The 72,089-nt window shown below is 45.5% G+C and overlaps 1 long non-coding RNA gene across 1 annotated transcript; it reads left to right on the top strand.

Annotated features, from left to right (window-relative positions):
• The first annotated feature begins 55,547 nt into the window (after window positions 1-55,547).
• Window positions 55,548-57,322, top strand: LOC142835066 (uncharacterized). The gene is made up of 3 exons (XR_012907728.1): window positions 55,548-55,581; window positions 55,794-55,840; window positions 57,024-57,322. It is a non-coding gene; the product is annotated as an uncharacterized LOC142835066 (long non-coding RNA).
• The last annotated feature ends 14,767 nt before the right edge of the window (window positions 57,323-72,089 follow it).

Consider the following 72,089-nt stretch of genomic DNA (forward strand, 5'->3'; position numbering starts at 1 on the left):
TCCCCAAAGCAAACTGTGTTGAATTCATTCATCAACTGTATTGAGCATGTGCACACAAGCCTTTGATATTTGCACGGGTGATAGAAAAGTAAATAACACTTAGCTCTGGTTTTGGAGGAGCTTCTGAGTAGCTGAGGTGTGTACAAATGACCACATCAAAGCAGGGCTGATTATAAATCACCTCCGTGTTGCTCTTGCTCCAACCTTTGAACAAATCACCCAAGGATCTCAGAGCTTACATAGGAAGAAGATGGAACCCAGCGTATAATTAACGGCAGCACCCACCGTGCTCTCTTTCTTTTAATGCGCCAGTATAGTTTTTAGCCCGCACTGGTCTCTAATGAGGGCTACAGACTTGGAAGGGCTGGGAATTAATTGGCTCTGCAGGCACTTCTTCCACCAGCAGCTGTGAAAACAAAACGCTTGCGGTCGAAGTATTTCTTGGCGCGTAGTAGGTGATCATTATACATTTATTGAAGCAATGATAGTTAAAACATAACATTCGGTTTAAATTTAGTTGAACTGAGTTGTATATGTATGCATATACACTAATTGCTATCATTCAAAATATTAAATTTCCATATTGTTTACATAGATCTGATCAGGATGACTTCCAGGGAGGTTTACAATTTCCCAACATGCGTCTGAGATCACATCTTCCACTAGAGAGCTCAGAGAGAAGGATTTTGGCAGGTCATGGCCATTGGGTGATGCCCCCTTTACCAGGAATCCTACAGGAAGGACCTGGTATGGGCAAGGCACCCACACTATGGACACATCTAGTGTTTCCTAGCACAAGCCGGTGTCACTTTGTTTTCTCAATAAACTTTGTTTATCCAAAGAGTTTAAATTTACAGATAAGCTGACAAAACAGGACTGAGTTCCCAAAATTCACACCTATTCCTCCTGTGACTAACATCCGATATCGCTGTGGCGCGCTGATTTGAAGGAACAAACCGAGTAATTCAAATGCATGTTACAGTTTGAACCTGGCTTCTCCCCCATGGGCTGGTGTTTTAGAAGCTTGCTTCCCAGCTGGTGGCTTTCCTTTTGGAGACAGGGGAGGCTTTGAGAGCTATCGCCAGATCTTGGCTCCAGTTTCTCTCTGCCTTGCCTTAAGCAGCCTCGGCTGTACTTCTGCCTTGCCTGTCCTGTGGACCATCCCCTCTGAAAGCATAAACCAAAATAAAAGTCCCTTCTCTTAGGTTGTTTCTGACAGGTGATCACAATCACAACAACATGAGAGTAACTAATTCATCATTAACCTGGGTCCAGACTTTTTCTGAATTCTTGACTTTTGCGTCTCACGATCCCCAGTAGGATGCTACATTACAGTTATCTGTTTACAGGCCCTAAGCATCCTGCTGGCCCTGACAGTTTCTTGGACCTTACTTTGAATGGCCTTAATACTCATTTGAGCAGCACTAGAGAAACACTCCGCAGAAAGCGGGACCTTGCCTGCTGTTTGTCTTGTGGCGAGGCTGTGGTTGTTGATTCAGGGCAATCCCAGACTGTGGGTGACTCTTTCACCAGAACATTCCAAGAATGCATGTGTTGGTCTTGACCCCTGGCTTGGGCAGTGTTTGCAATGTCCACCCATTGTAAAGTTAGCTTTTCATTCTCTCTGTGCACTCAGCACTGAGTCCTCACAGAGTAAACAGTCTGCTTGGGGCAGCGAATCTGCACCAACCAGAGGAATCTTTAAACATTTTTTAATAGTTCCTTTATTTATTTATTATTTATTTATTTATTTAATTTAACAAATCTAATTATTTATTTAACACGTTATGCATTTATAGCCTGTGGAGTACTAGATGTTGATTTCATGTCTTAGGTTATCTATCATCCACAGATTTCACTGTTTTCTCTCCTGTTGTTATAGGTTCAACAACTGGGAGCTCCCGAGTTGGTGCCTTTGTCTCTCGGACACTTCAATACTGCTTTTGCGTTCGTTTTATTTTAGGACTTTCTTACTGTTTGACTTTGTCAGATGTTCTGGGTTAATCTTGTATATTTCCTACCTCTGTTCTAGAACCATCCATATCTTTGAAGGTAGCATAGAGGCAGTAGGAATACTTGTTGCTAATGAGGCAGTAGGTACAATTTCGATGTACAGGTGACACTTGCCCTCATCTTCCTCGAGTCTCACAGCTCCCTTCTCTTCCCACCGCACAGGTACACCCTCCACCTCCGTCCTTTGAGTGAGCCACACTGCTGTCCTCTCTTACTGTTTCCTCATGAGCAATGTTTCAAAGTCAAAGCAACATTAGAAAGCGCCGCCAGAAAAAAGATGGCCTCCGGAGACTCTCTCTCTTGAAAACAGAAAATCTTGCATCTGCCTAACTTCTGGAAGGGGATTCAAGACTGAGGCATCAAGCCGTGGTCCTCAGGGGACATAGCTGTTTCATAGTAACAGAAAAACGCAGCTCACAATAAACAGTAGTTAAATAAAACAATAACCGGGAAAGTGCAACTCAAAACCACAAGGCAACTGTAATCAGTTCAGTGGGCTAACAGAGCGACCCCAAGCCAAGGTCCTTCGGACTCTCTGCTGAGCTGTCTCAGCGTTCGAGTCATCTTTTGACTGCATACCCTCCTACATGACTATGTACCCTCCTGATGACAGAAGTGCCACAGGCCTAGGCCCAAATCTAGGTACAGATAAGCCTAGGCAGCAATAGAAACGAACGTCTAGAAGCATCTAGCAGACCGAGTCTTAGAAGTCTCAGTTCCTCCTGTATCATATATTGACCCCAAAGCCAATCATTGGTAAATTAAATGGTTTCAACTAGAAAGACTGTATCCTTCCTTTCCCTGAGGGGTGTGTACCGAGTAAAACTACAATCCTCTTAGCAGGGAAGGCAGGGGAAAGGACTTGGCTAGCACCAGGAGGGTCTAATAAAGAGGGAAGTATTAACGCTTTCCTTCACAGTTCACAATGAGTTTCCTAACTGAGGAGATTGCTCAGTCAGGAAAATTATTGCTACGCATTCATGAGGACCTGAGTTGAATGCCTAGAACCTATGGACAAAAGCACACGGCATGGTTATACGTGCTCACAATCTCGGTGCTAGAGAGGTAGAGACAGCCCTGGCCTAGTCAGCAAGTCCCAGGCAATGAGAGAGCCAATCTTTAAAAAAAAGGGTTTACAGAGATTAAGAATGACACCCAAAGTTAATCTCTGGTCTCTACTTGCACATGTATATGTGCAAATGTATACATACACACACACAAACATGTAAGATTGAGTTTTCTCATATGTGTGTACATGTGTATCTGTGAGCATACCTATGCACACATCCTTAGAATATTTGTTTGATGGAGACAAGGTCTCACGTAGTTTGTAGTTCAGGTTGGCTCAAACTCACTGTGTAGCTGAGGATAAGTTTGACTCCCTGATCTTTCCCCTACCTCCCAAGGGCAGGCATGACAGCTGGACACCACCGGGCCCAGTTCCTTTTCAGAATCTTGACATTTTTTTCACAGGGTGGGGCCTTTGAGGAACCCGAGGAAGGCTTAGGTAAAGGGAGTTGATTTTGGTATCAGCTCAAGAAACCGAGTGGTGGAATAGGAAAACAAAATGGGGCAGGCAGTGGAAGTACGGTTGCTAACCGATGCTCTGTCTCGGAGACATTTGGAGGGGTCTGTTGGGAACACCTTGGCCTTTCCCCCTCAGGATAAAAGGAAGAAGCACTAATTTATCAACCTCGGCACACTGAAGACAGGCAGTCCTGTGGGTGTTCATTTACCTCCTCCCACCGCCTTCAACTTAGAGAATTGTGAGTTCTGTCCAGGTTCTCACACTTCAGCATCAGCGAGGCCTAGCGCAGGAAGCATGGCCTGGCTGCGGGCTGAGGACAGGGGTTGTTAAATTATACCCCTGAGCAGCTGGCCAGAGCCAGTCTGGAACCAAATGTCACCTCAGTGACTGCCTGAGGGGAAGACAGAGAGGACATGGAAAATGGGCATGAAATAAGCATCCAGTCCACAACGCCTACCCCAGTTATGAATATTCTCCATCTGGAGAAGTGCTTAATCCAAGTCTCCAGCAAGCTCTTCCAGGATGGAAAGATCTCATGTCTGGGGATTGGTGGTCATGATTTGACTGTGAAATGTCTCCCACGGGCTTATGTGTTGTTGAATGCCTGGGGCAGTGCTGTCTTGGGAGGTAGCAGAATCTTTAAGAGACTCGTCCTAGGGGAGGAAGAAGGTCACTGAGAGTGTGCCTTTGAAATTTATTCCTGGTCCCTACTCTTGTCCTTGCTTCCAATTCACCAGGAGGTGACAAGGGTCTACCCCTGGCATGTGCTTTGGCTCAATGGTGGGAGGTCGGGCAGCCATGAGCTGAAGCCCTTTGAAAACATAAACAAGGTAAATCTTTCTTGCTTAAGGAGAAAATGTGACAATTAGACAGATGGATATTCTGTTCTTATTCCTAGCCCAGGACCTGGTTTGTTATACATACTGAAGATGACTTGGGTGTTTTAGAAAATGAAGAAGAAGAAAAGAGAATCTAATCCTGTGACTTTCAAAGAGTTCAATCATAAGCCACAAACCCACCCAACTCCCCTGGGCAGTGCCTGAAATCACATGGGACTCTGGGTTCCTGAGACCTCTGAAGGCATGGGCTACGGATGGCCAAAGCCTACCACGGATACCTCTTCTTCGTGCACAGTTTGGAGATTGCCTGTTGGAGCACATCTCTTCCTGTCTCAGTCTCACAGGATGCTGTGTGACTGTGTAGAATCCACAAAGGTTCACGTTCAAAGACCTTTCCTACAGACTCTTCCCAGATTCCCTGAAAGTGTCCTGGGTGCTGACCTTGTTCTACCATGGAGTCACGGAATATGTACTTGCTGCAGGCTCCCAAGTGGGCTGAAACCCAGCTGTCCTGAGAGCACTCTACCAACTCAAGACTGGAAGCAAAGTCAGATATATGCAGTGTTCCCAAAGTGGCCACTCCATAGGGTATAACTTTACTTGGGGATGCATCTTCTCCATGTCTCTTTTCTTATAATTGTTTTATTTATTGCACTCTGTCTTTTAATTTTAAATTCAAAAATTTCTGGGTAGTGATTTATGTCAGCCTCCAGTTTTTAGCCATTTCTAATACTTGTTATGGAAGTTTGAATGTAATTGGCCCCATAATGTCACAGAGAGTGGCACTATTAGGAGGTGTGGCTTTGTTGGAACAGGTGTAGTTTTGGAGGAAGTGTGTCACTGTGGGAGCAGGCTTTGAGGTTTCCTATGCTCAGGATACCACCCAGTGTCTCAGTTGATTTCCTGTTGCCTACAAGATGTAGGACTCTGAGTTACCTATCATGATAATAATAGACTGAACCGCTGAAGTGAGCCCCCTCAATTAAATATTTTCTTTATAAGAGTTGCCGTGGCCATGGTGTCTCTGCACAGCAATAGAAACCCTAATTAAGACACTTGTAGATGCTGAATCATAAAGAGAGACTAACAGTCTGCTTCCTTCATAAAGAATTTAAATGGTAAAAAAAAAAAAGACATCTTATGTTTCTTTTTGCTGTTGGTTAGCAAGGATCCCAGAATCTCTTGCTTTCATCTTGATGTAACCTGATCTGATGAAAGTCATGTTCCCGTTCTGCAGAGTTAAGGGCACTTGTAGTAAAGAACATAGTTTAATAACCATTGGGAAAATGCTATTAATTCTGTTATCCTAAATGACATTTCCCAACATTCAAGATTTTTCTGTTGATGACACGTGTTATCTCAAGAGACAGCAGAGACTTTGAATTCTAGGCAAGTTCTAGAAGATGCTAAATTGGAGGGTTTTCACAATTTAGTTCAGGAGATCTTTATCGAATCAAGAAGTTATCAGCAACGTATTATAATGTCTACTTGTCAATGTCTGTCTCCTCTTTGAACTGAATAATAATTGCCCAGCAGAACTGATGTCTGGGGACCTGTGACTTCCTGTAGGGGTCACCGACTATGTAGGTCTGGGAGACTGGCAGTCTGTGCCCCTTGTTCATGGTAAAGCAGTCTCACATCTGGCTCTCAAGTCCCTGAGATTTCTCAGATATTATAAACCTCTTCTTGATCTATCCCAGAGGCACAGTGTCCTTGGGTGAGTTTTGTTTGGCTTGAATGGTTTTACATTTTAAAGTAAGTTAGTTGCCATTACTTCAGAATCAGGACTTTCGTCTACATTATCCAATCGTGACTTCTTTGAGATCTTGTCCTCCAGGGCCTTACACTGAGACTTGAATGGGAAGCAGGTGGGCATGCCAGGCCTGCAGAGGAGAGGAGGAGGAGGAGGAGAGGAGAAGGAGAAGGAGGAGGAGGAGGAGGAGGAGGAGGAGAAGGAGAAGGAGAAGAAGAAGAAAGCAGTTCTAAAGCATTGAAGCTTGAGGAGGTTGTGGCCCAAGAATAAAGTCTCTGGATTCCAATAATTTCTCCCAGTCAGTTACCAGCTGAGATGGGGCAAGTTTATTTGTTTCTTGGGAGTAGCTAGGCAGGGTCTGGCCTAAGATGCAGGGGACAGTCAGAGAAAGGCAGAAACTGCTGTGGGCTGGAAGCAAGTCCACTTGGATGACAGATCTTGTCTTCAGATCATTGAGGCAAAGGACAAGCGAAGTCGCTCAACAGATCATTTGGCCCTACGGATTAGGAGATGACTTACTTGGTAATGTGCTGGGTTCATAAGTTTGAGGACCCAAGTTCGAGCCTCAGCATCCACTGAAAGAGCAGGGTGCAGTGCCATGCACCTGTAAACCCAGGCCTGCAAGGATAGAGACAGGAGGATCCACGGGGCTTTCTGGCCAGCAAGTTTAGTCTAATCAGTGAGCTCTAGTTCAGTAAGTGGGCTGACTAATTCCGTGTCAACTTGACACAGGCTAGAGTCATATTGGAAGAGGGAACCTGAACTGAGAGAGTTCCCACAGCACCCTCCATAGCCTCTGCATCAGCTCCTGCCTCTGGTTCTTGTTCTGCTTGACTTGCTGTCCTGACTTTCCTCGGCGGTAGACTGTGATGCAGAACTGTAACTATTACCCATTCTTCATCATGTTGGTTTTGGTCATGGTGCTTTAACACAGTGATGGAAATCCCAACAGAGACAGTGAGAGACACTGTCTCAAACAATAAGGTAGAGGGCGGCTGAGGAAGCCATCTGGCTAGATGTTCATCTCTGGCCCCTACATGTATGATGCACATGCGCACATATGGACACACACATTCCTAAAGACCATTTGTCCATAAGCAGGTCCCGCACAGGGAAGTGAGCTGTGCCCCTGTGGGTAGCACTAGGAATAGAGGAAGGAATTAAAAACAATTTATTTGTGAATCTCTAATATGCCAACTACTTCAAGTGTGTGGTATTTTTACACTTCATAGTGAGGAAACCAAGGCCTAAACATACACGAGAGACTAAACACTGATTCCATGGATGTCACTGTATTCCACAGTCATCATGAAAACCATCGAGGTCATACAAAGAGTGCGTGAAAGAGTTGAATACAGGGCTAAGTTTTCTGATTTCAGCACAGCACCGAAGCATCATTTTAGGAACCTGAAGGTTTTTTTTTTGGGGGGGGGGTAATCTTTGTTTTATTTTGAGACATGGTCTCACGTAGCCTAGGCTAGCCTTAAACTCTCTATAGCCTAACCTCTTTAGCCAAAACATCTCTAAAAGACGACCTTGAACTTGCGTCTCCACCTCCTGAGTGCTGGGATTACAGATGTGTATCACCATACCCTACCCTTTAGGAATCTTGTGCTGGAATTGTAACAGAGAATCATTTTCTGTGAGAGGGACACTGCTCGTTTGTCAAGGGGATGAGCATCTTGAGGGAGTGGCGACATCCAAGCCCAAATGTCATTTTCATCAAAATGTCAGAGAAGCAATGGCTGCTCCATAGGCATACACTCTCAGTTGGCTCTAATTTAAACAATACGCTAAGGGTAGTGCAAGAAGTGCAAATAACAGACACCTTTCGTATTCTCCAAAGTCAATGGCAGTTTGGAGGTGAGAGGGAGTGCACAGACTGTCCTCCAGGGTGAATCTCTTCCTGCTGTCCTGTGGCTCTCAGCATCAGCAGATACGGCTTTGGCACCAGAATAATGGCTCAGTGAATGTGTGTCTGGTGCACTGGTGCAGGAGAACCAATGTTTCAGGTGAGGTCCTCACCTCTGCAAGGAGAGCATTCTAGCTGGGGAGATGGGGCACAGTCCACTGAGGATGGTGCTATCCCTGAGCAGGTGGTCCTGGGGTATACAAACAGGTAACCGAGCAAGTCATGGGGAGCAAGTCAGTATGCAGTGTTCCTCCAGGGACTTTGGTTCTGCTTCAGTGTCTGCCTCCAGTTCCTGTCCTGCCTTCCTTCCAGGATAAAGTGTAAACTGTAAGATGAAATAGTCTCTTTCTTCCATCCCCAAGTTGCTTTTGGTCATGGTCTTTATTGCAACAATAGAAAACACATGAAGACAGTAACCTTTACCCCTATATTTCCCCATCCATCCATCCATCCATCCGTCCATCCATCCATCCATCTACCCATCCACCCATCCACCCATTAATCCATCCACCTATCCACCCATCCGTCCATCCACCCACCCACCCCCATCTATCCATCCATCCATCCACCCACCCATTAATCCATCCATCCATCCATCCATCCATCCATCCATCCATCCATCCACTACATGATGCTATAAACTGGGTTATTTAGAGTCCAAACAGGAGGGAGGCAGGGCGCTCACTGCCTTCAGAGCACGTTCTGCAGAGATTGCCCTGTTTCTGTCTAGATCTTTTTGGCCATCACACTGAACTATTTAATGTCTGTCTCTGAGATAGGATGAAAAGCTGTCTAAAAGGATTTTGCCTCCTAGAGTGCATGGCATCAACGGTCCTCAAATATTGATGTGAGTGCAAGAGCCTGGGGTTCTTATTAAAAGGCAGATCTGACTCAGATTCAGGATGTCCAGGATCCTATATTCCTAATTTGTCCCCAGAGGCTGCTGCTTCTGGTCCTGAGACCTTCCTCTGTAGGGCAAGTCCTGTAGTGCACCAGAAAACTGTCCCAGTCTGGACTTATGATCTCCAGTCTCTCCTTTTCTATTCAAGCTTTAGCCAGCCCCTACTATCTTTTCTTCTACTCCAGGGCCATGGCCTCCTTCCCAGAGGTGCACTAACCTCTAACTCATCTCTCCAATCTTTCTACACTTCCTCTTCCCAGCGTTGAGAGTTTAAGTCTAGACTTCTATCCCAGACTAAAGAAACGCACCAAGCTGAGACCACTTCAGAGTGCGAAATGTCAGAGCTCATCTCTGTAAGCCTGCCCAGTCAGGTCAGGCATCTATCGTGATCACGCTCGCCGCGTTTTGCGGGGCTGCGTTCTGTGGGGCTGTGTCCTGCTGGTCCTCTGGGGTACCTGCAATAGATTCTGAGGGCTACAAGGTGCAGAGTCCCGAACAACTCTGGGTGATTGAGAATAAAGTACCAACCTTCCACTTAAAAGGCTCCAGATAGAAAACACGGATGCCAGCTGTGTGTATATGTTTTGTAGTGCTTAATAATAATGACCATTCTTAATTGTATTCTAGCAATGCCTTTCTAATTATTCTGTATTCTATCTACCTACCGATCTGTCTGTCAGTCTGTCTGTCTATTTCTGTGTTTTACACACATGTATGTACCTGTTCTTGTGTATGCATGTGGAGGCCAAAGACTGATGTCTGTTTCTTTCTCTGTTTCTCTCCACCTTATATCCCACTCTCTCTCTGAAGCTGGCTGGTTGCCTGCATCCACCTCTCTCTGCTGGGCTCACAGGTGTATCTCACCGTGCCCGGTTATTCTGCCGTGTGCTGGGAACTGGAGTCTCCATTCTCGGACAAGCTCTCTGCTGACTGGGCCATCTATCTCCTTTACCTTTTTTTTCTGATTTTAAGTGGTGCCTTAAGTTGATGACGCAGTTTTAATCAGGCTTCTGCAGATAATAGGAACTCATTTATAAGATCTGTGAATCCTTCAGTATCACTATCCTCGCTGTTTGATGCTGCCACACCTTGTAGTTTTTATTAAGATATAATTCTCATATTTCCTCCCTAAGATTTATCTATGCACATGTCAGCATGAATGTCATATGACATTGCTTAGGCAGTCTGGGTTAGCATGTGGTTCTATTTATTTATTTACAAAAGACCGAAGGTTTGTTTGTTTCAGGGCTACCCAAGAGTCCCGATATCTACCTAATCTCAAAATCCTTGGGAAATACACCACTCTCTAAAATACTTACAGATGTGTCTCTTTGGGACAAAACAACTATTCTTCTTCCATTTAGTGTTTGTTCCTTTAGCATGGCCACAAGATTGTTCAGGTATTATATCATATTTCATGGTGAAGATAAAAGAGACTATCACATAAGAAAGTGGGCATCACAATAAAGTTCTTAAAAACTCACATTTGGAAGGGATACATAAAGTTTGCATGGGAACAGAAAAAAATATTTTAAATGGAGCCATGCAAAGAAACGCTATAGAGTCCTCTCTATAGGATGCCAGCTGGAAGGATGTGTTTGGCTAGGGCACACCAGGCGAGGCCATGAGTCACCGCGTGCCTCTCTAAGCCGATTACAGAATGTGTGCATGATATAAACCAGAAAGGGCTGCATTTTAACTCTGACTCATGGAGCAAAGCTTGTGGCTTCTTGGGGAGGATCGGGAATAAGGATGACATCCGGCTTGGGCCCAGAAAACTTGTAACCAAAGAGAAGCCTCCACTTCCTGGAAGGGAGTAGGATGGGCAGAGCTGCTGGTGTCGCCTTAGGTAGAATTATGTAGCCTGTCAGAGGCTGTGACTCTGGGGTAGAGAGTTTTGTGCCCCCCGCCCCCCGCTTCTGGTGTAAATATTTTAAGTTCTCCAAAACATCAGAGTTAGAACTGACTTTCCTGGAATGAAGTTCTAAAACAAATTGGCAGCCAAATACTCTGTGGAATTTCTAACCGCCAACAGGTTTGTTACTATTACATAATGTAGCAGTTTGGGTTTTAAACAAACTGTTTCTTTTTTCACAATATTACTGTTTCCAAAATCTCTATACTCCCTGCACCACGGGGTTCTTGGTTAAGGAGAAGGGCACCAAGAAATATTTTGCTATTTTTTTTGGTGTGAAATCTTCCTGATCCGAAGCATTGGAATTGTTTTTTCCGTTATGAATTGTTTTTCTGGACCTCTGTTATCCAAGTTTCTTAAGTCAGTTCTTTGTACAGATATTATCTCCAGTTTTGATTTTTTGTGACTAAGGTCTTTGATGGCACCAGATGCGCCCAGGGCTGGAATACAGCCTCTCAGAAGGTCTTATCAGAACTTTGTTCAGAGAGAAAACCTCATGCTTGTGCTCCTCACGTGTACCTGGGCTGCCCTCAATAACCATCCAGGGACAGTTGGTTTTGGTTTTGTATAGCATCCCTTTCATCTCCTCCTCCTCCTCCTCCTCCTCCTCCTCCTCCTCCTCCTCCTCCTCCTCCTCCTCCTCCTCCTCCTCCTCCTCCTCCTCCTCCTCCTCCTCCTCCTCCTCCTCCTCCTCCTCCTCCATGGAGCTGGAGACAGAACCTAAGGCCTTGGCAATGCTAGGTAAGCTCACCGCCAGCCAACAAGCTGCAACGCCCCCACCCCCTTCTGCCAAGGTCTTCCTTTCACTTTTCAGTGTTATTATTCTTGCCCCACTCCCGAGTTTTTACACAGCGAGTTACCTGTGCCTTGTGATTCCAAACACGAGCCAAGTATGTGGCCAATGCCAGGTTAAGCAGAAAGACCTTAGAAATATTGCAGGGGCCGTAGGAAAAGTCATTTCTTTTTTTCCTTGTGGCCTGCTACATACGGAATGGAGATGGGCTGTTATAAAGGAAGGCAGAGAAACTCGGGACCTGCTAAGAGCCTGCATCAAGATGTATTCAAAACTGCATTGAACCCTGGACCCTTAGCCCTGGAATTTCCATAAACCCGTAAGTCCCCTTTTGCTTAAGATAATTTGGGCCAGAAATTGGTTTTATTTTTTTGGTCATAGAAACCTAGAATTTCATATTTTTTGCCAAGCTTTCAAAATCCCCTATTATCTTTTTCTTGATGTTTATAATAAAATGTCAATATGTCATCTCAAAGAAAACACAGTGCAGTAACCAGTTTAGATAGAGTTAGAAACCTCTGCTTTTGATTTTTTTTCCCAGTGTACATTCTTTTATTTCTATCTCCCATTGTCAGGATTGAGACATTTTAGCCTGACACTAGCGAATGGTACAATGAGTTCATTAGACTTTCCATGGGTTTATTTGCTTATTATTATTAGTTGTATGTATATATAGAGATATTCCCTGCTTTGTTGCCAGGGAGATTGTCAAATGGGAGACAGACAAAAGAAAAAAAGTCTAGTTCGACAAATTTGTCAGTTCGACAAATAAATAATTGTTGTTTGCATTTGTTTTAAGGTGTTGATACCCTTGCTGTGAGAGCAGCATTTTGAGAGCTCTCTGTAAGGGTGGCAAAGGAGACCATTCGTATCCACACATCACACCAGAGGAGGCTCAAAAATATCTGGGCAATAATTCTTCTATCTGCGTTGAACAGGTACAGAGTTTTTCTCCTTGTTAGTCCCTACATAATACTAAACAAAAACAATTTACAATGTATTAGGCATAATAATTGAACCAGGGACGATCTGAAGTGTGCAGGAAGACGTGCAGAGATATGTAAACATTATATCATTTCATATTAGGAATTTGGACACCCATGGATTTTAGTATCCTGGGGGATCCTGGAACTAATCTCTCACAGAGACGAAAAGGAGACTGAACTGAGCATCAGGATTCACAGAAACTAGCTCATTGTCCTTAGACTTACTTCGCAGGCTGTATGTGGGGGTGGAATTGGCCCTGGGGGCAGGAAAAGAACTCTTGATGTACAGGGCTTGCCTAACTCTGTGCTATAAAAAGCTCCACCTTGGATTTCAGGCAACCCGTAGTTCAAACAGTGGCTCCCCAGGATCTGTCATGTTTAACCACCAGCTCTCGGAAGCAGGGGGGGACAGACTGCAGTGTATCACTAGAGAAACATGGGCCAGAGAACAGTCATGCAGTGTGCCCAGGTCCAGCATTGTAAACCTAGGCCTGCCCAGCTCCTGAGCCCAGAGTCTGACTTCTGGGCTCCTTTCCAATCTCCGGTCAGGCTTTCGCTACGCCATTTGAAGAAAACACGTGGCTCTGCAAAGGCCTCTTACATGTGTGCTGCATTAAAACGGATGTCATATTAAAAGAACAAGCTAAATTGCTTCCATGTTGTGTGTTCAGAGCCATTATTAAATATGACACACACCAAGATCTCTGTCCAACAGTCACCAGCTCTCCTGCTATCAAATGTTCTGAACGTCATCTTGCCCAGCGCATGCCTGGCATTGGACAGGAAAAGCGGAGAAATAGCTTAAAACCTGGAGCTCCAGTTAACAAATCTCTGCACATGGTTCGACTCCAAACCTTATAGTAATTCATATCTTGCCATGTTCCTTAATCTTATAAAAGCCTTTCCAAGAGGTTTAAGAAATTCATATGTGCTTAAAGCCAGTGGAAAACACCAGGTTATAATCATGGATTTGAGATCATTTACTGTGTGTAGATAAATGCCAAGTATTCTCTCATTATCGAAAATTAAGTAAATTATAACTGATGAGATGTTACACTAATTTTCCTTCATCCCTCTTGCAGGCTTCACTACAAAGCCTTTTTTGGCTCACGAGTGGGGTATTTTGCATAGATTGTTTATTATTACATCCTGAGCCCCAAAGCCACAACAAAGAGAAACTGATGGCAACCGTAAACATTAGATAATAATGTCTTTACGGAGTGGGGCTATCAGAGTTCAGCCGACAATAGGCAGGCACTGTAGGCGCAGTGAAGATTCCGAGTCTCACACGACCGTGGGGAACTAGGGAACAACCGCCATGCAAAGACAAGGGGGAAGTTCTTGAGCCCCGTTTTCGCTCGATGTTTGCTGTGAACGTGTAACAGAAAAAAGCGTCTTTGCAGAATATCTGTAACTGCAGAGCTAACATCTAATGCGGTCTGGCAGCTGTTTGGTTCCATGTGAAGCATCATTTTAGTTTTGAAGAAACTCAGTGGCCCCTGTATCTCCTACCAAAGGTATTAAAGAGAAAAAAAAACTCTCCAAGGAAAAATAAGATAGAATTTTATATATTTTATAATGTTAACATTTATGTAAATCCTCAGGGTTTGTGTGTATGTGTGTTTATATTGTTTGAGACAGGGTCTCTCTACATAGCCCTGGCTGTCCTGGAACACGTTATATAAACCAGGCTGGCCTGAAATTCACAGAGATCCACCTGCCTCTGACTTCCTAGTGCTGGGATTAAAGGTCTGTGCCACTACACTTGACCCTGTATCCTCATGTTTTTAAAACACCAGTGTCATTTAGAAATTAGTAAACTTTGGCCAGGCGGTGGTGGCACATGCCTTTAATCCCAGCACTCGGGAGGCAGAGGCAGGTGGATCTCTGTGAGTTCGAGATCAGCTTGGTCTACAAGAGCTAGTTCCAGGACAGGCTCCAAAAGTCTGGGCAGGGTGATATGGGGTGCAGACAAAATGAGACTGGCCGTGTTTTTTGCTAAAGCTGTGCATGGATGGATGAAGTTTATTTGTGTCTGAAACCTTGGTTACGGATGTCTAGGAAAACTTACTTTAAACCCAACCTTGAAACACTTAGAATATTTCTAAGGGCGGAACCCCAGGATGTGTGAAGATCAGCTGTCCCATCGCTGACCATGTGTCCCATTCTTGCTCCTTTATCTCAGTCTACTTCTCCTGCTGCCAGACTCCTTTTCCAGACAGGTCAGCTCACGGAATCGCCTTGATTGAAATGCCTCTTCCTTTCCTTCACACCCCGCAGCACTTTGAACTTGTTCTCTTGCAACAGCTTGGCCCTCTCTTCTCACGCTTTTAATCTCTGACTGGACTGTGAGTCCATGAGGCCATGGATCGCATCTTTTGTCTAGCATGCAGTAGGGTTTCTCTGTAGCTTTGGAGCCTGTCCTGGAACTAGCTTTTGTAGACCAGGCTGGCCTCGAACTCACAGAGATCTGCCTGCCTCTGCCTCCCGAGTGCTGGAATTAAAGGCATGCACTACTACCACCCGGCTCTCAATAAACTCTTGAGGAGTGAAATCAATGTGGAAATCATTATATTCAACTGTTTATATCAGTTAATCTGCAACAGTCAGAACAGTGGCCAGGCAGTTTCTACTTTGGAGTTTTGCTTGGTTTTAACCTCTCTAAGTAGCTCACTAAAGCTATTTATAGCCCGAACTAAAGAGCAGCACTCAGCTAATAGCAGTTTTTCTTGAAAGAAGAGCAGGTAAGATGTCTGTAATTTCTCAGACACCCAGACTTTAAGCAATCTAACCACATGTGAGACAGTTCTAATCAAAGACTCAAAGCCAAAATACGCCAAACCCTCAATCTTTTTGGAGTGGTAACGTGATGCCTCATGTAGGCAAGTTCACATATAGCTTCACGTAACAATCAAAATGCAGGCATGTTAGAATGACCTTCAGGGCAAATGGTTGGAACCCAGAGTAACAAAGACAAACATGGTATGTACTCACTCATAAGTGGATATTAGTTGTAAAATAAAAAATAACTGTGCTCTAATCCACAGACACAGAGAGACTAGGTAGCAAGGAGGATTCATGAGAGACGACCTGGAGCTCCCTAGGAAGGGGAAATAGAGGAGATTTCATGAGTGAACCGAGGATAGGTGGGGATGAGAACATGAGATCAGGTTGTGGGGGCAGAGCAGGGAGTACTGAAAGAGACTGCTAGAAGAGGGGGACATTTTGGGGTCAGGTAAAAACCTGGCACAAGGGAATCTTCTAGGAATCTACAAAGATGGCCCCTAAGACTCCTAGCAACAGCCAGTGTGTAGCCTAAACTGGCCATCTCCTGTGAGCAGATTGGTACCTAGACTAATAGTCATCAGAGAGGCGTTATCCAGCAACCCATGAAAACAGATGCAGACCTACAGTCAAACATTAGACAGACTTTGGGGAATCCTGCAGAAGAAGGAGAGAAAGGATTGTAGGAGCCAGAGGGGTCAAGGACACCACAAGAAAACTTAAGGACCAATTAAACTGGCTTATAGGGCTGCACAGAGACTGAACCACAACCAGGGAGCCTGCATGAAACTGACCTAGGCTCTCTGCATAGGCGTTACAGCTATGTAGCTTGGTCCTCTTGTGGGACTCCTAACAGTGGGAACTGCTGTGGAATATTCCTTTTTTGAACTATAAAGAGTTGGTGCTGTGATTGGTTAAACAAAGAAGCTGACTGGCCAATAGTTAAACAGGATACAGTTGGGATGAGGAAGGGTGGAGTCAGAGAGAGTTGCCAGTCAGAAGCAGAGGGAGCAGGGAATGAATGTGCCATGCTGATAAAGGTACCCCATGTGGTAGAGCGTAAATAAAAAATGCCGGTTAACAAAATGTAAGAGCTGGTTAGTAATAAGCCTGAGCTATCAGCTAAGGATTTATAAGTAATCTTAAGTCTCTGTATTGGTTATTTGGGATCATGTGGTTGAGGCAGGAAAAGTCTGCCTACAGGGGACAGGAAAAGTCTGCCTACAGGGAACAAGGGTTGTCTCCTATTCTTTGACTGACTTTTGGGACCCTGCTCCTCATACTGGGTCACCTTGCCCAGGCTTAATACATGGGGAGCTGCTTAGTACTTACTGCAACTTGATATGCCATGTATTGTTGATACTCATGGGAGACCCGCCCTTTCCTAAACAAAAATGGAGGAAGAGTGGATTGGGAGATGGGAACAGAGGGAAGAGAAGGGGTGGAGGGTGGGGTGGAAGGAGACGAGGGAGGGAAACTTTGATGAGATGTAAATAAATAAATAAATTTATTTAAAAAAATAAAATAACCTTCAAGTTATGTATCTCAGGTCTGGATAAAACAACAATGAATTTTACATTTACACATGGATCCTATCCCCAAGACGTCTCATTATTTATATGGAAATATTCTCAAATTAAAATCACTGTGGTTAAGAGTTATTCAACCTGTAAAGAAACATAATTCTCAGCAGACATGATCTTGGAAAAGATTGTCGGCCTTAGTGCAACAATCACAATCACAATCATAAAATTCAGACTCTGAACCTGAGTACTCTTCCATAGCCAACAAACAGCAGAGATATTAGGCAGAATCAAAATTTAAGACTTCTACTGAGTTAAGGATGTAAGATAGAGAAGGGCTGGGTGGGGCTTAGTGGCAGAGGACTGGTCAAGCAGGTGCAAGCCCTGATTTCAACCCTATCATTAAAATAACAGAGACTGTGGACAGGAGGAGGAGGAAGCAGAGAGGAGAGGAAGGAATAGGGAAGGAAGGAATACAGCCCAAAAGAACGCAGGGCAGAAGGAAAGGTTTGCAAATCACACCACTGACAAGAGTCTTATATTTAGAAAGTACAGAGCTTCTACAACTTAAAAATCAAAGACGAACAACGCAGGAAAAATTAGTATGGGTCTGGCCTGGTGGCCCAGGCGAATGATCTGTGTACTCAGGAAGTGAAGGCAGAAAAATCTCAAGATCAAGACCTGTCTTGCCTACAGAGTTCAAGGTTGGCTTGGGCAATTTAGTGAGATGCTTGCTCTTTCTCTCTCATAAGAACTGTAATAAGGCTGTGGCTATTGTTTCGTAGAAAGTGTCACCTCAGCTCCCTGGCACCCCTTTATACAAAATGTCTGAGTGGTTTGCATAAGCTCTCTCCCCTGGGAGTTGCCTCAGTCCAAACTCCACCTCTGAAAAAGCCCACCAAATGGTCATCCCTTCCCAGGGAAGGTCAAGACCACTCCCACAGGCCATTTAAGCTGCCCCCCCCACCCAGAGAATGAACATGTGGTCTCCGGGTTTTGCATGGTCTCCCCACTCCTCTATTCCCCTCTCCATGTTTTCTTGGGAGTATTATAGTCTATTAAACATGGGTGTCTTTTAATTTGGTCTGATTGGGACTATTGGAGAGGTTTGTTTTAAGAAAATACTTAACAGCTATAGGTCAGTGTACAGCACTTGCCCTCCACCCCTAAACACGCGCGAGCACACACACAGAGCATGCACCTGAGCAGAGCCTTTGTCCAGAGAAGAACTGCAAACAGTTCTTCTGTTTGCATGCATGCATGCATGCAAGTGCATGGAGATCCTCCATGTCAATACTCACTTAACGGGAGGTGGTTGTAAAACATCGTGAACATACTAAATGCCATTGACTTTGTACTCCAAAGTTGCTAATACTATAATTTTTATACTGTATGCTTTTTCCAAAATAAAAGACATGAAAATTTCTGAGACCAACTTTCACAGAATCTATTTTAAGGCACCTGGTATGGATCTCAGGAGCAAACCCAGTGCCAGTGTCTTGGGAACACACTGTAAGAGGCATTAGCATTGTATTTCCATAGTAAAAACCCCGCAGCTTCTATTTCAGCAAGGAGACCGTCTAAGAGGCGTCACAGGTTACCCTCCAGAGCTCCTGCTTCTTAACTTGGAGAGCTGCTGAGGACTTTAAATGACATTTCTGCAGGGCCCGGTTACATAAGCGTGCTTTCGTCTCCCCACTCAAGCCTTCCCACGCGACACCTGAAGTCACAGAGCTGTTCCCTGGTCAAGGTTAATCTCTCCCGTGCCCTCGATCGAAGCCTTTCTTCTCACTCATATTTCCAGCGTTTCTTCTTTCTATTGCTTTAGGCCTACATTTCCTCATCTTAAATAATGGGAGTCCTTTAACCTCCAAGGTCCTTGAAGGACCGTTCCTCGGGCCTTTCTCCTCCCAGCCTCTCCCGCGTTTAATCATCACCCCCAACCCCGCCCCTTTGAGACGTTCATCCGTTTCACTGTGGGCGGAAATGGTGCCTTTACGTCGATGTGAGCTGCATGAGCTTCCGACTCTTGCGCAGCTCTTCAGAGAAAGGTGAGAGACTCAACCCATGCTTACTAAATTCGGTGGGACTGAAATAGCAGCACCTGGGGGATCGGGAACGAACGCTCCCACAGCAGAGGAAGTTAAGGCAGAAGAATCCAGGTCCGGGGGTTTTGACTCACAGAAGATCTAAGTTTGTAACCAATTTCACAAAGCAGTCACCCTGACTCAGAGTCTGCTCGGTTTAGAGAAGAGTGTGGTAGGAAGGAGCTGGAAATTTGCCCAGGAATCCTCAGAAGCTCTGGTCTAAGACACCTCACATCAGCACTACAGACCTCTGAAGGTTTGCTGAAGTAGTTCTCCCTTCTAAATAGAGGGGTATCTTGAAGTAAATAGGCAAAATAATCAAAGAAAACAGAACCTCTCCCCCAACACACAACCTCCCCCACCAAAACCAAGCCAGGGTGGGCAGTCCTGGCAGGCTGTTTATCTGAAACACAGGGCTAACAGAGTACCTGGGGGAGGACTGCGCTTTTACAAATTTCCCTTTCCGTTTTTGTTCCAAAATAAACACCTGGGCATTTCAAAATCTCCTTTGACAAGGCATTTCAAAGCTCACACCGTAAGCTGTGTGTTTTCATTTTGAAATTAATTTCCTTTCATTTTTATGGACTGTGAAATAATTATTTGATTTTATTTACTCACAGAATGTATCCTGACTCATGACCTACCTGCCCTAAGTGCTGCGGACATTAGCACCCTTTGCCTTAGAAGACAAAGAAGGAACAGCCTCAGGGTGACTCACACAAACAGGGAAAGAGTTCAGCTGGGGAGGGAAAAGCTAATTATATCATCTTATTTAAATGTTCTGGCTTTTCCGGGGACCCCCACTCTGAACCGGGCCTTGTACTCGGTGATGGTAACAGAGACTCTAAGTTAAAACAGAGATTCCTGCAAGGCAGCATTTTCCTCTCACAGGACCTTGTTCTACAGGCCTCTCCTCACCCAGCAGCAAAGCCCATTGCAGAAGGGAAGGGCGAAGCCGGGCTCAGTTAGAACACAGCCCCAGAGGCAAACGGTTGCCTTCTGCTGGTTCAACCGCTGGATGTGGATTTCGCAGACTGGACGTCAGGGGAGCAGCAGCCCGCTGAAACCAGGTCTCATTCTCTGGCCCTTGGCTTCTCCCTCTGTTGACTGCTACCCTCAACTGTCCTCCTGATTCTCTGGGTTTTATCCTGCCATTTGAGCACCGGGGTTGAACCTAGACTTTTAAGAAAATTCCAACTAAGAGAAAACAAAATACCACGTACTGTTAACCGAGATTTATGAAGAACTCTGGGTGAGAGGGCAGTAGTTGGAAGGCTCTCGGCATTCTTTGAGGAGAGACAGCACACAAAATGTGTCTTTCGCCACACTGTTCCAAGGGAATATTTTTCTTGCTACTCACTGCAACAGCTGGTCAGGAATTTCCCTATTTGTTAGAGTGAAAGAATTTGGCAAGAAAAATCCAGAGTCTTCCCCTGCTACCCCCACTGTAAGTCAGCTGTGCCTCCGGACAGGTGAAGACAAAGCAATCACACAGGTTATTCATTTACAAATGATTCAGGGAACTGACATTTTCTTTTTGACTTTCCCACCCCCAGGCAGGGAGTTCTGTTAAGGAAACAACAAAAGAAGAGTTACTGGCCTGGGTCCTCAGGCCTCTGCTCTCCCAAGACATCACATTCCATTCTGGTACGTAATGCTGCTGAGGGAGGCCAGATTGGTTAAGTAGGAGGTATGTGCCCCACCTACTCACACCCCTGGAGTTCTTAATGATGGCTCTTTGCCCCTAATGCTAGTTATTCTTTCTTTTATTCAGTAAAGGCTTTGCTGAGCGTTCTTCGTTCCTAGCACTGTGTAGGTGATGAGAATTATAGGGAGAAAAAAATGGGCAAAGACTTGTGGACGCAGCCTTAGTCGATGGATGGCTCAGGGCAGGGAAAGGAAGAGGCAAAAACCATTAATAGTCCTGCAGCTGCTCGAGAGCCAGTGCACATCTGGACCAGCACAATGGCACTTCGTGCAGTAGAGCTAAAAGATGAGCCGGGAGACTTCAATGAAAGGAGAAATCCAGACAGGGAGCAGCCTGGGCAAGACCCAGTGCCAATGGCAGCTTAGCAAGTCAGAGAATGAAAGGGAAACCAGACAAGGATGGAGGTGGTGCAAAGAGGGAGAGAGGGGCAGGGAGAGGGAGGAGGAGAGGAGAGGGAGAAATAGGGAAGCAAGCTGGACTCGGCTTTCTTTTCTCTCTTTGCCCGCTGTTCTTCTAAAGAGGCAGCATTCTGTCTCTTCCCCCTTCCTCTTTTCTCTCCTTCTCTCTCTCTATCTCTCCTTTTCTCTCTCTTCCCCCCATGCCCTCCTACCATCCCATGCCCTCCCAATACCCACTAATTAAATTCTCCACATCCAAGTTCTCTCTGCATGGCATATTTGTCTGTCCCTTACCTGCTGTGGTCCCCCACCTGCAGTGGGACCTGCTAGGGTCAGCCGTATTGTATCTTTCAGGAGAGGAAATGAGAGAAGGAGAAAGAGGCAGGAAGAGGGAAAGAGAGCTGGGGAAGAGTACTAGAGGGGAAGGGGTAAGAAAGAGGGTGTAATGGCCTGCTCTGTCCCTTTAAGAAACAAGTCATGCACATTCCCTCCCCCATCCTCCGAGGCAAGCTGATCTTCAGCTTCCAGCCTGAGTCTCTCTCTTTCTCTCTCTGAGTCAGCTTCTGTGTCTCCCTTCTCCCCTTCCCCCATTTCTCTCTCTCTCTGCTCTGCTCCCCTTCTCCCCCTTCCCCTCCATAACCCACTAAATAAATATCCAACCTCACTCTGCATGGTATGCCTACGTGTCTCTGTCTCTCACCTGCCGTGTGGCTACCTGCCCAGGACCAGCCACCTTTGGAGACCTGTGGCATGATCTTGTAGCATGTCCATCCATCTGTCTCTCCTCGTAGGACTGGCTGCCCCATGGAGGTCTCTCACCCACCATGCGGTTCCCTGCCTGGGACTGGCCGGTCTCAGGACCCACTGCCTACTGCCTGCTGCTGATTGGGGACCTGCGGCATGGTCTCATGGCCCGCTGCCTGCTGCTGCCACTCAGGGACCTGCAGTGTTTTACTTAAATAATCTCATAACAGAGGGTGCAGTGATAAGAGGGGTGTGGAGAGTAAGAGCAGGAGAGGAAAGGAGGGAGAAAAGAGAGAGGAAAAAGAGAGGGAAAGATCAATGTATAAAAGTCAGTTCTGTATCTGTACAGCAGCAATGAACACCCCAAAATTAAGAAAACAATTTCATTTATAACAGCATCAAAAAGAAGAAAATACTCATCAGGACCAAAGAAATTCAAGTCCTGTAGGCTGAGAACACGGGACATCATTGAAAGAATATCTAAGTAAAGCGGCCAGTATCTGTGAACTGGAAGATTCGAGATGCATTACCTGGAGACCATGCATCCAACAACCCCTTTCAACACCCACATTAGTTCTTTCGGAAACTGACAAGTTGACCTCCAAATGCACGTGGATACACACAGGACTTAGCCACAGTTATCTTGAAACGAAGACTTACTTCCCAATTTCAGATCTTAGCAGGAAGCTGTAGGAAACAAGACACTCTGCTATCAGCGGGAGGGTGAACGCACAGATCATGATACAGCACTGATTCTAGAAATAGACACTGCCACTCTAACTGGTAATGGAGTTTTGGGTGAGGGTGCCAAGACAGTTAAAGAATAGATTTCCAACAATTGTGTCTACATACCTGGCTAATCACATGCAAGAGACCGAAGCTCACATCATGTACAAGAAACATCTCAAAATATACAGAGCTGCTCTAAATGCAAGTGCCAAGGCTTTCGGAAGAGAAATGTGAAGGCAAAGCTTGGTCTCGGGTCAGGCAATGGTTTCTTAGCTGTGACGAGGACACAGACAAAAGACAGAAGCAGAAAATTGAGCTTCATCAGAAATCTGTGCTTCCAAGTATACAGTCAAAAATGTGTGTGTGTGGGGGGAGTTCTACAAAATGGGAGAGAATATTACCAGACAAGAAAGCAGCTCAGAGACAAGGTAGAGGTGCAGATTAAATCCAACAATTAAAGAAAAAAATGAAGTGTGCAAAGCTCACGAGCAGAGACGAACAGACTCACTCTTCACTCTTTGTAAGAGCTAACTCAAAAATGCAGCAGCAACCTAAAACAAAAATAAATATAAAACTCCTGGCTGACAACAGAAAAATCTCGATGACCTTGGCTGTGCCGATGACTATTTAGATCAAAGGCATGACCTAAGAAAGATGTAACTGATACACTGGATTCCATGGAGATTAACACTTTTGCTCCACGAAACACACTGCCAAAGGATGAGAAGATGAGCCACAGACCGAAGGAAAGTGTTTACAGAAGACGTTGCTGTACCTGCTAGAAGATTCACCCAGAATATACCAGGAACTCTTACAACACAGCAATAAGAAATGAACAGCGGCGGTTTAAAAAATGGGCAAAGAGATGAGCAGACACCCTGCCAGTGAAGACGCAAATGACAGTTGAAAGATATTTGATCTCACACCCCATGGAGGAACTGTCAATTAAAGCAACAGTGATACCCCGTGGAATACTTAGAATGGCCAAGATCCAAAATGACAGAAAATGCTGAAGAGGAAAAAAAAATGCTGAAGAGGATTTGAAGCCCTGGGAACTCTCCTGGCTGCGGGCTGGGGGTAGGTGTTGGAGTACAAAATGCATCCGCATTGAAAGTCAGTTCCATGGTTTCCCCCAAACGTAAACACACCTTATCATGTACCCAATGAGCATAGTCCTCACTGTTCATCCACATGAACTTGAAAACAAGTCTGCACAAAAACTTGAATGCTATTTTTAGCAAAGGTACCCTCCAGCAGGTTAGTATGCTGTGGTACACTCACAAAATGGATAGCATTCGGCACTAGTCAGAAACGAGCTATCGAGACATGAAGATACATAGGGAATTGAGTGCCTATTGCTAAATGGAAGAATCTACTCTGAACTTGTTAGGTACCAAAGGAGCTTAACTACATGGCATCGTGGGAAGGTCAAACCACAGAGATAGAGGAACTACCAGGGACTGGGGAAGGAGGCATGGACAGGTGAGAACAGGACTTTGAGGGCAGTGAAATTCTGTATGTGGTGCTATGATAATAGAGACATGCCATTAGACTCTTGGGGACTTTTGATAAGTCTGTCAGTGTAAGCTCACTGGTTCTAGCAACTATTTCACTGTTTTGCGGCATGGTTGGGAGTATGGGTACTTGGGGGGGGGACACATGGGAAATATTATACTCTCAATTTTGCTGTGAACTTGAAGTTGTTCTTAAAAATAGTCTTTTTTAAGACAAAATTCCCCTAATATAATAAACCGCTATTTATATCCTAGCAGTATGTATAGTGTTCTCCCCAGAACATCTAGGTTAGTTTATGTATGATCAAAGTTATAACATGAAATATATTTCTTAAACACTTAAAAAGGATGGACCAAAGGGGCTCAGAAGGTGATTGTAATGGTTTAAATAAAACGGCGCGTTTCCCGAGGATCCCATGAAGAGCTGTGGCTAGTAAGAGACAGATAGATGCTATGCAGAGAAAATGAGTATAGTTTATTTAGTGGGTTATGGGAGGGAAGGGGAAAGGAGTCGCCGGAGACAGCCACCTCTTCCAAAGAGAGAGAGCTTGAGAGCTCACAGGCTAGAAGAGGAAGGAAGAGCCACTTGCCTCAGCAGAAGGAGGAGTGGACAGGCTTATCTCTTAAAGGTACAGCACAGACCATTACAGTGATTCAACAGGTAAATATGCCTACCATGCAAGCATGAGGAGCTGAGTTCAAATCCCCAGAAACCATGTAAAGCTGGGTACTGTAGTTTGCGTTGTAATCCCAGGGCTCCTAAAGTGACACCCATGAGCAGCTTGTCTGATAGATACAGTGGAGACCAAGAAAGAGACCCTATCTCTTTAAAGAAGATAGGCCAACGCCTGAGGTGGTCCTCTGACTGCCACATGCATACCCTTCACACACACAAACACACACAGAAACAATTGCCTATGTAGAGAGACAAGGCATTTGAATATACCTTTCTTCAACAGAGCTTTGCAAAGGCCCAGCGAGTCTTGGTATGGTGCTCAACGTCATTCATTCCAGCGGAAACAGAAATCTAAATCACAATGAGCTACCACTCTGCATCCATCACGTCATCGCTTGAAATCAAAAGCCAGAGAATAATTAGAGTTGACAAGGGCGGGGAGAAACTGGAGCCCTCATATTCTGCTGGTGAGACTGTCAAGCAGCCACTGGGAAAAATAGTTGGGCAGTTCCTCAACAAAACAAACCATAGAGTTTCTGTAGAACCTAGCAATTTCATCCCAAGATAATTGAAAGCATATGTCCACACAAAGATGTGTCTACAAATGTTCAGAGCTACACTAAGAAAATAGTGGAAACAGCCTAGACATCTGTCCATGTGATTAGGTAAGATAAGGCTATGTGTATTTACACAATGGGAATTTATTCAGCCATAACAGAATGTAATGCTGGTCCTTGCTATAGCACAGATGACCCTGGGTTGTTTAACAGAATGAAAGAAGCCAGTCACCAAGGACACAAGGTCAGAACAGCAGATTTGCAGACCGAGCAGGCAGCAGCTTGGGAAAGGGGTTATGAACATATATGGTCAGGGTTGCTCAACAGGTCGGTGCTTCATTTTGATGCTGTGTGTGGCTGCCCTCGTCTGTGAGTATACTAACACTATTGCATTCTTGGATGTTTAAAGGGGTGGACTTAAAGTAAGCAAAGAACATTTCAATAAGCTATTTAAAAAAACTAGCAACCACAAATGGAGCTAGAGTGTAGGTGGACATCTGACCATCAAGCCCCGTAGATCATGGAGGAAACGGATTCCCCTACCCTGGGTCAGCAACACCACACGGAGCTGAGCGTTGTACTGGGGTCCAGCAGACTCTCTCTGGAGAGCACCTGGCGCAAGCTCCTAGCCTTTCTGGATTTATCTCCTAGTCACCCTGCTTGACTCACCAAACAAGCACAACCTTTCGGGTCACACCACTGACCCTGTGGCTCAGCTGGAGGGTGGGCCTTTGTCCAGCTGCTCCCTAGCCTGCTTCCTGTAGTGGCGGATATTGATCCTCATGACAAAGCGGTTATTCACCCGTTCTGGAAGGCTAGAAATTGCAATCCCCTGTTTTAGAGTTAGGACAGCAATCCTGATAACTTCTCCCAGTAGAATGTTCTAGAAGGGAAATGTCAATAGAGAGACTACTGTATATGGGGAAAGGGAAAGGAGACACAGACTTGATGCATATCTAGGGTAGGAAAAGAAGAAAGGGTTTAAAAACATACATCTCAAATCATACCCCAGGGAAGAAAGCTCCTGGGAGCCAGCACCCACACCGTTTTCCATGAACTCCCCTCATCACGAGATACAGCTCCTTGCCCAATCAGGCAGCACGGCTGTGACTAAGCTTTAAAGGCTGGTGACTAACTCCCATCCCACCAGGGATCCAGGGAGAGAAGTCCCTCCTTTCAGAAGAGGTGATGTGGGATGGGGCAACAGATGCTTGGGAAGTGGACTTCGCATGTGGTTCGGAAGCGCATAACCAGTGCTGGACCCTTGGGAGTGAACTGTGATCTGCAGCCACCTGCTCTGTGTGGACAAGTCCCTGCAGGCAAGCAGAATTGGGGGACAGGGTGAGTTCCTAACGCACCCCCACCCATCATGGACTCTTCTGATGTGCTCTGAGCAGTTGCCTCAGCTACGCAACCCAAGTTGTACAGTGGACACACCCCCTTCCTGGCCAGCAGCCAGCAGCCTGCTCTGCACAACCCTTTCCTCCCATTAGTCTCACTACAGTTGACAGAGATAAAGGATCCACCTTGAGAAGGAGCACACAAGGGAAAGCCCAATTGAGAGGAGTGTGTCCCTGTGCAGCGACAGGCACTCAGGAGGCCAGACCGCAGCCAACACTGGCACCCTCAGGAAGGAGAGCTGTGGGGGAAGTGAAGATGGGTCACAGGCTAGGAAAGAATAGGAAACCTGAAGGCCTGCAACACTACCAGGAGCCTCGGATGTTGGCTGATGGAGTCCATGCTGGGGGTAAACCAGATAGAAATGTTGGAAAGTGACCATTTTCCAGTTCCTAACTTGGCGAGATGTGGCATTAGGTCAGATACTACTTAGAGCAGAGGCAGGCATGATCTGCATACACCAGTCTCATCAAAACACCAGCTCAGATTCTCGGCTAATGGCCTCAGGAGAAAAAAATTATGCCATTTGGGACAATTCATCCCAATGTAATAAGGAGCCTGTTTGTAGCCAGTGTCTTGCTTTTGTTTTTTGAGACAAGGTCTTACTACGTAGGCCTGACGGGCCTGGAACTTGCAATGTAGACCAGGGCAGTGTTTCATTTTTCAAGCAACTTTTCTGTGAATCCAACCACTCTAATTAAGAAATCTGACTAAGAAGTCAGTCATCACAAACACTGCGGACAATTTCCAAGGCCCTTAAGCAGAGCAGTCGCTTGCCCCAGGTCTCTTTGAAGCATGGCAGAAACCTAAGCCACCCTAGTCACCCGACATGGTGAGTCCTCTGAACCACACTCTTTTCCACTGGGTTGAGCATGGGTAAGATCAAGACCGCTATAAAAATACATAACCCAAGTCCTTGGCAGGCGTGGAGAATGCATAAGTCATGGTTTCTAGGGATGAATTCGGAAGTATTTGAGAAACATACATTCTTCAGGGTGACCCAGTGGCAGCGTTGTGGCCCTCAGAGGCCTGGATGGCTCTGAACACCATAACAAAGAGTCTACTAAGAACCAGGCCCAGCTGTCAGGGAGTCTGGCTGAAACTGCAGTGGCTTTAGGATAGCCCAGGTCTAAATTCTGTCTCCCTCTGCTGCCACCGTCCAGCTCTTTGTTTGTTATTTCCAACACCAAAAGCCAGAAATGACAGATTGTATGCAAATGTGGATTATAGCCATATTTCTTTTTCTATCTGAAAGACTCGGAAGAAAAAAGTTCCTAGAAATAAATTACTTATTTATAGGCTGAAGACTAATTTTGAAGAAAGTAATAAAATCTAGGGCTTCAATTGCTGTGACCGTGTAGTTGTTTTTAAACACGAGGCAGTAACAATTTGTTGATTCCACACTAAGGCTCTTTGATGTTACAGATGAAAGTACAGGAAGTCTCTATGGTTAGGTGATGTGGGAGGTCCTTCTGTATCTGTGTTGCTTTTATTGGTTAATGAATAGAGCTGCTTTGGCCTGTGGCAGGGCAGAATATATCCAGGTTAGCAGAGATATATAGAGAGAGTAGGTAGAGTCAAGAAGATGCCAAGTTGCTGCCGAAGGAGAAAGATGCCAGGCTGGAAACTTACCGGTAAGCCACAGACTCTTGGCGATACAAAGATGAAAAGAAATGGGCTAATTTAAGATACAATAGCTAGCTAAAAAGATGCCTAAGCCATTGACCAAACAATGTTGTAATTAATATAGTTTTTGTGTCATTATTTGGGTTTGGGTGCCTGGGAAATGAACAAGCAGTCTGAGCTTATAGTTAGAGAGTAAATTCTTATAGAAGAAGTAAGATATAAACTCACACCACACATCAACAAACTTATAAGCCATGTACTCTCCAGATGAGTGGTATCCCCTCTCCTCTCAAAAAGGAACATCCAAGGTTTCAGAAACTCGTTGGAAACTACCTGAAGGGAAAAGAAAGGTCTACTATTGTACCCAGTAAATGGGGCAGGCAAAGAAGAGGATGAGGTTATTCTGGGCAGCAATGGGCCAGACACAGAAAACAAGACGTAAAACACAAGCAAACACCAAGTCCCAACAGATAATCCATCAGTAAAGGGTGTGGGACTGCAAAGAGCAGCTCCCAAACCCCAGGGAGAAGTTTGGGTCAGGTTGAGGTCATCTGTGGGAAACATGGAAAGACACGGAGAAAGTGATTCTGAAAGTGACCACAGGACAGCAGGCGTATCCTGTTCTCCAGTCAGGGTCAATTTCGGTGGTCATTTATATATGAAGGATCTCTTCGAGCTCAACAAATTAAGCAATAAGCATACAAACTAAAATGTTGTTAGTATAAATCTGGGTGTCTGTCAACACTTCCACCTAGATGAAACTCAACAGACAATGATAGCCCTGGAGCGGCGCGAGTTTAGAGAGGCGCCTCAGAGCCGGGGGTGGGAGCATGTTCTACCCACTCCTCAACTGCCGACAACAAAATCACAATCAAAATAAAAGCAGTCATTTATAATAGATATTACTGATACAAGACTGTGGAGCTCACATAAAATGCGAACATAAGCAAAGCATCAAGATCATGAAGAGAGATACTTGTAAAACTGGTAAACTGGAGCAGTGGTTCACTTTGCCAAAATAAACTTTATGTTGTCAAAATATTTATACTAAATGGTGCATTTAGACGAGACATAAACCTGAATGGATGTCTTTAGTGACTTGTTGAAGAAAGGCCCAGAGAAAGAAAGATGGGCGGCTGACAGCTCTTCACGGGTCTGCTGTACATGTAAGCATGTGACACCCCTGAGTCTTGACTCTGGATTTTTCCCTACTTTACAGCCGTAGCAAACCTCATTTGCTGTTGACAATTGAGTATCTATTATGTTGACTGGTATATTTGTTTGTGTTACTAAGGTAAAGTGAGACAATAGACTGCCATTCAGCTGCCATTTAATAATTCGAGCCTTCCAGGGGCCTGCAGACAGTTGAATACCAGAGGCATATTTATTCGGTTCTTTGTGCTCGCTCCTCATGCAATAGCTGTGAATGCGACATGTTCGTTTGTTTGATGTGTGTCTGTGCACACTTGTTCAAATGGCCACACTCGTATTCACACTCTACAGAGTGAATTCCAGGACAGCCAGGGTTACACAGAGAAACCCTGTTACAAGAAAACCCAACATAACAAAAACAAACCAAAAACCAAGACAAACCAAAACAAAACAAAAACTATCCTAAAACCAGAAAAGTCAAGTGATTTCTCCAGCATCACACAGCAGGCCCAACCCAGCTGAAAGCCTGCCAGCTCCCAGGCATCCATAGACTCGTGCATCTCTCGTGGTGGAGTTGACTTTGCTGCTCTCTGGAGAAGAGCTGGGGATATGCAAATCACTCATATTCCTCCTGTGGGTGATCAGATGGCCATGATCCACTGGCCACTGACCAATGTTCACAGGAGGAACTGGCAACCTCTGCTCGATGGGCTGTCTTGTGTCTCTGCTGGATTCCCACTGTGCATGGCAAGCAGAGACGGGGCAGAAGACAGTGTAGTCTATGAGGAAGGATGCTCAATCTACCCCTTGGCCTTCTGTCTGCTATAATGCTGCAGCAGAGTCCTCTTTGGGTCTAGCTGGAAGATACACTGTGCTTCTGTAAGGAGCATGAAAATATGGGCCCACTTGAACAGGCTCTTTGGAATGCAGAGTCACCCCCAGAGCACAAAGCAGCTGTTCAATATTTTCTAAGGCTTTTCATAATTTATGAAAGTTTTTATCCCATGGAGGCTTTCCTAGAGACACCGGTGGGAAGCACAAGCCAATTCTACGAAGAGCAGGGAGAGGAAGCAGGAGGAGGGCTCCGGTATGCATGCACATTTCCGATTTGTTTGTCCCAACTACCCAAATATTTACACAGCCCTCTCTCTCCCTTGATTATTCCCTTGCCCAGTGGTCACCTGTCCTCTGCCTTCAGCTCCAGATGCTTTGAGACAAGCTGTTTAGCCGTTTCAGGCATTGGTTTATTCCTTCATGGCCAGAACTGATCTAGATGTTGTCGTGAGGAATATGTTTATAAGCCGTGCGATGCTTTGGGCTGAGATGTTCCGAGAATATAAAAATCTCTGCTGTGGTGATTAATGCGTGGCCTTTGCCAACGAGATTATTTAAACCATAGAACAGTGGCTCCTATTTTAATGGCACAGACTTTTTGGAAAGTTTCAAAGCTCTTTCCCGACTTAATTTGTGAGGAAGCATTATTTAACCCCACCGAGAGCCAGAGACGTTGAAGGGCAGTAATGCCCAGGCTCACCCAGGAACAGGCTAGGCTGCCAGGTCCTCTGTAAGAGCTGTATGAGCTCTTAGTGGCTGAGCCCTCCTTCCCGCAACAGTGTGTGTGTGTGTGTGTGTGTGTGTGTGTGTGTGTGTGAGTACTTTCGAAACATTTGTTTTTTATCTTTAAGTAGCTAAATTGTCAACTTGCACAACATATCATTTTGTTTACATGCTTATTTTTCACGGCTGTGAATTTGCATGCCCTAATGGCTGGACATTTAGTCCAAAGACATTTAAAAACCGTGACCCTGATCCCCAGAGATAATTACAGCTTCATTTTCCCGTGTTTCCCTGAGGTTCTGTTCTTAGCCTCCGCAGATCAGGCCTATTGCCTCCATTCCTGTGAACCGAGACCCACTGGAGAACCTGCGTGTAATCTTCACACAGGCGCTGTGCCCACCTCCTCATCATGTATCTAGTGAGCGCACGCTCTGCACAAAGTACTGCCCATACAGTTTACATGGTGTGCTGCGTTTCCAGCATCTCTTCTGGCTCTGCCTTGCCTGGAGCTGGAGCTCTTTTTGGTCTGAGTCCTCCAGGCTAAATCTAATTTGCTTGACTTGGGGAGACATTTCAGACTCAGGCCTTTTCAACTCAGGAGGACATGCAACATTCATTGCAAATGCCCAGATGGAGACCCTTGTGCAAATTTGTCCAAGCTGTTTTTTTTGTTTTTGTTTTTGCAATGAAGCTGAGGTGTAGCTACATGTGACAGAATTTTAAATCCATGCTCCATTTCCTAGAGCCCTTCTCATCATGGCATTACTACTTGGCAGCCCGTTGCCCGCGGGGGCTTCTAGCAGCTACGCGATGGATAGCGGCGTCCACTGCAAAGCTGCCTGAGAAACAGGAAGCCCCTTCGCAAAGGCTGACTTTAAATTGCCAATCACCTTAGGATTCCATTCCTGCCCCTGCCCTTTTCTGTCTTCACACAAAAATCAGCACCTGTGAGGTGTGCAGCTATGAATGACATTGTCTGCTATTCGTGACCTAAAAAATTTGAGGCCAAAATACTCAGTTTATTTTCTGATATTTAGAAAGAAGGCATTTTTACATAAGAATCCGTTTCTGATTTGATGTGTTCTCTTTTAGGAATCATTAAGAGGTGTGTTTAAGCCACCTTTAAAATCCTACCATATAACAACGCCAAGGAACAACTAAATTAGGAATTCCATCTTTATTTTCATAGGTGAGTCATGCGGATGACCTTTCTTCCTGGTACATTTACGATGATGCCTGCAGTTATTAGTGCTTGTTCTGTCCCCCACATTTTCCGCTGCATTTTAAGTGAGTTCTGCTCAGAGGAAACACGATGTAACTATGTGGGCTTATGCCAGATGCAGCCACAAATATGATTTTTGCAAAGCTAAGAATTTATGAGACATAAATATCACTTCGGCTTTTTACAAATTTGTCTTAGTGAGCTAGAGAAAAGTCGAGAAACAAAATTTGTAGGGCTGAAACGAGAAAGATCTGACCCACCATAGTACATAGCAAGCTTCCTGTGTACCAGTCTGGAAAGGGGAAAGGTACTTAGGCTGTGCTCACTGTCCCGGCCTGCCCGTAACGTCTAGAATACCTATGAGATTTGTACTCAATACATATTCCATAGAAAAGAAAAGGAGCCAGTGAAATCAAGACTGTCTCTGAAGTGGATGGGGTGAGTCACCTTTTGAGGTTAATCCATCAGATCACAGTGTCTTGTCCGTGAAAATTTACCCTCCTAGCGTTGGGCTGGAGAGATGGCTCGGCTTGAGTTCGGTTTCAGCACCAGGTCAGGCAACTCACAGCCTCCTATAACTTTAGCTCCTATAACTTCAGGGGGTCTATCATAACTCTGGTCTCCTCAGGGCACCTTTGCTCTTATGCATGTGCACCCTGTCCCCAATCCATGTAATTAAAATAAAAATCTGGTTTTTCACACAGCATCCACCTCCCCCCGTTTTTTTGGTTTGGGCTTAAGATTTCCTTCTTGGCCAGAGGCTTTGTTTTTAATGTTCTCAGCCTTCCCTCTTTTACCATTAAAGCACTGCTTCTCTTCATGAATTGACAGTGGTCTTTTATTTTGGAGTGTATTCTCTCTGAGAAGATAGAGGATACACACGTCAACTGCTTCTGGAGATTCAGGGACATCGTGTTTCAGGTTCCCCGAGATACACCCCAGCGCAGCTAGGAGGGTATGCAGGTAGGAGGGTATGCAGCTAGGAGGGTGTGCAGCTAGGAGGGTATGCAGGTAGGAGGGTATGCAGCTAGGAGGGTATGCAGCTAGGGGGGTATGCAGGTAGGAGGGTATGCAGGTAGGAGGGTATGCAGCTAGGAGGGTATGCAGGTAGGAGGGTATGCAGGTAGGAGGGTATGCAGGTAGGAGGGTATGCAGCTAGGAGGGTATGCAGGTAGGAGGGTATGCAGGTAGGAGGGTATGCAGGTAGGAGGGTATGCAGGTAGGAGGGTATGCAGGTAGGAGGGTATGCAGGTAGGAGGGTATGCAGGTAGGAGGGTATGCAGCTAGGAGGGTATGCAGCTAGGAGGGTATGCAGCTAGGAGGGTATGCAGCTAGGAGGGTGTGCAGCTAGGAGGGTATGCAGGTAGGAGGGTATGCAGCTAGGAGGGTATGCAGCTAGGAGGGTATGCAGCTAGGAGGGTATGCAGCTAGGAGGGTATGCAGCTAGGAGGGTATGCAGCTAGGAGGGTATGCAGCTAGGAGGGTGTGCAGCTAGGAGGGTGTGCAGCTAGGAGGGTATGCAGGTAGGAGGGTATGCAGGTAGGAGGGTATGCAGCTAGGAGGGTATGCAGGTAGGAGGGTATGCAGCTAGGAGGGTATGCAGGTAGGGGGGTATGCAGGTAGAGCTTCCTCCACCTCATGCACTTCCATCTTTAGTGCTCTGTCTTCTGTTATAATAAAGACACCTTACAGTCTGTTGGATTTAGTAGGAACACTTTGTTACTGAGTTCTCTCTTAGTCCACCGATATGCTTAGAAAAGTCAATCTGATGATTTATTATGCTATGGACCTGTATCCAGCATGCAGCTTTGCTGGGTGCACACATCCGTGAGGCCACATCCACAGTAAAAGCCCGGCATCTTTTCACCATCCCAGAAAGCCCTCTTAAACCCTTTGGTCGTCAAGTCATTTTCCCCTCTTCTCACTGCCTACATCCACACATATTTGCTTTCTGTTATTTGGTATGCTTTTTAAAAAAGATTATTTTTCACTCTTTGTCTCTTGCGCATTTGGGGGTGAGTGGGTACATGCACAGAAATGGAAGTCCCTGTGGAGACCCAAGGGTCACGTCCCCCGAAGTGGAGCTTCAGGCATCTGAAAGCCACCTGATGTGGGTGCAGCAACGGAACTCAGGTCCTCTGCGAGAGCAGTATGTACTCCTAACCACGTATGTCTTTTTTTTTAGACATCATAAATATTCAGTCTTTTAGTCTATTTTTTTTACAGTTTTTGATCAGCATAATGTGGTTGAAATGCATCCATGTTGTACATATGCACAGTACACTCATTTAAAATGCTGGTCTTAGTTTCATTGCACAAATATATTATGTATTGTGTATTCATCCATTCTTTGATAGATGTTTCTAGTTTGGGGCTACAAAGAACTAAACTGCTGTGAATATTCATTTCTAATTTTTTTTGCCTGTATGTGTTTTAATTTTTTCTGAATAGAACAAATGAATGGAACCTGCTGGGACACAAAGTAACATTTGATTAACTTACAAAAGCATCGCCTAACTCTTTTTGCAAGTGGCTGCACCATTTCACCTGCCCATAGGCAGTGCCTGGGAGGAGTGGCCAGACATCTTTTCTAATTTTAGCCGTCCTGTGGGTGTAGAGTGGTATTTCGTTGTGCTGTGTAATTTCTGTTTCCCCGATGACGAATGAGGCCGAGTCTGGGCATCTGTTTCTTGGTCACTCACACGGCTTTTTTAGTGAAGTTTGCATTTGCTTCTTTCTGCTCATGTTTAAAACAGGTTATTTGTTTTCCATTATTTACTTTCAGCTATCCTTTCTGTCTCCGTGGACAGATCCCTTTGATTGATATGTTATCAGTATTCTTTCTATTCTGGAGTTTCTCTTTTCATTTTATTAATAATATCTTTCCCGGAGCAGGAGTCTTTGAAATATTATTCCTTAGCGTGTAGTGGGGATGACTTTATAAATAAGCCTTGTGAATGAATGTATTGATTTTTTTCTCATGGTCAATACCAAGGAGAATCACATTGCCTATTTCAGAGCAATTAATAAAGGACCTGTGGCAGAGTCCTCTATGCTTACTAATCAAATATCTGTCAGTGATAAACATCTCCCACCTTACGCCACCAGGAATCTCTGCTTTAATGTCTTCTTCCATCCCCTCTCTCTCCAATGCTCCTCCTTCATAGACAGTCTGCTATACAAGACGCTCAGCAACACCATTTCTTTACGATGCAAGGGTCACCCACCATGCCTTTCTTTTTGCTGTGGAGGAAGTAACGTTAAAATTGGGGTTGTTCTGCATTCCATCAGGAACAGGGACCTCCTCCATAGCAGACTTCAAAATCTCAAGCGTTTCCTTTGGTTGTCAAAGTTGGAACCCAGGGACTTCATTCTGACTCAGGATCCAGACAGAGGATATTCTAGTCATTTCTTTCAGTAAATCTATCTGGACCACATCTCCTGCACTGAGTTAGAAGCGCAGGATCTAGGGAAGCAAGTGTCAACTCTCTTAGCTTGTTAGTGAAACAGCGAGCACCTTGAGGACCAGCCTAATCTACCTATTCCTCTGGCTCATGGGTATTTGTTAACTAGAACTCAACACATAAGTGATTGCATGCGTGTCATGATTGATGTGCCAGAGGGCTAGCTTGTTTGAGTCATCCTGAAGGTGTTTGTTTGCTTCGGAACCACATGACCACATGCCTGTATCCTTAGAGCATTTGCTCTAACAGGAATTACATAACCAAACAGCCACTGTCAACCGGGGGGAAACAACACGTGGTGGCAATGAGGTAATTACATCTCCCAGGCTGAGACCAGGCAGGAAGTCAGTTAATACACAGGGTCAGCCTTGTGTAATTTTTGACTCATACTGGTTAAATTTTCCCAAAGTGAGAGAGAATGTTCTGGCTCTCAGAAATGATAGAGATCATAAGAAAAACACATAAGAAAAATCTCCTCAGATTGTGTCAGAGAGAAAACTGATAGTGCAAAGCAGATGGACCACCATCACAACCACCAGTGCTGACACAGTCTGGGAAACCATTTCTCATGCATTTTTCACACTGGGTCCTTAGAACCCAGTGTGAGACTAAATACAGAGTGGCTTAGCTGGACCCACAAATGCCTTTAAAAAAATATTTTATTAATCTATGTGTATAGGTGTTTTGCCTGCATGTGTGTCTATGAACTGCATGCCCAGTGCCTGAGGAGGCCAGAAGAGGGTGTCAGGTCCCCTGGAACTAGAGTTACAGATGGTTGTGAGCCACCAGGTAGGTGCTGGGAATTGAACCTGAGTCCTCTGAGTGAGCAGACAGTAAGTGCTCTTAACTGCGAAGCCTGGGATGCCTAGCCAACCCCATAAAGTCCTATAAGGTCCTCTTCATTGCCTTGGGAGGGGACATGGTTACTAACAGCCCTGGCTATTCTGGAACTCACTCTGTAGACCAGGCTGGCCTTGAACTCACAGAGATGCACCAGCTTCTGCCTCCCAAATGCTGGGATTAAAGGTGTGCACCCCGCCCCCTGTCCCCCCCCCTTGTTACTTAAGTAATATCCCTCTGTTGTACCCTGAGGTAAGATGAATTATCTTTGCTACAGATTATCTTCATGGTGCACGCTGATCCATGTTAAAGAAAAATATTGTCAGATACAGCTTTGGACAAAACTTCATCTTAGTCTATGGGGATGAGGACGTTGGAGGCCATGGGGCGGCAAACCCTTAAAATCCCTTTTTCTCAGCAAACCCAGTTTTTAAAAGTCAGCTGAACATGCTGAGATGATGTTTTCCTCTTGTATGACTAAACTTGATGTAATGTTTTATGTCATACTTGTGAAGTCACACTTGTCCTGAAAGTCTCCTCGGCTTGGTCATGTGTGAACTTTGTCTTGGTTGTACTCAGAGAATTAATGGGGCTTGGGAGTTGCAGACCTGAGCTGGGGAGTTGGGGACCTTTGAGGTTGCTAATAACCCCCATTCAGTTCTCCAGGAACCAAAGTAAGCAGTGCAATCTATGAGTTTTCGCACCAGACTTTCTGGAGAATCAGTTTCATCTACATAACAGGCGTCCACCGGAAACTGGGTCGCGGCCTCGAAGGCCTCGAAATAACCGTGACTTCTTGCTGACCTTGCACCAGAGGTGCATGGTGGCTCCTAGCTTTGCATAGAATGAAATGCATTTGCTTCTGCCCCTGACAGTGGTGAGCCTGCAAGCTTTGGAGCAGAGTCCTAAGGAAAGAAAGCTCAAGTTGGTTGAGAACGAGTGCCATGAAATCGAACTTGAGATTCTGTCCTTCCTTCAGTATTAGACGATTCAATTAAAATTCTGTTGCCCAAACAGTGTATTTCCATATTTTAATAGAACACTTGAAAAGACAAACAGCGCAAATGGGTTCATTAGCATTTTTAGGACATTTGTATCTGTGTGACGTGACGTGCATTCTTCCAATGGAATGAAGTACTTGGAGCCTTGATTCCAACTGGTTGGATGGGGAAAGTCCTTATCACTCACACCCTGTCTTCCATGCAAACTCCTCAGGGGAAATCTACTACCCCCTATGGATGGAGACAAGCAAATTAGATTGTTCAACTTTTAAAACAAACCATTGGAAAATGTGATTTTGAGGAGGAGTTTATCAATGATAGATTATTTCCTTAATCATATGTGCTATTTCCCAGTTCTAATTTTTGGATTTTTTTAATTAAAAATTAGTGATTAGGGGCCAAAGAGATGACTCAGCTGTTAAGGGCACTGACTGCTCTTCAGAGCACCCAGGTTTAATCCCCAGCACCCACATGGCAGCTCATAACTGTCTAAACTCCAGTTCCAGGATACCCCACACCAATGCACATGAATTAAAAAAATAATAATTAAAGCATAAAACAAAGCTCATAATTCAGTCTATCATAGTAGAACATCTATTTATAATGACAGGATTGAGAATGGCGTTATGATCTGGAGCCAAAATGATAAGATCCTTTAGAGTTGAGGCACTTGGTAGAAGTCGTTGTTTCTTGACTCAAACATTGGTCTGGGTTGGAAGAGGCAAGAGAATGTTTCCAATGGAGAAGATTAAAATGCAATTATAAATGCATTTATCTTCCTTTACTTAGGAACTCTCCATTCCATGGTACCATTTGCATAATGGGATGCGTTGTTCCCTTTTAAATGTTAAGCTTGGAACATTTTATTCCAAGTGCCCATCAAAAAAATAAACAAATGGACTTTTAAGCCCTGGACCTTTTATTGTATCTGATGCTAAGAATTAGTCCATTTTGCCTGTTTTCAGGGAAGTATAAGCACTTTCAAATTATTTTTAAACATTTCCAAGATGACAGAGTTCTAAAGAGTTGTAAAATAAAGACAATTAGAAGTTAGGAATTCCCCTCCTCTATCCTCTTTAACCAACCAACCAACCAACCACACACACACACACACAGACACACACACTCGCATGTACGCACACACACACATGCACGCATGCACACACACAGACACACAGACACACACACAGACACACACTCGCATGTACGCACACACACACATGCACGCATGCACACACAGACACACACACACAGACACACAGAGAGACACACACACAGACACACACAGACACACACAGACACACACAGAGACACACACACTCGCATGTACGCATACATACACATGCACGCATGCACACACACACACACTCCCACACTGCTCTCTCCAAAGGCTTGGGAGGTACCATTTTTAATGTGTTGGTATCTCACTGTCCCAGCTCCCTCTGATTTCGTCTGTCTATGTCTAAAGAACCCTGGTCACTTAAATCAACGCATGCCTGCACTCCTTCCTCCCACTGGTCCCCAGTGCATATGAACCTGTCTTCTATCTAATTGCCTGATAGCTCAGAGCTAACTGGAAAAAAAGAAATCCCTGCTTAATGGAGAATCTATCAGCTCAAGTGGAACACGTTTTATTTCTTAAAAGGGACTCTTGGGACCTATAATAGTTGTGTTTACTCATTTAAAAATGTAATTCAAGGCAAGAGGTCAACCAGTGGTCAAATCGCTAGCGGGAACAGAAACACCCAGTTTCCTCCGTGTACCGTGTAGACACTTTTCCCAACCTCCGCACCATCCAATGTCATCACACCTCTGATACAGGGCCCAGAGATAAACAGCACATTAGCCAAACGTGTTTAGGAATGGAGATTAGAAGAGAAAATAGTCAAGCTAGAGAGTATCCCAGACTAGCCTAAGAACCTTCTGCGTAATAATTGTGAGTACTGCACAGCAGCTTGGACGCTTTCAACCCCACTTTTCTGAAATTTCTCCTATTTGTATTAGCAGCTGGCTTTCTTCTGAGTCAACTTTTATTAGCTAGGACACAGAGTCTATGGTATTCAGTGGTGAAAATGTAGCCTCCCTGCCGGTTCCCCTCAATGCCGCTATTCATGTAGTCAACAGACAGACCTCCTTGGGAGCCTCGGCAGCAGCTCCTTTTCCCCGCCTCCCGAGGATGTTCTTTCTTCATCATTGGCTGTTTATTCCCAGCAGCTGTTGTTCTGGCTATAGCTGGGCATGGGAAAGCCATGTAGCGAGGAAGAGCAAATCTGCCACTGAGGCGCAAGGCAGAGGGCGGGAACTTCGTCAAGGTAAGAGTGGAGGTCCTTCAGACCAAGGCACTCTGTCCAGGGAGTACAACAAAGTCCATAGCAAACCTAATATACTCATGGAGTCCAGCCATAGAGCAGGGGTGAGGAGGTAGGAAGTGCATATCGATGGTGATCGAAAACCAAGTTCCTACTGTTGGACAAAGGGACTAGCTAGCTAGGAAGATCCTTTGTAGTAGAAGAGGACGGAGTTGTGTTCTGAACTGCAGATGGGAGAGGCACCGAAGAGACCTATGACCTGGAGAATGGGGACAGAGGTGGGCAGTAGGGCTTCTTGAAACTTGGAATCAGGGAGCAGATCATGTTTAAGAACTGGGCCACTGAGGAAAGGGATAAATGAACAATCTATGATTGGTTTCCATTTATTCCAATCTTACAGCACAATCTAAGAAAAGAGGCATTGTAGCTCAAGGATGAGGCTGGGCATACCCCTGTGGTTTAATAGATTCAGGGACTGAAAGATCTATAGGAAAAGCTCTGCTATCAATCGAGAAAACAAGTTTAAATAACGAAACAGCATCACCTAAGACAACTTCTCTACTTATGGTGTGCCTCACTTGTTTCCTGACTTTCTTATAGTGGTAAAAACTGATTACACTAACATTTTATCTTAGGAAAATTTAAGAATGTCACTTTTGAAGTATGTGCTAGAACTGGGGAGAATTTTGAGACCCGCTGCTCCTTCCCTAACTATGGTCTTCTTGGGAGACCCTTCAGCTAAGCCGGCAACCGGATGTGTAGTGACATGGGGAAGAGACACGGTGAGAGATGGGGGGGGGTGATAAGGGCGGCACTGTACCGGGTTCTCGGACACGCTGTGTGTGATGAGACATGCTGAGAGAGAGAGAGCGAGTGGGCGATAAAGCCGGCATTGTACCGTGTTCTCGAACATGCTGTGTGTGCTGGCACAAGGTGAGACACTAAACGTGGAGCATTTTGTCTGGCCCCAGCCACGTAAGTTTAGCTTTCTCTAGCTCGCAAATGAAACCGCCAGAGTTTGAGAGCGATCCGTGACTTCCCTGACGTCCCATGGTCAGTTAGTGCTGCGTCAGTTAAGCTCCACAGGTGTGGGAACCGAGGAAGCATATCTGCTGTTGGCCTCCAGTCCGGCCTGAAGAGGAGGCAGGTCTCCACTGGACCGCATCTCAACCCTGTGCGGTGAGTGAGGGGGGCATGGAAGGCACAGAAGCTGACAGTGTAGATACAACTCCAGAGGGGCCCGAGCCAAGGCCAAGACCAAGCTGCCTTAACTGTGTGGTATCCAACCCTGGGCCCGAGTCATTGGAGAGAGAGGTCTTAATGATATTTAAATCCTGCCTTAGTTTAAAAAAAAAATCTAGAGATTCAGGAAGTCACCAAAAACATTGATCGAATGACTTCCACATTCCCTTGGATGTAAGAGGATTTGTCTTGAGCCTCTCGCAGACACACCTTACACACCCCGAGAACCATGGCAGCAGGAAGCCTGGCACTGGGTACTCTTACCCGGTGTTCGGTTCTTGATAGGATTATGAACAAGAGGAGTGGCCAGAGGGATCAGTGTCTCAGTGCCCTCCGATTCCTGACTGGGACACTTTCCCTCATGGAGGCAGCAGGGACCACATCTGCTGGCTCTCAAGGTTGGCTCCTCTCTCCTTAGGAAATCAGAACAGCTGGGCTCTTTTGGTCATTTGGAGCAAATTTTCAGTTAAGACCAGTTTTATCAAGGAGTAAGTTAGGAGGGTGGTGGGGCGCTGAGAACCCTGGGAAGGTGAATCAAATGCAGCCAGAGGCTCCCAGATCCTAAGTCCCTCGGGTGGTCCTGATACAGACAGGACTCTAGTCGAACCTTGCATAAAGACCCTCCTTTAGGACTCTAGAACACAGGAAGGCTCCCTGTTCATCTTCAGCCACTTTTCCACACTGGTCAATTCCAGGACACCCTATAGCATCAAGGCCTGGAGCCCCCTGAATATGGGAGGCTGCAGTGACCTCATTATTGAACCTCATTCTTCGCTTATTTTCCATCTACATGGTCAGAGCATAGTGGGGGAAGAGAGAAGACATACGGGCTACTCTAGCACACTCCCCCGCCCCCAGCTACTCAATCCTACCAATTTGTGCTACCTAAATACTTCAGTTCTTTTTAACCGTCTTGGGGGGAAATGAAGTATTACACCAGCTATCAGAGCGAAGCTTGGAGGACAAGGAGTTGCTGAGGCAGAAAATTCCCCAGCGGCTGGCTTGATGGATGATAGGACATTGTCTCCTGGGGATGCAATGATTCACAGCGGCTTTTCAGCAACCAAAAATAAACCTTCCCTCTGCGCAACGGGCGAGGAGCTTAACATCTACATCCCGCAGCTTAAGTCTGTTTCCTGGGCTTCCCAGACTCCGACTCGGCTCCTCTCATACTGGCCTTCAAATCTGGAGCAGGACCGTGGGAAGGATCCTTGGGATAATTGTTTTTTGGTTGAGCACCTTTCATCTGAGGATCTCTAAGTACTTTATAAACACTAATTAAATTGCCACAACACACAGCATTTTAGAATGCGTAATGACTATCTACCACCCCAGTACTGGGCCAGCTCTTTAAAGATGGGAAGCTTGAAGGATGGTGTGGCTAGATTTCAGAGACCGACTTATCACAGAGGCGAGGCCCCAAATTGAGTGCTCCTCGTTTCTAGTCTGCGGAAGAGGACCCACACAATGGAGAGAGTCATGTGGTCTCTACACAAAGACACCCTGTGAATGACTGAGAAGAGGATAAAATGTCTGCACTGGAAACTTTAAAGGCTGCAGTGCGAATACTACTTTAGATACTCCTTCCTGTTCCAAGAAACTTAATGTCTTTTTGCTTCAGTTCTCCCCCTATGAAATGGTGACAGACAGGATCCCCAAATCTCTCACACGGGCCAACTGTGCATTCTAAAACCTACAGAAAGTACTTGTGTGCCTCCCAGCAGTGGCTGCACACCCCCAACCTGACATCTATCATTTTACCCTGCAGAGTCTTCATGACTCGGAGCGCCTGCTTTCTGTTTGGTTCTAGGACATTAGCCTCTCAGATGCTATTCTACCAAGCAGCCCCGTTGCAGGGAGACCTCTCCACGCCCCGGATTCCTCACAGAGCTGGTGGAAGAATTGAGCGATGAGTTTAGAGCTGGGCTCATCATAGGACAAACTGAATATCAATGCTTAAAAATGATGCTCCACCTTCCCGAACTTCGGAAAGAAAACCAGCTGAAGCAGTTCCCGTGCATGGCTTCTGTGTTGCTCTGTTCTTGAAAATTATTTTGGAGCATCTCCACTTAGGTTATCCTAGGGCCTTATTTAAAACACACACACGCACACGCACACATACCCCTGCACACACACACACCATACATGTATATTATTGCTGGTGGCCATTCTTTATTTTTCTAGAATATTTTATTCTTTTCCCCCAGTAAGATTTGTAATTTAGAAACAAGTCTGATGGAAGAAAATAATCAAGAGGGGGCAAAAACATTAAAGCCTGGCTTTTGGATTTCTCCTAGGCTCTGTAAGCTATCCCCAGAGGCAATTCCAGGTAAGGATTCACATAAACATTTAGAATAATGGTGGGCAGTCATGTGAAGATGTAACTTCCTGGGCTTGGTACTAGAGTGATGTTCCTCATCTGTGCTTGACTTAAAAAAAAAGGTGTGTGTGTGTATGTGTGTGTCCATGTGCATGCATTCCTGCAGAGGCCAAAAGGAGTCAAATTTCCTGGAGCTGGAATTACAGGTGGTTGTGAGTCAACTGACCCGGGAGTTGGGAACCCAACTTGGGCCCCCTGGAAGAGCAGCAGGCATGCACTGTTAACCACTGAGTCATCTCTCCACCTTGGCTTTTTAAAATGGCTTTTTAAAGTCTCAGTCTTTTGAAGTCATATGTTGACTGCCAGCCTCAATTCACAGTTTCAGTCAGGAATGTGGGGAAAGTAAGAGGAAAAACCAGGTCTAAAAACGGGGTGGGAAGAGAGAGAAAGGCTTAAGCGAAGGGACAAGTTGAGGCAGGGAAAAAAAATCAAACCAGCTTAGAGACATCACAGAGAGATCAACCTTGTAGGCAAGAGAACTTAATTACAGTTTGCTTTAAGAGGTAACTCACAGGATTATTTGTTTTGGGAAGGGAGAGACTGTTCATAGCGGGCTGCAATAAACTTCCAGACAGACTGGCTCGTTGTTCTTCATCGGTTCTTTCTAGTAATATCTTTTTTGGTATTACTAGATAAATTTGGGTCATTTGAGGGATCGATTATTTGACTTTTTCCTCTGTGTTTTGGACAGTAGCCTTCCACCTGTTCTCATCTTTGAACTCTACTCTAGCAGGCTCCAGGGCAAGCAGGAGCTTGAGAGCGTGGACCTGTGGGAAAGGCCAGGAAGGCACGAGTGTCTCCACGGTGAATACTCATTAGCTGTATGAGAGTGCTTCGTTCCTTTTTCACAGGCCAGGTTTTCCTTAGGTGCTGGCAGACTTCCCAGACAATTTGCTCTGGGGACAGACTTGGCTAAACTGCTGCCATTGCCAGCGTGGGGCCCTCTAGATTTATGAGTTTGAGTGGCCGAAAAGGCCAGGAAGAACACCTGAAGAGACAAGAGGTGGGAACACCTGGGGAGACAAGAGGTGGGGAGGATGTGGTGTGTCACATAAGGTAGGGTATGTGGGGGTCACCCAGCAGGAGCCACTGTGGGGAGCACGGAGCAGGCTGAGTGCTCTCTCCCTGCCTCCTTAAGGTAGTCGCTTTCTCTAGCTACAGGGACAGCTGCCAGTACCACTGAGGGGCTGAGGGGCATCGTGTTGGTGGGCAAGGCTGTGGGGGAAGAAGAGATCACCAGTCTCAGGGGCTGTTACCAGCTGCCCTGCCTCAATCTGTGAGCTCAGCCACACTGATGTCTCTTAGAAAGACTTTCAAATGATTTTATTTATGGCAGAGTTTTGGAACGACCCATGGTCACGAATTATTCAGGGTCACTAGCTGCTGTAGTCCCCAGTATCTTCCAAAAGCCCTCACACGGATCCTTGACTAGCTAGGATATTAGAAATACTGGGCACCACTATCTTCCTGCTGCCCCAAGTGTCTGCACCAGACAGGCGGCCCCGAGGCCATGGCAAAGCTGGGAACTGGAATTTTGTAGGGTGCAGCCAGGTAGCTGTGACTTACGCTGTCTGTCTTCTCCTCTAAGAGAAGCAGCCGTCCAGGCTGGTGATCCTCATGCCTCTATCCTTCCATCCCTCTGATTATATAAATAATAATTTGTAATTTTAGAAAATAAATGAGCAAAAAAATACTACCAGCTTGCAATAGAATATTGGTTACATTATAGTATTTCTTAGGCCTTTTCTATGCTGCTATTTTGAAGTGAAATCACACACATATATATCCATGTTCTACTATATCACAAATATTACCCTTCAGTGTTCATAAATATAGCTCTGTATTGTGACTTTGGCTGGCTGGTTAATGGTCTAGGGCAAAAATGTGCTTAGTTTATCTAATCATATGCCTGCAGTTGGGCATTGCTTCTGTTACCAGGTTACAGTTGATACAAACTGGACTCTTTATATAAACACCACTAAATACTGGTTAGATGCTTCTCTTTAGAGGAATTCTTCCTAACCTAAATGTTAAGTCAAATGCTGCCATCCTTTTAAAGGCTTTGATGTATCATGTCAAAATTTCTCTGTGCACACCCCCCTACCGGCATGCAGAGTCCAGGCAGGACCAGCACTGCCGTGGTCCTCCCACCTCAACACAGACATCCTGAGTCCGCTTCTGTCTGATATCCCTGACACAACACATTTGCTGCTTTAAGCTCGTGTTCGATATTTTCTTGCCCCCTTTCTGGTCTCTTCTATCATCTCCTGGAGCCCTTATTTGACTTGTGCTTCCTCCTGCAACAGTAAGCATTGACTGGGCTCCTCCTACGTGTAGCCAACACTCTATATATTCTACCACAGCCACAGCAGCCGCTTTGTGGGAGGGACTGAGGGGCGATCCCTGGGAGCTGGAGAGGGAAGGTTCCCGGAGCTGGGGAAGGGCGGTCCCTGGGAGCTGGAGAGGGGCATCCCACAGAAGTGGAAAGGGAGCTTGGGGAAGGAGAAGACAATTATGTAACGGTAGAGAAGTGAAGTAATTGGGAAAATGTATTTAATGCAGAGAAAAGAGGATCAGCAAAGCCACTAAGGCTTGGGAAGGTAATGGGGTTGATGGTTAGGATTCTAATGGAGAACGGTTCTGCAGAGTACATGGTAGAGTTTAGACTTCTGCTGTAGCTGTGGCAGAGTGCCAGAGGCAGAGGGGGCCGGTTGGTTTTTTATCAACTTGACACAAACTAGAATCATCTGGGAAGAAGGAACCTCAATTGAGGAAACCCATCCAACTGGTCTATGGGCAAGTTTATGGGGGCATTTTCTTGATTTATTTTTTATTTTTATTTACTTATTTGTTGGTTCTTTGAGACAAGGTTTCTCTGGCTGTCCTGGAACTCGCTTTATAGACCAGGCTGGCCTTGAACTCACAGAAATCTGCCTGCTTCTGCCTCCTGAGTGCTGGGATTAAGGGTGTGAGCTACCACGTCCGGCATTCTTGATTAACTATTGATGTGGGAGGGCCCAGCCCATTGTAGTCAGTGCCCACTTCATTGTGGGCAATGCCACTTGTGGGCAAGGGTCCTGGGTGTTAGGAGAAAGCAGGCTTAGTGGGCCGTGAACAAGTCAGTAAATGGTGTTCCTCCACAGTGTCTGCTTGAGTTCCTATCTCTAGGTTCCTGCCTTGTTTGGGTTCCTGACTTGGGATAGACTGAGATTGGGGTGTATAGCCAAATAAATCCTTCCATTTCTGAGTTACTTTGGGCCAGAGTGTTTATCACTGCAACAGAAACCTAAGACACAGGACTTGTAACAGAGAGAGTAATCAGAGTTGATAGCTCAAAGCAAATGTACGAAGGAATTAAGAGGGTAAGGAGAGAGAGATGGAGGCGGGGAAACAAGGGAAAGTCTGCCAGGGATACCAGTGTGGACAGCGAGTCAGGAGGAGGCTGGGGGACTGGGGACTTGGAGCAGAGAAGTGGGAGGTGCCCTCTGTGGGCTTGGAGACTGGTAGGGGAACGAGACATTCAAGGGCACGAGAGAGGAAAAGCGTGACTGAGGCTGTAGAAGAGTTGAGGGCAGGTCTATGTTTGGACCAATTGGGCTTCAGGGGATACCTCCAAAAGGAAGCTGAACGTGGATGTGGGACCCTGTTCATGGGTCGCAGGCACAGATAAGGGAGTAGTTGCCACTCAGAATTTTCCAGATGTTCTGTTACTATGTGCCACGTTCTGCTGGCTATAATGCCTTAATCCAGGCTTGGTGTATTATAGCCCACACAGGGCCTTTGACCTTGTCTTTGACCTCTGAATCCTTTCCTTTTCTCAGACGGGCCTCCATCATGGTATAAAAGAATGGACTAGCCAGATGTGGTGGCGCACGCCTTTAATCCCAGAACTCAGAAAGCAGAGGCAGGTGGATCTCTGAGTTTGACGCCCCCCTAGTTAACATAATGAATGCTCTGCCTCCTAGGGTTGTGCCAGCCTCCAGGGGAAAGATTCGTAGCTTCAGTCTGAGCCACAGGACTGAGTTTCACTAGGGACCAGGCTCCCAGCAAGGAGGGAGCCGGAAGAGGAAGGAGACGCAGGACTGGGAGCGCCCCTGGCTCATCAGGTTCTCAGCTAGCATTTGGGTGACTCAATTAAGGCAGCTGTCAGCCACTGTCTAAATTTAAATAGAAACATTGTAAAAACAAATTCGGGCAAGTGTAGTCTGCCCTGTTTCTAACAGCTCAATAAATCTTTATCTAAAAGAAAATGGCTTTGAGTGCGGTGCTGAAAATGTGGCTGAGTAACAGCTCTCAGCTGCTGTTTCCAGTAGCCGGCCTCACGGCTCACCTGCAGACTGTGAACATCTACCGTGGCCGGACTCCCAAGAGCATAGGCGCCTTCTCTGCCCGGCTGTGCCCTCATGTCAGACCTCCCCTCTCTGACGGCAGGGATGCCTGACGCTACCCACTACCTGGTACTACAGAGAATCCCAAAGAAGCATCACCCACACATGCTGCTTCCAAGAAGATGCTTCTGTTTGCGGCCAGTCATTCTGTTGGGAATGAGTCTCCACGGAGGTTTCACTGGGGCCTGCCTGCTAGTAAGGAAACCTTTGCTATTTGCATAAGAATTTGGCTAGAAAGGAAGTAATCTAATTAAGATGGCACTTAGCCCCACGGTAGATAGACAGCAGGTTAGCAGGCTCTGTGGTTCTCCCCTTTACAAATGGGGGTCTAGTGAGGTGAGATTGTGGCCCCCAAGGCTGTGAACCCCAGTGGAAGGTGTTTGGGAGTCACTCAGTCCTTGCTTCATCCAAATTTTTCTTGTTGCACGCATGCTGCCTTTTATTCTTCCTCCTGAACGGACGACATCTTTACCATTGCTCCCCCGTCACTGCCAAAACTGTTGAAGCATTTGGGAAGGTTTGCAAAGACTCAATTATGAATGCAAGTGATTTTTTCCTTTCTTTTTCCCTGCAAACCTGGCTCCATCACGTATTCTAAATCCTGCCATGTAGTGAGCGGACCAGCCCATTTTCATCCAGAACTGTGGGTTCTCCCCCGGGGTCATGGGAACCCTGAAGCAGTGGGGGGGGGGGTGTCTTCCTAGACTCAGCAGGCTCTCTAGTCAGGTTCAGGGCCACCAAGCTATTATTTCCACAGCACATTGGGATTTTTTTTCAATCTTACAAGCTCAGTTCAGATATGAGACCCAAGTGAAACAGACTCAGAAAAGGGGTGATAATTTAGACAGCAGTTAACCAGATGGGAGTCAGCGTCCTAGAGAACCTTTGTTCAGAAATCCTAAAGAACCAAGCTCTGGAAGGCAGCCACTTCCCCCTGCAGCCAGGTATCAGTTCATCTGGTACCATTGCTTTCTTTGTCTGCAGGCTGTCTGAGTTCAGGCCCCACTTCTCTCTCTAGTTTGCTGTGTGACCTTAGGTGATTAACTGGTTTCTCAGGGCCTTGTTTCCTCCTCTGGAAAAGACTGCCTTGAGAAGTTAATGAGAGGAAACTGCGGAAGCTTTCGGTGCACTTTCTGACACCCAACAAGTGCGGAATAAATCTCAGCTGCTTTTTTCTAAATGGGAAGTCTGACAAGCTGTCACACCTGGGAACTTCCGGCATTAGATATGGAGAGGAAAATTGGCCACTGGGAACCCGGTTCCTCTTTCTTCGCTCTCTTGCGTGTTAATGGCAGGTGACCACCTTTCTGATTACAGAAAAGCTAGGAGCTCAGCCGTCAGTGCTGAGAGTCTGAGCTGAGGGCGGGGCGGCGTGCCTCTGTGAGGGAAAGAAGTGTGTGAAACACTCGCTTGTCCAACACCATCTACCGACAGCACTACTGGGAACTGGGCAGGAATGGCCTGGTTAGAAGCTGCACGGTGATGCCAAGGCACTTCGCCAGAGAGCCAGAGGCTGCTCGACTCTGTTCCTTGTGGACTACCCCTAGGGCACCAGTGCATGCAACAACGGCTTGGGGGATGGAGTTTGGCTTTGGGGAGATTGCTGAGGGGTCGCCTGTGCTTAAAAAAAAAAAGCTCAGATATCAAGAGCAATGTGTAATGAATCTGTAAAAGAAAGACCAGAAGACTCCACCAGCGGCCTGTGCTCGGCCCCGCCCCACTTCCCGTTGACGCTAGATTTGATCATATGACACACGTGGGCCAATGGACCAGAACTGCCAATGGTAGCATCTTTATAAGTTGCTCACACACCTTCTACCCAAAAGCAAGGCCCGTCTGTCTCAGCTGAGTTCAGCGCCCCAAGGGACCTTCCAGCTGAACGCAGGTGCACAATAAGCCACTGGGTAATAACAACAGAGGTTAAACAAGTCAGTCACTATAGCCCCGGGAAAGCTGAAGTGTGGCCAGTCTAAACGGAGAGGCAGTTAAAGTGAAAAATTAACCTTGAAGCCTTAAAATGTAGTATGCAAAAACCCACAAAATGTCTTCATTTTTATGTCGTTTTCTTGTTGAAATGATAAATTAGACGTATTGGGTTAAGTGGAATATATTATTGAAATTACTCTAACCTATTCTGCTTTACTGCTTTTTGTTTTAAATGTCATGGGTACAGTTGAATGGTGGAGTGCTTGCTTAACAAGCTTAAGGATCTGGGTTGAATCTCCAGAATAGTGCACATGCGCATGTGTGCATGCTCATGCACGCACACGCGCGCGCGAACACACACACACACACACACACACACACACAAAGTAGCTCTTAGAATTTTAAAACATGACTCACGTTTGTGATTTGCATATCTTGGCCAGCGCTAGTACAGAGACCTGTCCCCAAAAGCATTGTAGGTACAAGCTTCATGGAAAGCACAGCACAATAAGGGACGTAGCAATCCCACAACATTTCCAAAGGTGTTATATCAGACTGTGGTAACAGTTTAGAATGATGGGAAACTTCTTGACTCCCTACTTTCTAGGTCAGGGAGCACTACAGAGTGGCAAATGCAAGCCATTTCTTTCCCAAAAGACATCTTAGAACGTAAAGAACCCAGGTGGTGAGTCAAATGTAGAGCCAGGATTTGTTCAAGGAACTGGGCCTGCTTGGATAGGGGAGCCCGACTATCTGTATGTAGACAGATTCAATAATCGCTCTTCCCCCCGAGAATGGAGGTGTCTAGCTATTTGGGTACTTGCCTATATATTTCATTGTACGTGAATATACATGTTTCATTGTATATTAGGTATATGGCTTAATTTGGAATCTGACTTTAGAGGAAGCCAACAGGCTTAGACCTATCGTCATTTCTGTGTGCTCTTAGTCAAAGACCAGCTCTGGTAGAAAGAGGAAGGGGACAATACTGGATACTAGCCGGGTGGTGGTGGCGCACACCTTTAATCCCAGCACTCGGGAGGCGGAGGCAGGTGGATCTCTGTGAGTTCGAGGCCAGCCTAGACAATACTGGATACTATTACGAGACAGGGGCCCTTAGCAGCCATCTTGAGAATGGCTACCATATAAATCAATCAATCAATGATTACGTCCTACATGTTAGGTTTCATTTCAAGAAACCCGAGGAGGCTACTTTATCCATAACCACATTACTCCTCAACCTGACTTTCCTCGTTTGTTCTTCATCTCTTTCTCTTTATTTCTCAACCTCTCCCAGATCTTTCCTCCACTTTCTCAACCCTAGTAGGCATGGAACACAGCGTTTCAGGTCTCATCCCTCTGGTGGGAGGAATCACTGCTAAGAACTGACTTGGTGTTGTTTTCAGAAGGACCAGTGATAAGAAGAAAAAGCCTCCTGCAATCAGTTCCCCTGACTTTAACACAAATCCAGCTGAATATAAGATAGCCTGAGACCATGGCTGACTGGGTGATTTCCTCTCTGGAGACGGTATCCTCTTAGTATATTTATATGTTTGTATTCTCCCAAAATGGACCTCTGTGGCGATCCTTTTGAGGTCTCAGAAGGAAAAGAGAAGCCACAGAGAACACTACATTATCTGTAGAGAACACCCAAGTAGTCATGAGTAGAAGTCTGGGAAAATGTGGGTGCCAAAGGCCATTCTGATGAGCACTATGGATGGGAAAGGAACTCAGCCAACTTGTCCAATTGCAGTGCTTGGTGGAAGTGGGACTTTTGGGAGACAAAAGTGGGCAATTGACTGAATAAATTGTTGCAAGTATTTGACCATATTTAAATGAAAGAAGAGAGAACTGATTAAACTGTGGGTTATTACTCTGAGTAGAAGCAAATTAAAATATTTGGAAAACTGTCCATCTGTCCAGACTATAAAGAATGTAAAGCATGTTTGGGGGATGCAAGGGTGTGGTCAAATACTCTAAAGGGAAACCAAGACCCAAACTCCAAGACAATGAAGAATGACCCAGAAGGGAATTCAGGAAACATCATAAATGTAGAACAAATGAACAAATAAAGTAGATAAAGCACAGCACATGTAGTGGGCGCATTGCTAAGATCAAGAATGGAGAAGTCAGAAGCTTTATGAAGAGATTATTGTTAACCAGAGTGCAGAAATGTAAGACTTTTCATGTGCACACCGTTCCTCAGGACATCAACCGTGTCTGAGATGAGTTAACTGTAGTAGGAGTGATGGGGGAGAGTCTTCTGGCTTGTGTTAATTTCATTGGTTAAATAAAGAGACTGCCTTGGCCCTTTAATAGGACATAAAATTAGGTAGGCGGAGTAAACAGAACAGAATGCTGGGAGAAAGAAGCTGAGTCAAGGAGTCGCCATGACTCTCCTACCGGACACAGGCGCAGGTTAAGATCTTCCCTGGTAAGACATCTCGTGGTGTTACAGGGATATTAGAAATGGGTTAGATCGATATGTAAGAGCTAGCCAATAAGAGGCTGAAACTAATGGGCCAGGCAGTGTTTAAAAGAATACAGTTTCCGTGTAACTATTTTGGGTATGAAGCTAGCCTTGCGGGTGGCTGGGTGGCAGGACACAGCCCCACTGCTCCTATTTTAACATAGGAGCTATAGTTCCTATGAGACTGGATGTGCTCGACTCTCAATTCTCCCACCCACCAAGCAATTGTCATGGATGTATGTGCCAGGGTTGTGGGGCTGAAGAGAGATGCGCTATCTAAGGACGCTGCCCACCAAGAAACTGTTTATAATCAAGGCGCCATAGTGGAGGCAGGTCTGACTCAGAGCTTCGATCTGACCCTTGCACTCCACCTCCACCATGTTGACTAGCCTGACTCCATGATGCTTGCCTTCAGTCTTTCTACACTGCCTATTTCTGTTGGGATGAAATGTTGCTTCGTATGGAAAGAGACTAGAGGAGTACTTGGCTTCCAGTAGGTGTTCAGTTAAGATTAGCCTCCTCTAGTTTTCTTATTTAAATCTCCAATTTTCTTGTTCTTTTAAAAAACAATGTCACCACAAAGAAAACCTTTTGAAACTTAAAGTTAAGGCTGAATATCAAAGCTGGTTACGTTTCAGCAATTCTTTCTGAAAGCCTCACAATAACAACCATTTCAAAAGAAGTCCAAGGAGATGGAGGCTCAGGGCACTGTTTAAGTTAGCTAGGAACTTGGCCCTGAGGCAACTGAGAGCTCTTCCTTGACAACTCTAGCCTTGTGTGACAGGAATCTACATTCCCGAAGACTGGGATGTGGGTTGAAAGCATGAAGGGGTTCAGGATGTGAGAGCGCTCCCCCTGAGTGAGCCTAGGTCATCACTAGTAACGCACGGAGGCAAATGGTAAGTAGCCCAGATTGGATTCTTCATGGGAATCATTTCAGGCAGTTGCTAAAAGTGGTCAGTGGAAGCTGATAGAACAGAGTCCCCTGGGCCTTCATGGGGTTAAGTATGCAAACTGAAAGTCAAGAGAAGGAAAAAATAAGCTTATAAAACCTGACATTTAAAGGCCAGAGCCTGTCTCTAGAAACACTGGCACTGGGAAAGCGGAAACCCCATCCCCATGCCTGAAGAACCCATGTGGGCCTTAAATAGTAAGCAACGAACAGGCTGCATAGTGCTTCTTTATCAATGGGGACCAGGATAAATGTCAGCTGTCAGGCCTCAAAGATAGACATGACAGATGACTGCAGAGAAAAGTCACCACAGGCTGTGGAGAGAGTCCTTTGGTCTCCCTGGTGGCCACTAGCAGACCTTTCCTGAGGCTTCATGGAAGACAAAGGAGCTGAGAAGGCTGGAATAGCATCATTTTCTGTCTTTCTTCATGGGTCTGTACTATCTTTGAGCAACTCTCGGGCTAGCTTGGCTGTCTATTTCTCCACAGGCTGTAGTGGAGACTCCGCAGAGCCTTTCGATCTGACCTTGACCACAAGTGTGTACAAGACTCCTCCTTTCTTCTTTGCTTGTTTCTTTCCTTCCCTCCTCCCTTTTCTTTTCACAAAGTGTGGCGTTAGTAGTCCCCACCTCACACTGTATTGTAAAGGATGCACTAGGTCAGGGAATTGCAGCCTTTGGAAAGTGACTGCTAAAATAGTCTGTATTCAGCATGAGCTGGGAGCCAGTGGCTGCCAGTGACAAACGCAGGACTTTCCAGAGCAAGGCATGACACAGCAAAGCCAGAAGGGAAGAAGCTGTGGGTAAGAAATGACAAAGAAGGGTGCACACTGGGAACAAGGCCATGGTTCCATCTCTCGGCCGTGTCTCTAGGTCTGCAGCAGAACAGCTGGTGTTCCAGCCTCCAGTGGCAGGGGATGGTCCAGGACTAGGATGGAGGAAGATCCAAACATCCTTGCTTCAGTCCGGAGCCATTCAGATGTGTCCCAAAGTGGGAAAGAAAGAGGCCAGCAGACATCAGGAAAGAATTCTCTGAAGGAAAGAGGTACCCTCACCCTCAAAGGGCCTGGGAGAACAGCGCAGAGCTTCCCCTGCCTCGTACCTCCTCTCAGACTCAGAGCCATGTTCTTTCCCAGGAAGCATGGAGCTCACAGTCAGTGTGTAAATCTGATAGCCAAGAACTGACTGTCACTAGGCCACCAGGAACTGGGCTTTAGAAAGCTTGAGCCAAGCATGCAGGCCTGGGGGTTGTTATTTTCATCAGATGTCCTTTCTAACTGGACAGGGCGCGTGTTCTTCCCACAGCTGCGTCAAGACTTCAGCTGTGTTTCTGTTGGTCACAGTCTTAAAAGGTAGGTAAAGGTTACTGAAGAGGAGAAGGAGGAGGGAGATATAGACATGTAGGTCATGAACATACAGATACCTAGTTGAGGGTTTATTCCACTTTCTAAAACTCCGAGGGCACTGGTTGACATTTACAGAAAAAAGTAGTTAAAGAAACCCAGGATCTTTTCGCATGCCATTTTTGTGCAGGGGCAATGCTAACGTCTGCACCATTCCAATTTGAGTACGTTCACTGCCAAAGTGAGCACTCAGCATCTCACTTTGTGGTTGCCCTCTATGCAGGGAGTCTCTTTTGTCCATCCCCAACCCAAACATGAAACGGCCAAGAGCAGTCATTGCAAAGTGGTGATGTCACAAACATAATTCTCAAATATCTTATCTGAGAGATGATTGCCTGGTTGCTGACTCCCAAACCTACCTAGTTTTGTTTTGAGAAAGTGGACCTAGAAACGCTCACCAATCCCACTTTGCTCTCCTCCACAGTCTCTTCATTACTTCCTTCTATCAGCCGTGCATCATATTTTACTTTAAGGCTCTTGGGACCTGGCGACGACAAACCCTGCACCCGCTCATCGCGTTTGTTTTATAGCCTCCCATCTGGTTTCACTAAGCTACATTCCTTATAAAGAGGAGCACGAACTCAAAATGTGTCGCGATCGCTCGTGACCCTGAGGGCTGAGCCGGGAACCGACGTTAATGTAACCATCACCCGCTCTCAGGTTCCTTTTCAGGAACATATGGTAGCGTCTTACAAGAAGCCATTGTTGGACTGTTATAAAGTCGTGCATCAAATGGAGCTCAGATCAGCATCTGGGATTTTGAGAGGGTTCTTCACAATGGTGTGTGTGTCTGCAGACCAGGCACACACATCAACATGCACATGAGAGAAGTTCAGAAAACACAGACAACCCAGCTCATTAAAATGTGGATTCTTTCCTATCCTGCTGTGGCTGTAAGTGAACAACTCTCTGGTAGAGAAGCTCTTAATAGTATCACCAACCTTTGCCATAGCTGCTGCTTCCCAGACAGGAGCCAAAGCACTTCTCTCCGATCGCCTTACTGTACCCCGTACACTGGGACTTGGGATCCAGTCTGTCTTCAGACTGTATAGTTCATGCAAAGCAAAACACAAGAATAACCACTTTTTTTTCCTACCTGCTCCAGGAGCCACCAGGAGCCTGGCTGCTGCTCAGAACCCGTCCGACACCAGGGTGAGTTCTTCGTTCCCTCCCCTGGAAGCAGGACCTGAGAAAACTTTCAGTTGCTATGAGCAAGCGGACTGTAAACTTCCAGTCAGTTCCTTCTCTCCCTTCCCCATGGTTTATGGAGTACCAGAGTGAAGGACTCGAGAAAAAAAAATGTTTAGAGAGATAGGGATTAGAATTTGGGGGGAGGGAGAGGAAAAACGGGGCTTCCGAGGCAAGAATTCACCCAGCAGCCTTCCTCCAAGGAGGAAATCCCTCCTTTCCCAGCTTTGATTTCTCAGAGATTTCCAATGCATTACTCATGTAATTGCCACATTGCCCCTTTGCAAACTGCAGACTTGCTGTGTGGGCAGGCCTCCAGAGTTTTCGTGCATGCCCCTACCTGTCCGTGGGGATATTGCTGGGCCTGGGAAAGTTGAGAAAGCAATATGCCACCTGCCAGGGAAGATCTAGGCCAGACTATTAATCAAGCTGTAGGGTCAGAAGACATCACCGAAGGATAGAGGGGCTGGTAGGAGCTCCTCCATGCATAGGGCGTCCACCTCACTCACGGGATCACCAGGCTACGGCTCGGAGTCCTTCCAAGTAGATAGGCAAGCTACACTCTGTCAAGCTTTGACTTGTTTCCCCCAAAGAGCCAAGGAGTAGTGAGGATTACTCTCACAGAAGGAATGTGGTTTTCTTACTCTGGGCAGCCAGGGCAGGAGAGCCAGGGATGACAGATGAACTATTACAGTTTCTTTAAGTTGAATACGGTGGAATATATCGTTAAAGACGACATTCAAAGATAAGGCAAACATTATAGAGGCTCTGTGTCTGATTAAGTCTTAGACTCCAAGAAGGCAACAGTAGAGAGGAAAGACCAATAAAGAAGAAATGAGGAAATCTTGGTTCCACTGGTCCTGATCAATGTGCCTTTGCTTAAATCACTTAAATCACTGGTTTCTAAACAAATGGAATGAGAAGAGCGGCCCTGGGGATCAGGGAGATCACACCACCTCTATTCCTGCTCTTTCATTACAATTTTGACTTTCAATGGAACATCACCCTTTGCCCTGCTTGTTTGGGTGAGGTCCTTACCACTCCCAGACTTTTTTTCAGAAGTATGCAGGAGACCAAGGCCAGCAGATTCAGAGGGGTGTTCTGAAGCATTTGTTGAGAAAATGATTTTTTTTTTTTAAACCTGTAGTGACTGCCGACCATAGAGACTGGACCTAGGGCTGACGGTTGCAGTCCTAGGGGAAGAGAGACTGAAAAGAAAGCCACTGAAGAGGAAATCAGAGCTTGGAGATGGTACATGTTAGTTAGGTTACTATTGCTGTGGCAAATACTGTGACTGGAAGCATCTTGGGGACAAAAGGGTTTATGTCATCTTACGCTTTCAGGGAACAGTCCTTTACTGAGAGGAAAGGAGTCAAGGCAAGAACCTGGAGGCAGAAACTGGAGCAGAGGCCATGAAGGGGCGCTCTTTATGAACTTGTTACTCTTGGCTTGCTCAGACTATTATATATATATATCTCAAGACAACCTGCCCAGGGTGACACTGCCCACTGTGATGGCCAAAGCTATGTTTTAAGTTTAAATTGCTGTGTTTTAGAAATCTATGAAACAGGGATCTATGCCTCTAACCTGTAAGTCCCACTTGCCCAAGGGCAGATAACTTCCTGGAAAGCTGGGGGCTGTTGTTCGCATAAGATAACAAGCAGCATGTTTTTGTTTCTATAAACAAGCTTGGTTGCCCCAACTGCACAGGATGTGCTTGATCACACAAGGCAGGAGGCACATAGACAGGAAGTACGTCAGGATGTGTGCTTGCTCCTGATTGGACGAAGGTGGGAAGTATGGAACCTTGTGGGTCTCGCCTTTATAAGCTCCTGTGTAATGTAATTCAGCACCATACTCTGGGGATCCTGGGTGTGAACCTGGCCAGTGTCTGGCTAGTATTTAATAAAACTTGCTTCAAATTTGACTCAAAAATTGTGGTAGTGGTCTTCTTCTTGTCTTGTGGGATTAATGCCATGTCAATCATTAATCAAGAACACGCCCTGTAGACTTGCTTACAGACAATCAGGATGGAGGCATTTTCTCAGCTCAAGTTCTTCTTCCCAGATGATCCTGGTTTATGTCACGTTGACCAAAAAGCCCAACCAGAGTGTGGCATGAGACCAATTTTTGAGAATGTTATTTGAAGACTTGGCTTTAGTCATGGCCAAAGCCAGCACTTCTTTTGTGCTTCTAAAATGTATCACATCTCTCCTTAAACCCACACAATTAGAAGTCTGATACACTGGGAAAATCGCATCTGATCCGGCTCTTTCCCTCCGCCTCTACACCACACACCACCGCTTTCAAACCTTCACATTCCCAGCAGCAGTTTCCACAGGATTATAGGTCCCACCAATCTGCTTCTCTTTGATTCATTCTTGGAAACATTTTTAAAGTCTTGTTTGCATATAGAAATATGCAGAAAAGGTAAGTCATATTCTAGAGAAAGATTTCAAAATTCTGTCCTCTGTTTTCCTGAATAGTGTTCTTTGTTAAAAATCTGGACAACTCAGAAAAAGGTGGAGTGTCACAGTGGAAATCCCCATGACTGGATCTCCCCAATACATAATAATAATAATAATACATAATATTAGAGTGGCTGGCTGTTCAAAAGTGTGACCCACAGAGCAGCAGGGACAACCTAGAGCTGCCTAGAAATGCAGAACCTCAGGCCAGACGTGTGTTTTAATAAGACATCCGGGGAACCCGTGTGCCTAAAGTCTGAAAAGCCTTGAGTATTTCCATGTGTCTTTGTACTGAAGGGCTTTTGCATATAGTTAGAGCATTTGGGGCAGGGAGAGACATAGTTTCTCAGCTTTTAATCTCACAGTGTAGGTAATGGAAAGCGTGGGGGAATACAATGAGCTAGAAGCCAGACTTCAAAAGCTTTAAAACACAAGCAGTTCATTTGCTGGAAATTTGTGTAGTTGTGATGGTATTAGAGGTCAGTACTGGGCTCTGGGATATTGTGGACAGTGGCAAACTCAAGCAGGACACAGCATACAGTAGAGGCAGCCAGTCTTCTGCTGGACTACATGGAGCCACATGGAGGCCATGGTCACAGGTGCTGATCCCCAATCAATGTTTAGGGTTAATAGATCTGGATGAGACCTAAGAATTTGCATTAATAACAAATGCCTGGGGGTGTCCATGCTGCTGGCTCTAGGAAATTTCACCAGGATTAAAAAAAACCCCAACAACTTGTTTTACACACACACACACACACACACACACACACACACACACACACACTGTATGTCTGTATGTGTATGTATATATGTGTGTTGCAGGATATTTGATTACACTGTGAATGCTGATATTGCATTATTTGCTGGAAAATCCTGTTTCTAGCTGGTGTGTGTGGCTCAGCCTTAGCACACACCTTTAATCCAAGAGCTTTCTGCTTGAATATTGTGAACAGGATTAAATAAAGTCAGCTATAAGTCAAGAGATGGAGCAAGAAACCAGTTGTTAGGAAGTGAACATAGGATTGCTGATAAAAAAAAAGCATATAGAGTAAAGGGGAGTGAGGAGGACAGATAGAGAGATATTCAGGAAGTAGAAGGGAGGGACATTCAGATTGAGGAAAGTTTTTTGAGATGGTGAAGGAGAAGGGAGGGCTTCTGGGACGTTGCCAGAGCAGAAAGGTCAGTTGGGTGCTTTTTCTGAGTCAGTAGGCTTTTAGTCCAGCATCTGGATCCTGAGTCTTCACTGGTAAATCAAATGATTGAGATCTTCTTAAAATCAACCGCTGCAGGATAATCCTTCTGTACGCTGTGAATATGTATTATTCTCATTGGTTAATAATAAAGCTGACTGGTCTATATCAAAGCAGAATAAAGCTAGATGGGACAATCAAACTAAAGGCTTGGATGAAAAAGGGCAGAGCTGAGGGAGACACTAGCAAGCCTCCCAAGAAGCAAGATGCTAGAGGACAGGTAAAGCCACTAACCACATGGCAGTACATAGATGAATAGAACTGGGTTAATGTAAGAGCTAGTTAGTAATAAGCCTGAGCTATTGACTGAGCATTTTATAATTAATATAAGACTCAGAGTGGCTATTTGGGACCTGGTGGGCAGTTTACAAACAACATATGTGCGCACGCACACACACATTCCTGAAATTTATTATTCCCATGAATGGGGCATTGTTTCATGCCTTTAATGTAATATTCCATCATTTTAAGAGTTATAAAAAATTTTGTTGCTATGACAATGTATGTTAATGATTTTAAAAGAGAACCATATCCTTAACATAAGGATAAGCATCCACACGATCACTTCCTTTTTTTCAAAATTAAATTTAATTTCTTCTTTGTTTTTTAAAATATGTTAAGGGTTTTGCCTACATGTATGTATGTGTACCATCTGCACCGTTGGTGCCTTTCGAACTTGGAAAAGGGTTTCAGATCCCCAGGAACTGGAGTTATGAATGGTTGTGAGTGTTTAGAATTGAACCCGGGTTCTCTGTAAATAAGTGGCCTCAACTGCTGGGCCATCTCGCCACCATTTTAATTATTACCTTTAAATAAACATCTTGCAATTGGGTCTGAAGATAAGTGAAGATCCGAACTAGCCAGAAATGGGCTTCACATTACGTAAGTGCTTGTGGGGATACACAAACGAAATTCTGTCCCCCTGGAGACTAGAACCGTCTTTTTCCTCTGTGTATCCACACTGGCAACTGTGATCTGCGCACACAGAATGCTATGGTGGCTGAAAACAAGGGGCTGCGTGGTGCAGAGTCGTCTACCGTGCTATATGTGACACTCAGAAGTCAGATGCCCTCCTCAGCAGCCAGACTTCTGGAAGAAAGTGGCTGGGTTTGCAAAACGGAACCGCTGTGGGAAGCTCTGGGCTCACATGTCTTCGTCTAAGCAAGTTAACTGGTCAAAAGGGTTTTTTTTGCTTTGGTGCAAAAAAACACAGTCATAAAAAGAAATATGAAGATATATTAAATCACGGGTATGAATTTATGTCTCAAGTTGAGCTCTGCTCTTACTTTGTGATTGCTCTCATGGGTGACAGGACCACTGTAGGTCCCAGAGCACTGTAGGTCAGGACCCCTTGGGGGGTTGAACAACCCTTTTACAGGGACATATATCCGATATCCTGCACATTTGATATATACAGTACAGTTCAGAGCAGGAGCAAAATTATAGCTATGAAGGAGCAATGAAAATAATTTTATGGTTGTGGGTCACCACAACGTGAGAAACTGTCTCAAAGGGTTGCTGCATCAGGAAGTTTGAGAACCACTGTCCTAGAGAATCAAATATAGAATATTTTAGTGCAGAGATTGGAAATCTTAAAGAGCCACCAGATTGCTCCTGAATAAGTCATAGATTGGTCCGATTTGACTAATTTCTAATTGAAAACCCTATCAAGAAGACTTCATTTCACCCACCACACAAGCCTCCAATAAGCCTGGCATTGTGCTTGGAAAGACGGACAGAAGAATTAAGACAGCTGGGCAGGACCATGACAGCGAGAGAGGCATGCTGACGTCATCTTACCCAGACGTGACCTCAGCAATGCTTGAGACGAGACTGCACAGAGGACTAGGTACAAGCTGGGCTGGCTGCACAGAACACGGTGTGCCAGAAAGCATGAGTAACGTGTGCCAGGGCATGGACGTGAGGAAGAGTCAGGCAAGCACGGGGCACTTCCAGACCTCGTGTGTAAGTAAGTTCAAGTGGGGAGATGAGGTCGGACATAGTCACAGCACACTCATCGGTGAGGTGCGTAGAACAGGTTTTCGTCTGTGGTGGCTCCGTGACAGTGTTGTGAAGACTGGAGATGGGAGGCGAGACCAGAGTCGGGAGGCCAGCTTTGAGCCTCTGGTGGCATCTCAGCGAGGAGTAATGCTGGGTCCTGGAACTGGCCACGATCACCGAGACAGCAGGAGAGATTCAAGGCAGATTTAGGAGGGAGGAAGTGTGACGCTGTGATGGTCAGTTGGTGGGGAGGCTGAGGATGAGGTGTGAGTCCGAGAGACCACAGGTTTATTTTAGGCAGTTGATGAAGAGCGCCAAAGCATTCTGGGACAGGGTCCAGCTCAGTGCATGGGAGACGGCCCAGGTATTGCCTCTAAAACCAGAGCAAATGAGGTAAGGTTTGCCAAGAGTGCTTATATCATCCCACACACAATGTGTGAATACTCTCATAGAAGGTCCAATACTGTACCCTCAAGATCCACATCTACCCAGAACCCCTGAACGTAACCTTAGAGTCTTGCATATGTAATTAGTTAAGATGTTAAGTCAGCGAAGTCAGGATGGACTCTAAATCTAACGCAGTAAGAAATGCAGAGGCTCGGGGGTGACACAGGCTAGGATTAGAGCAGCAGAGCCACATGCAAGGGACAACATGGACCGCTGGAAGCCACCAGAAGAAGCAAGGGAGGCTTCCTCTCTACACCCTTTAGAAGAATCATGGACTCCACTGAAAATCTATTTGATACTTTGAGCTTTCAGAATCACAAGCAAGTAAGTTCTTACCCATTTAAGCCGCTCAGTTTGTGCCAGGCTTGGAGCTGTTGCAGCTATACTAAAATGACGATAATTCCCCCAAATCCCTTTGGCCAGGCTTTAGGTAAAATTGCACTACTATGCAGTTTCCTGGGTAAATACATGTTTCTTAGGAAGGGATGCTAAGTTGAGCCAGAAAACTTCACACAAGCGTGTGTGGTTTATGATAGCTGGAACATGCTTGGTTAAGGCAGAGCTGAGGAAGGGGCAGCTGTTGGGGAACCAGACCAAGGCTGGATTCTGGAGCTAGCTCTGGAGGGTAGGAGCACCAGATACCACTGACCTCACTGCCAGCATTCTTGGAAACAGGCAGACTGGGCATTGTATTTACATTCATGTGTGTGTGTGTGTGTGTGTGTATGCACACGCGCGTGTATTTGCATGCGTGTACATGCCAGTGAAGCTCTGAGGATATCTTGTAGGAGTCTGTCCCCTCCTTCCATGTGAGTCTCGGGAATTGAACTCAAGTTCTCACACTTGGGGGCAGGCACCTTCCTTCACTGAGTCCTCTCTCTCCAGCACTAAGTTGGGCATTATCCCCACCATTCTAATTAATAAACAAGTTGACAGACATTAAGTAATTATATGAGGATTATATATTCAACACGTGTTTAGCAGTAGGTATAGAAGCCAGATTTCCTTCTTCTTAGTCTAGACACTGTGCATGGGTCTGACCTCCGCTCCACTTTCCCCAGGGAACGATCTTGGACATTATCAGTTATTATCACAGAAAGAGTCTATGAAAGCAAGTTCCCACACAACTAAAATCGTTTCTGTAAATGGAGCTATTTCACGCCGCAGTCTTTCATGCCTTCTAAAACAAATGATTCCAAGTACATGGATCTCTTCTTACTGACATGGGTAGTGATTATTGTTAATATATTTTAGTCATCTTGACACCCCCAAAGAAATTTACAGAAATCTGCAGGCACAGCTTCAGGTAGCAGAGCTGGAACCCCACACAAATCTGCACACCCACCCCTGGTCAAAGGAGAACCATGTAGAAAGTCTCATTCCCAGCTAAAGAACTATTGGGAATTGGCAGCTGCTGGGGAAGGAGAGGCAGTTTTCTTTAAGGTGTGGCCCCTAGTAGGTTGCTGATACACCCAGGAATATATGGGCAGCATGAATGGAAATGATGGGTTAAAAAAAAAAGACGAGGACACAAAGTTGCGTGCGTAGGGAGGGGATTGGTGGATCTGGGAGGAGTTGGGAAAGGGGAGGATAAATACGATCAAAATACACTGTATAAATTTCCCAAAGCGCGTCTCTCCCTCTCCCTCTTTCTCTCCCCCTCCCTTCCTCCCTCCCTTCCCCCACTCTGTAATGTAGTTAAGGGTTCAAGGCTCCCCCTTATTGAACACAGCTATGCTGAGGAAATACACTGAACGTTTGACCACTGACGCTCAGGCACTCGTAAGCCTCTCTTTGATGTGATGGCTTTCTATAAGCGCAGCACAGTGGAAGCTGTTTATCCCCATTTCCTGGCTATTGTTGTATCTGTGTCTGCACCTCGGATTCGTCCTTGGCAAGAACTGCGATGGATTCCCGCAGTTCACTGTTCCTAGTGTTTCGTGCTGGACGAAGACCCAAGGAATGAACAGCAGAGCCCTTACTCTTAGAAAAGAAGAGACAAAAAAACACGCACAGATGCTCCTTCCAGTCTCTTCTGCTGCAGGGCGAGTTTTGCCCTGGAAACTTGATTTAAGAAGCATCTCGATGGCCTTCAGTCCACTGTGGGTGTGGGGGTGCACAGCCTCCCTGTCCCCATGTTCTGGGGCTCACCACAGAAACACTCTGCACCCTGCCCCTGTGGCATGACATAAACCTCAGACTTAGCATTTCAGGAAATCAGCACAAAGCTCCAGGGAGCATCTGGATTCAAGTCCAAAGTAGGTAAAGCCAGATAATTCCACTGGAGGAAGCTTCTCTTTTGTCAAACACCAATCAGGTTGTCAACCTTTGCTAGCGTGGCTTTCTGTTCTACATGGAAAGGATCCCTAATTTCTAGGCTCTGAAACTTGCACCTCTTTGAGAGTCTCATCACCATACTGCCTGCCTTCTGGTTTACCCAGAAGGAAAATGCAATTGGAAATCATAAAGCACAATTTGAATAAACAAAATAAAACACGCTACAAATTAAGGCCAGTTCCTGAAATAAAAAAACAAAAGCGCTCACTCCCGTCACATATGCTCAGAGCTCTTACGGACTTATTGGATGAAGGGCTCATTCCAGGGAGCATTTGGATGGTCCACGTGCCAGCAAGCTCGCTCACGCTTTCCAGTCAAGAGGCCTGGAGATTCCTCCGACAGTCAACACTTGCTGTTCCAAACATGCAGCCACTTTTGGGGACCACAAATTTAAGTTTCTGCAGCCCAAGAACTATAGTAAAAGCCAGCTTGGGTGCTCAAAGGAGACATGTTCTGATGGGGAGCAACTTGGGGACCAGGTGGCACAGCTCCGGTGGTCTGTCTTTGCACACGCGAGGCACTTGGGCCTTTCACCCTTTCTGTGTAGGAGCTGGAAGAGCGCAACCCCCATAAAGTGATGGCTGCAGAAATGCTGATGCAGCCCTTGAACATGAGGTCTCTTAGCCCAGTGTTTGCAACCTCCCTGACGCTGTGACCCTGTAATACAGTTCCTCAAGTTGTGGTGACCCACAACCGTAAAATGATTTTGTTGCTACTTCTTAATTTTGCTATCGTTATGAACTGTAATGTCAATATCTGATATGCAGGGCATCTGAGACCCTCAAAGGGGTTGTGATCCACGGGTTGAGAACCATTGTCTTAGCCTGAAGCAATACACACGAATATCTTCTCTTCAGTTTCATTGTTTGACATGTGTATTCACAGAAATTGCTTTTTATTATTTTATTTTATTATTTTTTAAAATTTTTTATTAGGATATGCTAATTGTGCAACATTTTGTGGGCCTCATGGCATTTACATATATGAATATAAAGCACTTAGCTCATATTTTTCCCTCTACTACTTTTTCTTACATTTTTCCCCTTCTATCTGCCCCTTCCCACATCCCTAGGGGCCCCCTTTTAATCTCATGTGCTTTTTTTTTTAAACTTTCTCCAGTAGATGCTACAGATTGAATGAAAAAATTACCCAGTCAATAAATGTGCTGTGGGCCCGAACAGCCATTCGGCTGTACAAACGGCAAGTACAAACGGCTAATAAACACCTAACAAATGTTCCACATCCTTAACTGCCATGGCAAATCGAAACTTCACTGAGATGCCTCCTCACCCAAGTCAGAATGGTTATGCCAAGAACAGAACAGCAAACGCTGGCTAGGATATGGGAAGGAAAGGAATCCTTAGCCACTGCCAGGAGGGATAAATGACAGTACATCCAGCTGCTATGGACATCAGCAGGGAGGTTTCTCTAAAAAATTAAATGTGAACTCGCATAGGACCCCGCTATTCCACTTTTGAGTGTTTACGCAAAGGACCGCGAGTGCGCACCGCAGAGACACCGACCGGCACGTCTGTCTCTGTCCAGCACCGTTCACAACGACCAAGTCACAGAGGCAGTGTAGATGGCCGTCAGCAGAAAATGGATAGCGAAGAGTGAGATGATATCATTTGCAGGGAAATGGATGAAACTGCAGATCCTCCATTTACACGAAATCAGCCACATCTTCAAAGATAAGGAATTATTCATGGTTATTCTTTTTGGGGTTTTTTTTGTTTACTGATTTGTTTTGGATACAGGTTCTCATCTCACTACACAGCTTGGGCTGCCCTGGAACTCACGATATGGTTCATGATGGCCTCAGACTCACAAAGATCCGCCAGTCTCTCCCAGCACCGTAGTACTGGGATTAAAGGTCTATGCCACCATGACAGGTCTAGGAATCAATCATGCTGGCTATCACTCAACGTGTTTGGCAGGGACTCATTTACTGGACAATGCATTCTAAGGTTTTCATCTATCGGAGGAAAGTGAGCTATGGTCCTCACCACCACATCATAACCGCCCTCCCCCTCCCTTCTCCTTACTCCCCCCCTCCGCCAACACACACACACACACACACACACACACACACACACACACACAGCTGCTGTTCCTCCAGTGCAGGTCCAGTCTTCTAAATCCTCCATATTGTGAGAAAGACAACCTCATTCTGCTTTATCAAGGAGAAACCTAAGGCGAGAGGATACAGGAATTCACTCTGGGGCATATGTGATGGTCATAAGATCAGAGTCTAGGAAGGCAAGCCCACGGGCACAGTTCCTTTCTATAGATGCAATGCTGCTCTCCCCTCCAGCATCACAAAGACCACACTGGAGGACGAACATGGGCAAGTAGGTTCTTACAGTGCTACTCTTCTCAGCCAGGGTTCGGGAATTTTCTACACAGCAGGCAAACACGTTGTGCTGGCTGGTTTATGTCAGCTTGACACAGGTAGAATCCTTTCGGAAGAGAACCTCAACTGAGAAAATGCCTCTACCACAATCACCTGTGGTGCATTTTCTTATGCAGTGATTGATTGTGGGAGGGCCTGGTCCTCTGTGGGTGCTGTTTCCCTGGGAAGGTGGTCCTGGGATGTATAAGAAAGAACAAGGAAGCCATGAGGAGAGAACCAGTAAGCAGCATGCCTCCATGGCCTCTGCTTCAGCTCCTTCCCTGACAACCCACAGTGGGGGAACTGTTACCTAGAAGAGAAATAAACTCTTTCCCCGCCATGTTGCTTTTGGTCCTGGTGTTTCATCGTAGCAGTAGAAACCCCAACTAAGATGCCTGTGTAACAAAAACAACTCTAAGAATATGGACAAGGACTACTCTCTCAATATTTTCTTCTCAGTTGCTGGTCTTGGTTTTCTGTGTGGCCAGACAATGGCCTCAGATTTCCATTGACCTTACAATTATGCAGCCTTAACTCTTATATATGTGTCAATTGTGTTTGTAAGCTGTGGCCCCAGACCCCTCAATGCAACTGTGTTCTCTCATTGCTCCGCAGCTTTCCAAGGCCTTGACAATAACTTGGCCTCGTCTCTTTCCCCATTCTGCTTGCCAGCTTCTGATTACAACTCAGCCTGACTGCTACTGAAGCCTTCCCTCCAGCCTCCCTGCCTTGGGCTTCCTGCCCACCAGCCTGCCTCCCTTTCTGACTCCCCTTGGCCCCATCACTCTTTCAATGAAGTATAGACAATGCATTGTTGGCCAATCAAATCTAAACTCCCTCGCCTGACCGGCAAGGCTCCCATTGTCTCACCCCACCCTATCTATTCAGTTTGCTTTCCCAGAAAGGCCAGTCCATTTCCACTGAACCAGGAGGCTGTTCTTTTCACCACGGAGGCAGCCACCCACATTCCTCTCCAATTGTCATTTCCCACCTCAGATGACCTTTCTTCCAAGGTCTCCTCTGGCAAGTTGCATTTTACCCATCACAAAGGAGTTCAGCTCAAGTCTAAGCTCTCTCTCTCTCTCTCTCTCTCTCTCTCTCTCTCTCTCTCTCTCTCTCTCTCTCTGTATATATATATATAAACAAAAAACAACAAAAAGAAAACTTCCCCTACCTCTTCAATATGCACTGATCCACAGATCCTGTCTTTCTTATTGTGTGTGCAAATAAATAATAACATGAATAACAGCCGTGGTGAGCCAACATCTTTCGAACACTTCTTATGTGTCAGGCTCTTTTGGGAAAAGCAGTTTTATGTTGTGTCATTTGTGATTACAGATGGGGAAGCACAGGCCCCAGAGAAACAATGTATCCAGAATAACACCTGTTTGCTATTTGTTTATCCCACGTGTTACCTACTTAGCTCTCCACTGAGAGCTCAGTAGAAGCTTCAGAGGTACAGATGTTTCCCGGGATGGTGGCAGGGAGTCCAGCGGAAGTTATTAGGTCTGTTAGTCAGCCGCTTATACATGCAGGTGTTTTACATCCTTTAAAATTCTTAGCCTGCAGGAGTTGGCCCCTTTGTCTAATGAGCAAAGGAATACTTTGCAAACCAGACCTTTGGAACACAGTGATGAAGAGCTTGGGGAAAATCACAATCTATAAATTCCCCCGCGTGATGTGAAGTCACTCTCCACGTGTACTGGAAATGGTCAAGATGGGAAGCCACCGAACTGTCAGCAATTATTCACGGGACTAAGTGGAATTTTAGGAGGGCCACTGGGCAGCGGCTGAGGTCAATGGCCAATATCTTTATTCCCTAATTTTATTTTTTTTTTAAAAATCACAGGGCAGCAAGATTTTCCTAGAAGTAACCAAATTTTTGTAGTACAATATTAGCGTTTTCTTCAAATCTTCTCCAATACATGTTCTTATGACAACCAAGGTAAGTAGAGATAAAAATTCAAAAAAGACAAATCTCACAGTGTAACCATAAAGGAGGGAAAGGATTGTGATTTAGGCGAACACTTTAATTTTTATGACAGTCATAAATATTTCCTATATTCACTGTAGGTGCAACCTTTCTCTTCTCCCCCACACCTATTCTGCTTAACCCTCATAGGCAAGAATTCATGAGATTCCTCCCCTCTGCCCACTTCAGATCATAGCTTCACCAAAGGCCAAAATCACAGAGGAGAAACATCCCACCTCAAAATTCATAGCTTAGCTCTGCTGGAGTTTATGAATTCCCAAGCAAACTCATAACATTAAAGGAGCAGACGGTTGTAAACTAACATGTCAGCTGAGAAAACATACTACATCCTGCTTTGACTTTCTACTGATTACTGCTCACTTTCACTGATGTTAAGGACTTTTCTGACCTACCAAAAAAGAAAGAAAAGAAAAAGAAAAAGAAAAAAAGATCAGATGAGGAAAAGCAGGTCTATACCTTGTGTTTCTTCCGTTTCTTTAAAAGAATCTTTACCCACTGTTTATTGTGTGTGTAGGTGTGTGCTTCTGAGTGAAGGTGTGTGCACTACGTGCGTGCAGGTACCCTTAGATGATGTGGGAGGTCCTTCTGTATATGTGTTGCTTTTATTGGTTAATGAATAAAGCTGTTTGGGCCTATGGCAGGTCAGAATATAGCCAGACTAGAAAGGATATATAGAGAGTAGACAGAGTCAAGAAGACGTCACATAGCTGCTGAAGGAGAGGGAGAGGCTGGAATCTTACTGGTAGGCCACAGCATTGTGGCGAGACACAGATGAATAGAAATGGGTTAATTTAAGATGTAGAAGTTACTTAATAAGAAGCCTAGGCTAACAGGCTAACAATGTTGTAATTAATCTAGTTTCTGTGTGATTATTTGAGCCTGGGTACCCAGGAAATGAATGAGTGGTCTCCAACCACACTTAGAGGCCAAAAGAGGGTGTTGGAGCTTCGGGGACTGTGAGCCGCCCGGTGTGGGTGTTCGGAACTGAAAATGGGTCTTCTGAAAGAGTGAGTGCTCTTAACTACTGGGTCATCTCTCCAGCCCCTTTATGTAGTTCCTTACCGCCTGGCTTATTGGGATTTCCTTCACTGCCAACTGAAGCCAGATACATTTCCATCTGATCCTGTAGTGATTTCAGTTTCGAGATAAGCTGGTTTAGCAAGCACTTCTCTGGAGAAGAGGTTTTCAAACTAAAAGCCACTTAGAGGAAACAATATTGCATGATAACATTTCATATCTTTTCCCCAATTACCAAAAATAATGCCAGTTCATTATAGAAAACATGGAATACACTTCTTATTTATCCCTATTTATTAATTTCTTTGCATGTAATTTTAACCTTTCAGATCTAAGCAAACAATTTTCCATGGTACACATTAACTTTTGCTATATGGTTTAGAAACACTGGAGATACTTTTTATAAGTTTTGGTCAAAAGACCATTATCTTTTCTCTTATCTAGAGATATTCATCTCCTGGGGCTATTTGAGCATCTCCCACCTAGAAAAGAAAAACAAAAGAAAAGAGAACCACTTGTTCAGAGAGAGCTGGGGAAGTATTTACACTTCCTGACTTTCCTTTGGAGTCAAGCAAAGACCAGCGGAAGAGGAAGCTGATGGGCATCCTCCTGCCTGAGCTTTCAGGCTCTATGATATATGTATCCAGCTCACTCATCTGATCATGAGGTTGGGGTTTCTAGTACAGTGATTTCTGATGTGTAAGAGGGGGACTGAGAGGTACGTCACTGCTATTCAGACGGAGACACCAGCCCCCACCATGGCTCTTTCCATTACACAGCTGGCCATTCTAACAGGTAACATCCCACCCTCTTGTCTTCATCTATGTCCTGCTTGGCTGAGGAGCCATAGCTTCTGAATAGATGTGGGAAGGGAGACAGAGGGGCAGGGCGAGAGGATTGACTCTGGGTGTTGCTCCCGTTAGCTCGGAAGACAGTCTTTTCCTCACCAGACCACAACTGTTCTGGCCAGGTCAGAATCAAGGTCATAATACTGTAGAGAGCAAACAGTGGGTCCAGGTTCTCTTAGCTCCCACGATCTTCAGCACCATTGGGATTCTCCATGTCAGAGCAGGGGGATGTGGAAAGCACTTGCAAAAGCGCGTCTTTCAACTCATCCCATTAACAGACGTACTGTAGACCTCAGCCTATGGCCTTTCTCCATCTTAACTTTAGGCGGTTCTTATTTTTCTTTTCACTCTGTTTTGGCATTTCTTGGGTATCTTGGTAAAAATCTTGTGTTTCAGTTATCACCTGTCTTTTTGTCTTAAGAAGTCTGTTAATACGAACATTAAATACTGGAAGCTAGGATGGTACAAATAATCTATAACACATCTCTATTTTAAATACAAAGGGAAACAGATTTTCTTATTCCACCCATAGCTTTAAAAAGGAGAAATAAGGCAGTGTGTTTAATAGCACCACAATCTATCACGTTAGCTATTGAGAAGTAAAGAAATGACAGGACCCCGCAGTGGCTGTGCTGCTGGATCCTGGGCATGAGAACACTCTCTTAGACTAGAAATATCAATTTAGAACAGACAACAGCGGAACTGCTTCTGACACCGTGTTTCCTCGTTCCACAGCAAGAACAAATTGCTCCTCCAATAGAACCAAATAAAACAATGTATCTCATACCCAGCCTAGAGACAGGACGACCCACACTAGCGTTCTGCTGGAATACTGCTTATGCAAGGCAGTTTACTGCTGAACAAACTGCACCATCCTCTGGCTGGAAAAACAGCAAGAGTGGTCAGCTGGGAATTCAGGAAAAGAGAACAGGAACTTGTCAGGACGACTCTAGCACTTTCCAAGATGGATAACAGGTTCTGGCTGGTCCAAGGAAGCAGTTGCCTCTCTTCTGTCAAGGACAACCTTGTCTTGGGAGTGGAGGTAGTCACAGCAGGACGACTCAGTTTCTTGAGATCATCTAATGCCTTTGACTTCAAACAGTGAACAACCTCACTTTCCACACACGGCTTTCCTTCAGTTCAGGGTAAAATCTGAGCAGGCAGATATGGCTCGGCTGCTGAAGAGGTAGCAGGGCCTAGTTCTGAAGTTTATTGTTACTATGAGCCACACTGGGGACAAAAGATACATTTAACAACTGTGTGCTTATCTCTGCCACATCTTTGTGGCTTCTTGCTGTCCTCACTCTGACTTTTGAGCTAATGAATTTAGTGTTGAAGACCCTCTCACAGCCTCCCTCCGCTATCCCCCATGTAAGATACATTCCTACAAGGCAGTCAGCCCTTCTCAATTCAGCCTTCCCAGACTCCCAAACTCATTCTTTTCTTTTCTCTTTTTC

The sequence above is a fragment of the Microtus pennsylvanicus genome, chromosome 14 (assembly GCF_037038515.1).
Source record: "Microtus pennsylvanicus isolate mMicPen1 chromosome 14, mMicPen1.hap1, whole genome shotgun sequence".
NCBI lineage: Eukaryota > Metazoa > Chordata > Mammalia > Rodentia > Cricetidae > Microtus > Microtus pennsylvanicus.